The sequence below is a fragment of the Triticum aestivum genome, chromosome 5D, assembly GCF_018294505.1.
Source record: "Triticum aestivum cultivar Chinese Spring chromosome 5D, IWGSC CS RefSeq v2.1, whole genome shotgun sequence".
Classification (NCBI taxonomy): domain Eukaryota; kingdom Viridiplantae; phylum Streptophyta; class Magnoliopsida; order Poales; family Poaceae; genus Triticum; species Triticum aestivum.
This window is the reverse complement of record NC_057808.1, coordinates 241,730,425-241,802,513: the sequence shown is the minus strand read 5'-3', so window position 1 is coordinate 241,802,513 and position 72,089 is coordinate 241,730,425. Positions and strand designations below refer to the sequence as shown.

Below are 72,089 nucleotides of genomic sequence, written 5' to 3'. Positions count from 1 at the left end.
ATCGTCGAAATTCTAAGCAACTCAAGGACCCTCAAAGAGAGTTGGGGATTTCACGATTTTCATATTTGAATTCTATCAAATATTGAAACAAGGATCATTTTGGTTTTAATTAATTTTTCTCTCCAAAAATATTTCATATTAAAATATATGAGAGGAGATAATATGACTTCTCCAAAATAAATGAAATATTGGAGGAAAAATATTAAAATCAAATAAATGATTTTATTTTGGTTTTTATTGCAATTTTATTTGAATTAGGGAAAATACGCGTTTTTCAAAATTGCATTATAGGCCCAAATAGATGTTCACCTTGTCCGGCATATTTTTAGAGGACGGGGGAAATTTATTTCGGGATTTTTGGAGTCCGTTTAGTATTCCTTTTCTTTCCTTTTCTGCGCATCAAAATTTACTTTAAAAAAAATTAACCGACCTACGGGCCGTAACCGGCCCGGACACCCCAGGCCCCCCCCTTTATAAGGCGCCAGCCGCCGCCCTGCGGCCCACCCCGAGCCGCAGCCCAGCCCAGCCGCCGACCCGCGCCTGAAACCCTAGCCGCCGCCGCCTCGTTTCCCGTGCCGCGCCGCCGCGCAAGCCGCCGTCGCCGACTTCGCCGGAGTTAGCCGCCGCCGCCTTTTTTTTCGTCGGTTTATCTCGGTAAACCCTAGATCTAGATCCTTTTTTTAGTTTCTGGTTTAATTTATTAGATCGGTTTTTCCGTCGGTTTACTTATTTTGTGGACATTCGTCTGTACGTTCATTTTAACGAACGCCGTTCACCTGTTAGTCACAGACAGCGAACGTTCGTTCGTTAGCCTGTTCGTCCGTTTTTCTTTTTCCAGGGTTTTTCGCGATTATTTCCGATCGCGATTTCTGACCCGATTTTCGTTTTAGTTTATCTTTTCGCTCGTTTATCGGAATCAGGCGATTCAAGTGCCTAGATCTTCGTCTCGAAGCCCTCTTTCTGTTTAAACAACTTGAACAAGATTTTGGTACTGTAAAATTTGACTTTAGTCCAGATTAGTAATCGGATCTTGTTTTTTTCGCAGTTTGAGTTTTGTTGCTCCGTTTGATTTGATTCTTTTTGCAAACCGGAGTTCTTAAGTTGAACTTTCTGGTTAGATCTTCTTATTTGAGTTTTACCCGTGCATCTTTGCTTGATTGCTTATGTATGTTATTGTTTGTTTGCGATAGAATTCCTAGAGTGCAAAGCGTGCTACTACGAGTCCCTAGGTTTTGCGGATCGTCAGCAAGGCAAGTAACACATTGATCGTACTCTTTTCATACCCAGTTTTTATGCATTAGTTACAATCCTCAAACATTGCATGATTAGGATGTGTTTAACTTGTGGGTTTGGGAAGTAGTGATGAGGTAGAACCTATTGCCCTGTTTGTTATAAAACCTTGGGAGTTACTTTTACGTTATGCTATTTTTGCTATGCTATGCTCGTAGACGTGGTTTGGGTGAGTGAATCCATGACAGATGTGAGTTGTTAATTAATGGTTCAACTTAAGGTGGCAACTTTAATACACATCTGGGTGGATTGCTTGTTTGGGCACCTGGGGAATCCAGTGTTGTCCTAGGAGATCCCGGGGATATACCGTGTGATCCTCCTACGGTCCGCCACCCAGGCTCAAAGGGATCGTGAGATATTTCATGCTAGAAACTTGCGTGTGTAGCCACAAGCCATTATGGGCTCTGGCATAGTTGAGTATGTTGTGTGACCTCTTTCAGCGGTGGGCTAGCAGATGTAGAGGGAAAGTAGGTGTAACTGTCCACCCGGAGTAAAGAGTTAATGCTTCTGAAAGACTGTGTCTCGGTCATCCGTTTCTCAAACACCATCACTAGTAGAAAAGAGGGCTTTGGTTCAGGCCGGGTCAGCCCATTAGTTCCGGTTCAGTCCAGAACCGGGACCAATGGGGGCACTGGTCCCGGTTCGTGAGGCCAGGGGCCTGCCGGGCCTCGTGGGGGCATTGGTCCCGGTTCGTCTGGCCCCTTTGGTCCCGGTTGGTGGGACGAACCAGGACCAATGGGCCTCGCTCCTGGCCCACCACCATTGGTCCCGGTTGGTGGCTTGAACCGGGACCACAAGCTACCTTTTAGTCCCGGTTCATGCCACGAACCGGGACCAATGAGGTGCCTATACATACCCCTCGCCCGCGAGCAGAGCACTCCAGTGCTCTGTTTTTCTCTGGCCGGCGAGGGGAGGGCTTTGTGGTGCTCTAGCTCACCTCCTATGCACATGAGGTGTTCGATGAAATGCCCGAGCCACACTAGTTAAGCTTTCTCCTCTCAAAGCTCGACCTCAAAGCTTCATTTTCCTCGAGATTTGTCTAGGTTTAGCGGCCCGTCACGTCCCATTCCCGTCTTCACCGTCGTCGATCGCCCGCGCCGATCTCGTTGCCGGCACCACCGTGGTGAGCCTCTTGTTCTTATCTTCTTTCTGAAAGAAAAAAATTCTTACTTTAGATAGATACTTGTCTAATTTTCTTACTATTTTATTGCTTGTTATTATATAGTGCGATGGTTTTGGTATCCGCCCCCGTCGGCCCTCAATGCTTCCGGTTGCATTGAGGGGGCTTCTACCGGAAAACGTCCGATTAGCCATTGTGAAGCTATGCGCATTCCTCAATGCAATCTCTCAAAAGGTGATCAATCCAGAAATCATACCAAGGCTAAGGAGTGATGTGGCGCAATGTCTTGTCAGTTTCGAGCTGGTGTTCCCACCATCCTTCTTCAATATCATGACGCACGTCCTAGTTCATCTAGTCGACGAGATTGTCATTCTGGGGCCCGTATTTCTACAGAATATGTTCCCCTTTGAGAGGTTCATGGGAGTCCTAAAGAAATATGTCCGTAACCGCGCTAGGCCATAAGGAAGCATCTCCATGGGCCATCAAACAGAGGATGTCATTGGGTTTTGTGTTGACTTCATTCCTGGCCTTAAGAAGGTAGGTCTCCCTAAATCGCGGTATGAGGGGAGACTGACTGGAAAAGGCACGCTAGGAGCGGACTCAATAATATGCAGGGACGGGCATTCTTGGTCTCAAGCACACTACACAGTTCTACAGAACTCTACCTTGGTGACACCGTATGTCGATGAACACAAGAACAGTCTGCGCTCCAAACACCCGGAGCAGTGTGACGACTGGATTACATGTGAACACATCAGGACTTTCAGCAGTTGGTTGGAAACACGTCTCAGAGGTGACACCACTATTTGTGATGAGTTGTACTCGTTGTCCAGGGGACCATCTTCGACTGTATTGACTTACAAAGGATACGAGATAAATGGGAATACATTTTACACGATCGCCCAAGATCAAAAGAGCACCAACCAAAACAGCGGTGTCCGCTTTGATGTAGCAACCGAGAGGGGAAAGGACACATATTATGGTTACATAATGGACATATAGGAACTTGACTACGGACATGATTTTAAGGTCCCTTTGTTTAAGTGCAAATGGGTCAATCTGTCAGGAGGCGGGGTACAGGTAGACCCACAGTACGGAATGACAACAGTGGATCTGAACAATCTTGGGTACACTGACAAACCGTTCGTCCTAGCCAATGATGTGGCACAGGTTATCTATGTGAAGGACATGTCTACCAGACCGAGAAAAAGAAAAGATAAGGAAGCGAATACATCATACGATGAGCCAAAGTGCCACATAGTTCTTTCAAGAAAAAGGGACATTGTGGGAGTGGAGGGCAAGACAGACATGTCTGAAGATTATGAAAAGTTTCATGAAATTCCTCCCTTCAAAGTCAAGGCTGACCCAAGCATCCTGATAAACGATGAATATTATCCATGGTTACGGTGCAATAAGCAAATGACACAAGCGAAGAAAAAGTGAAGACTTTCTCCCGCAACTATTAGCCAACTTTCTAACAGACGAGTATGATACCATTGTCCGTTTTGTACACGAAGTGCATCCAGTTTTTGCCGTAACCCTCTCAACTTTGTTGCACATGCTATGTGGATGAAATGATGATACCATGCCAACTTTCAACCTTTTCAGAGTTCATTTGAAATGCTTTTCAATTTCAGGGTCTTATAGCTCAAAATAATCAATAAATGCATGAAAAATAACAAATGAAGTCAGAAAGGGTTGAAAATTGATGATGTGGCTTTGAATGGTGCATTTTGAACACACAAAAAGTCAGGAGTTCAAATAAGTTTTAAAAAATGAAATCCCTTTGTAACAGACGAGTTTCCGTATGAAATCCTGATGCTTCGAAAGAGATTGTCCGTTTTGTACACGAAGTGCATCCAGTTTTTGCCGTAACCCTCTCAACTTTCTTGCACATGCTATGTGGATAAAATGATGTTACCATGCCAACTTTCAACCTTTTCAGAGTTCATTTGAAATGCTTTTCAATTTTAGGGTCTTATAGCTCAAAATAATCAGTAAATGCATGAAAATGGTGCATGAAAATAACAAATAAAATAAATAAGTAATTAGAAACAAAATAATATAAACTTTAATAAAATATATAAGTAGAAACAAAATAAAATAAACTTTAATAACATAAATAAAATTTATGAAACTAAAATTATCAAAGTATTTTCTGTTCAAAACATTATAAGCAACCTCTAGTATTATTGAAACTAAAATTATATAAAATTGATGCAACTAAAATTATCGAAGTATTTTCTGTTCAAAATCATTGAAAGCAAAAATAATTTTCATAAAGAACTTTTTTTGTTAGAAACTTTAATAGCAAAAAGAATTATCATAAAGTAAAATAAATAAGTAATTAGAAACAAAATAAAATAAAATAAATAAGTTTTTTTGTTGTAAGTAGAAACAAAAAAAAACAAAAAAACAGGCAAAAAATAAAAATTATGCCACCTACTGGGCCACCACGGCCTGAATACGACTAGAAACCCATCCATGGGCCAGGATTCATGCCCGCAGAAGGCCCAGTAGGCCCACATGCATGTACAGAGAGGTTAGGCCCGTAAGCCTGCTTTAGAGAGGAGCTCGACAGCTCAGGCGCACCGCACCTTATAAACAGGCGCGGCTCTCTCTCAGCTAGCGAGGTGGGACTAAACTCCCACCACCACACCGCTGTGCAAGGCTTTCCGTCTCAGTTGTTGGCACCAACCGGGACCAAAGGCCACCGCTTCCCGCCCTTTGGGCTGCTGAAAAGAGGCCTTTTGGTCCCGGTTGGTGGCACCAACCGGGACTAAAGGTAGCATTGGTCCCGGTTGGTGCCACCAACCGGGACCAATGCTCTTTGTATATAAGCTGGACTTGTGAAATTTCACAACTTCACCGTCAGTTCGTGCCCGACGCCCCAGCGCTGCTCCTCGTCGCCGTCGCCGTCATCGCCCCTGCCTCCGACGCCGTCCTGCCTCCGACGCCGTCGCCGCGCCGCCCTGCCTCCGACGCCGTCGCCGCGCCGTCCCTGCCTCCGCCGCCGTCGCCGCGCCGCCCCTGTCCCCAACCACGTCATCGCCGCGCCGGCCACTGCCCCGCGCCCGTGCCCCTTCCCGCGGCCTGCCCCCGTGCGCCGGCGCCCTCGCCTCCCCCGCCGTCGCCATCGCCAGACGCCCCCGCTATGAGCCGTCGCGCCGGTCCGGCTCTGTTTTTATTTTGTATTAGATTAATTTTTTGTTCATATATATATAATGTATATTTGTATGTATGTGGCTATATGTAAGTTCAGATCATGTTTTTTATTAGATTAATTTCTTATTAGATTTATTACATTAATTTTTTTGTTCACAACATGTTTTTGTTCATATATGTATTTTTTGTTCATATGTGTATTAATGTTTTTGTTGTATATATGTAATTTTTTCAATGTATATATGTATGTGGTAGCTATATATGTATGATGAGGGGGGTGGGGGTCGATATACCCCCTCCCCGATAATTTCAACATGAGGGGAGGTCGATACCCCCTCCCCGATAACATTTTTTAGAAAAGTTTTATATATCTAGCTAGGAAGAAAGGAAGAAGGAATGAACTAAGAAGAGGATTAAGAAGAAAAATAAGAGGAGAAGAAGAAGGAATAGAGGAGAAGAAGAAAAAATAGAGTCTATTTTTTCTTCTTCTCCTCTATTCCTTCTTCTCCTTTTTTCCTTCTTCTCCACTTTTCTTATCTTCTACTTCCTCTTCTTAATTTTTATCGGGAACTCCATTCCAAAATAACTTCGACATGATGGGCGGTCGATATATATACCCCCTCTCGACAGTGATAACTTATACCACGGGAGCACCCCCCCGGCCCTCTCGCTCGACCAAAACTCTCGAGGACACCCAAACCCTAGAAAAAAAACGATGTCGGTCTCCTACCCCCTCCCGCCGCGCCCCTACCCTTGAAGCGTTGCACTAATATATCCACCTGCTGTCATGTTTGTGTAATAATTGCCATGTTGTAATATTTGCAGAAACAATGGAGCACGGACGAGACGAGGAAGAAGAAGAGGTGTTGGGGGACATAATCTTAGCCGGAGGTGGTATCTTGTCGTATCTTAACGACAATGATGGTCTGGAAGAATAGGGTGAAGAAGCAGGCTACAGTGATCGAAGAGTGGAGGAGGAAAGACATGATTATGATGGCTCCGGTGACCCAATGCTGGTGCAAGAAGGAGCCCATGGTGACGGCTCCGGTGACCAAACAGAGTCCGGCCAGGTAAATATATTAGTTAAGCATGTGCTGACTAGCTAATTGATGCATTCATTGTTTTGTTATGTACACATATTAATTAACTCTCGTCTTTCTTCTTTTTTCTAGCCCTCCGGATCGAGCACAACTTCGGCAAAGAGACGAGGCCCGAAGAGAAAGTTGCGCTCGGATGAAAGGTTTGAGATCACAGCAATCGCGCGCGACGACCAACCGATTGAACCCATCCGAACAAAGGAAGCATTTGCTGCTCAGTGCGGGGTTCTTGTTAGGGACAAGATCCCGAACAGCATCCACCAATGGTATAAGCCTAAGAAGGAAGACCCTGAGGTGTCTTATGTCAATGATATGCAGAAAGATGATCTTTGGACTGAACTGATGGCAAATTTCACCCTACCGCCAGAGGAGGATCCGGAGAAGCCAGTTAAAGAGCAATTAATCAAGTCTCATGCTCTTAAGAAGATGGCAGACCTATTCAGGAGGTGGAAGAATGAGCTGAAAACGTTTGTCGACAAAGAAGAGACACCAGAATTCATCGGCCGGTATGAGAAGATCAGAGATCACTGGCCCGCATTTGTGGCCCACAAGACATTGGAAAAGAGTAAGAAGATGTCAGCGACAAACAAGAAGAATGCTGCGAAGAAGAAGCTTCACCATCGCACGGGGTCAGGTGGCTACCTCAAAGCCCGACCTAAGTGGGCCAAGGCTGAGAATGATCTGCTTGATAAAGGGATCGAACCACAGACAATGAACTGGCCAGACCGTTGCCAGACTTGGTTCTTCGGGGCTGGCGGAAAATTGGACCCTGTATCAGGGAGGTCCGTTTGGACGGACGAGCTTTTGAGAATACCAGTCAAGAGGCTTCAGCACTATATCGATGCAGCGCAGCAAGGGACGTTCGTTCCAGACAGAGAGAACGATGAGCTCACAATGGCCCTCGGGAATCCTGAGCACCCTGGATGGACACGAGGCACGTCAGGCTCCGTTCCGTGGAAGGCTGGTTTTTCGGACGCGGGCGGTTACAAAAGCCAGGAGAGGAGGAAAAAAGTGGAGCAGACCCAAATTCAGAAGCTGCACGAAAGGGTTCAAGCGCTAGAGGAACGAGACGGCAATCGACATGCCGAAACTACCCCCAAAGCTACCCCGCCATCTCAGCGGAGAAGCAGCGTGGCTTCCACCGAGCTGCTGCTAGCTACCCCGTGGATGCTATCACGGAGTCTCAACATTGCCACCTTATGACGCAATGGCAGAACTTCAAAGTCAAGGCGGCTGTTGGCTCTGTTTTACCTCCTGAACCCGGCGCAACCTACCACTGTCGGCCGATTCCAGAAGGATATGCTAGGGTGATGGTGGATGAAATAACGGAGGGATTTGAGGACCTCCAGCTTGACCACCCTACCGGTGAAGGGGGGACTCGGCTGGGTTCTGCTCTGAAGACTCCATGCCTATGGCAGAAGAAGCTCATCAACCTTCCGAACTGGACGCCTCCGGCGAGTAAGGGCACTCCGCCTCCTCCTCCGGCGAGTGATCAGGGCACTCAGCCTCCTTCTCCGGTGCGTGGCGGCACTCCGCCTCCTCCTCCGCCTCCTCCTCCGGCGAGTGATCAGGGCACTCAGCCTCCTTCTCCGGCGCGTGGTGGCACTCCGCCTCCTTCTCCGCCTGCGCCGGCGCGCCAGAGCAGCCAGCCTCCTCCTTCTCCGCCTCGTCAGCAAGGGCGGAAGAGACCCGCCGCCGCTCCGGCTGCTCCGGCGCGTCGTAGTCCTTCTACTCCGCCTCGTAAGCAAGGAAAGAAGACAGCCATAGCCGCTCCGTCTGCTCTGCCGGCGTCTAGCAGTATAGCCAGAGGCGGGAGGCAATATAGATTCGGTCCTTCTCTGAAGACTCCAGAGAAGTTACCATACGAGAGGACCGAGGAGGAACCCACGAAGATCGTGCGAGCCGAAGTGACGAACTTCTTTGAAGGGGTGAAAGCAAATAAACATCCACCTCCGGAGGAGAAGGTAGATCCGGTGAAAGCGAAGCGCACTCTGGCTGCCCTGACAAAACCACCAAAGTCTCCGCCGAAAGGCAACTATGAGCGCATTATTGCAAAGACATTTGCCGAAGCAGAGCGGTCGGGAAGTACTGTCAGTGATCAAAGGTTAAAAGAACGACGAGCTGGGAAAAAAATTGCCCAGCTCGGCGAACAAGCGAACCAATCGTGCCCCCCGCTCAAGGTGTCTAGCGACATCGTCGCTAATGATCCGAGGATGGTGCCCGATTATAGCAATCTTGGAGATTACCTGCCCGACGATGTACATTATGATATCTTGGAGGTGTATGAACACAAATACCATTACGGGAAGCCTCTCGTCAAAGATGAAAGATCTCTAACAACAATGATGCGAAGATTACATGATTGGTACATGAAAACCTGCAGAGAGTCTGGGGGGAGGAATACTTTGACGCTGAGAGTTAAACCAGAGCATGACCTCGTTGGAATTGAACTGTTGAATGTTCCATTTGAGGAGTTCTTCCAGTTTTTCAATAAAAAGGCCCTCGATAAATCAACGATCACTTGCTACTGTCTGTAAGTAGTACTACTTCTGTCATTAAGTCTCTCTATATAGGTCAGCTCTTTCATTGCATGTATTTATAATTATCCTCACTATATTATGCAGATTGAAGATCGCCGAATTAAAGAAAAGACAAATCGGTGATATTGGGTTCATTAACACAAATCTCATAGATGCAACTGAGGTTAAATATCATGCCGAAAATACCGAGGCCCACTTGCTACGATCGTTGGTAATAAATGAAAACAAAGATATAATACTCTTTCCTTACAACTTCAAGTGAGTGTTACTGTCTTGTGCATATTCGGTTTCCCTTATTAGTCCAGGTTATAGTAATGTAATTGATGACTTATGCATGCGTGCGCAGCTTCCACTATATTCTCCTAGAGATTAAGCTTGAGCAGGGAGTAGTAACCGTCTTAGACTCGAGACGAAAAGATCCCCAGGACTATGCGGACATGACTCAAATGCTCGAGAAGTAAGTTAAATCGATCATTATCCACCATATCAGCAACTTTGTTCATTTCCTGATATCAAGTAATTGTTTTCTTTGTCTGGTAGGGTTTGGAGAAAATTCACCAAAAAAGCTCCGGGACTGCCGAAGAAGCTGCAATTTAAACACCCGAAAGTAAGTACTATAGTAGCATGTTCCGTGCATCTCCTAGTGATTCAAGCGCTAGTTTCATCAATACCATTTAGCATGCTTGCTTATCAGTTTGATTGACCTCTATTTCTTGTAAAGTGGTTGTGGCAGGAACCCGGGAATAATTACTGTGGATACTACGTTTGCGAGTCCATCCGCTACACGACCTGTGAGCGGGGCTACTCTGACGAACAATATGAAGTGCGTAAGCAATAATATTCACAATTTTATTTTATTACCATCATTTGTGTTGAGTTTCATTTATTCATATATATATATATATATATATATGTATTGACCCCCTTCAAATTAGATCTTTCGGATGCGGGATGAACTCCTAGCACCAGATCGTATGCGAGCAATTCAAGAGGAATTGGCGGCATTCTTCCTTGACCACGTGATCGCTGAAAACGGAGAATACTATGTGGACCCTGTGTTCTTACAATTTAATTAGGAGATTATATTGTAAGAGATAATTATTGTATGTATGTAGCCGGTAGTGTCGGATAGATATACGAGAACTTGTTGTTCGGCCAATCTCTCAGAGAAGGAGAGGTGGTCGATATCACTTCTCTCTGTATGCATATGTTCATGACGATCTTCTGTTTCCTTCATTTGATTACTAGCTAGCGTGTCTAGTCCTCTCCATACGTATATAGTACGTAGCGTCGGCCGAGCACGGAGATAAGAGAGGACACTCTAACACAATATATGAAACACCTAAATTAACCCCCCAAAACCCCCAACCCCCCCCCTTTCAAAAAAACAAAAACCCCAGCCCCTGAAATGTTGACGCGTGGATGCCTATTGGTCCCGGTTAGTGCCACCAACCGGGACCAAAGGCCCTCCTGCCTGGGCTCGCCGCACTGGCCACGTGGAGGCCCATCTGTCCCGGTTCGTGTAAGAACTGGGACTAAAGGGTTAGGGCATTAGTAACGACCCTTTAGTCCCGGTTCAAAAACCGGGACAAAAGGCCCTTACCAACCGGGACAATAGGCCCTTTTTCTACTAGTGCATGTAGTGCGAGAAATCCAATGGAGGCGATTGAGTCTTGTGGGGAAAAGTGCCAAACCTCTGCAGAGTGTATAAACTAATCATGGTTAGCCGTGTCCCCGGTTATGGACAACTTGAGTATCTAGTACTGGGATTATCCTACTGTATCTCATCACTCTAATTTAATTTGTTGGGTTGATAATTATTTTTAATTGGGATTGAGTTGGAGGTACCTTCTCAATGATGTTCAACTACCATGATAGTTAAATAAAATTTATTCCTTTGTTGTAGGGAAAAATTGGCTTTTCGCAAAAACATATAACCATAGAGCCTCCACCAGCCATATATGCATATAGTGATAGTATTTATCTGTTCATTGCTCTACTGTGTTATATTGCCAGCATATTCCATGTGCTGACCCATTTTCGGGCTGCAACGTATTATGTTGCAGACTTTTCAGACGACGAGTAAAGGTGCGATAGGTCGTTGTCATGCACTCAGCTATGCCGTTGGAGTTGATGGACTCACTTTATCTTCCAAGTCTTCTGCTGTTATCGTGTTAGATGGCCTTAAGCCATATTTATTGTAATAAGTTCTCTTTTGAGACATTCGATGTAATAAGTGTGTGATTGCTACTCTGTTATAAATCCTTCGAGTACTGTGTGTGTCAGCATTACCGATCCAGGGATGACACTGAAGCACAGAGACTTGACTGTCTGAGGTCGGGTTGCTACACCCTTGGGTGGAGGAGGATCCCCTAGGATTTCAACAGGCAAGTTGTGTTTCAGAATAGGTCCTTGTTTAAAGAATACTTCATCTATTTCCCTTCTTTCATTCATAAACATATCATTTTCATGGTCTAGCAAATATTGTTCTAAAGGATCACTAGGAGGCACGGCAATAGAAGAAAGACCAATAATTTCATCCTTACTAGGCAATTCCTCTTCACGGTGTTATCTACGAAATTTAGAGAAGTTAAACTCATGAGGCATATCACCTAGACCAATAGTAACAACATCCTTTTTGCAGTCTATCTTAGCATTAACAGTGTTCAAGAAGGGTCTACCGAATATAATGGGACAAAAGCTATCTTGTGGGGAACCAAGAACAAGAAAATCAGCAGGATATTTAGTTTTCCCACACAAGACTTCAACATCGCTAACAATCCCAATTGGTGAAATAGTATCTCTATTGGCAAGCTTAATTGTGACATCAATTTCTTCTAACTCAGTAGGTGCAATATCATGCATAATTTCTTTGTATAAGTTAATAGGTATTGCACTAGCACTAGCACCCATATCACACAAGGCATGATAACAATGATCTCCTATTTTAACATAAATAACAGGCATGCCTTCCACAGGTCTCGGTTTATCTTTAGCAGGCTTAGCAATTCTAGCAGTTTCATTGCAGAAGTAGATAACATGCCCATCAATATTATCAGCCAAGAGATCTTTAACAATAGCAATATTAGGTTCAACTTTAACTTGTTCAGGGGGTGTATAAGTTCTAATATTACTTTTACGAACCACAGTTGAAGCTTTAGCATGATCCTTTATCCTAACAGGGAAAGGTGGTTTCTCAACATAAGCAGTAGGAACAATAGGATCATTATAAGTGATAGTCTTTTCTTCAACTTTAATAGGTGCAACTACTTTTACTTCTATGGGAGGATTATATTTAAACCACTTCTTCTTAGGGAGATCAACATGAGCAGCAAAAGATTCACAAAAATAAGCTACTATCTCAGAGTCAAGTCCATATTTAGTGCTAAATTTACGGAAAACGTCGGTATCCATAAAAGATTTAACACAATCAAACTTAGGTGTTATACCTGACTCTTTACCTTCGTCGAGATCCCAATCTTCAGAGTTGCGTTTAATTCTTTCCAATAAATTCCATTTGAATTCAATAGTCTTCATCATAAAGGAACCGGTACAAGAAGTATCGAGCATGGTGCGATTGTTGTCAGAAAGCCGAGCATAAAATTTTTGAATAATCATTTCTCTTGAGAGCTCATGATTGGGGCATGAATATAACATTGACTTAAGCCTCCTCCAAGCTTGAGCGATGCTTTCTCCTTCGCGAGGCCAAAAATTATATATATAATTACGATAACGGTGAACAAGATGCATAGGATAAAACTTCTGATGAAATTCCAATTTCAATCGCTTGTAGTCCCATGATCCCATATCATCACATAGCCTATACCATGTCAATGCATCTCCCTTCAAAGATAAAGGGAAGACCTTCTTCTTGATAACATCATCGGGCATACCTGCAAGCTTAAATAATCCACAAACTTCATCCACATAGATTAAGTGTAAATCGGGATGCAATGTTCCATCTCCTGCAAAAAGATTAGCTAGCAGTTTCTCTATCATACCCGAAGGAATTTCAAAGTAAACATTTTCATTTTCAGTAGGTTCAGTAGGTTGAGGAACAACTCTTTGCTCTACTGGTCGGGGTGAAGATACCCCGAACAAGCCCATCAGAGGATTACTTTCCATAGTAACAAGTGACAGTAAATTTCAGCACACTATATAAATTTTTTCCTTACCAAATTCCACCTACCAAAGGCGCTTCACTCCCCGGCAACGGCGCCAGAAAAGAGTCTTGATGACTCACAAGTATAGGGGATCTATCGTAGTCCTTTCGATAAGTAAGATTGTCGAACCCCACAAGGAGCAGAAGGAAATGATAAGCGGTTTTCAACAAGGTATTCTCTGCAAGCACTGAAATTATAGGTAACAGATAGTTTTGTGATAAGATAATTTGTAACGAGCAACAAGTAACAAAAGTAAATAAAGTGCAGCAAGGTGGCCCAATCCTTTTTGTAGAAAAGGACAAGCCTGGACAAACTCTTATATAGAGAAAAGCGCTCTCGAGGACACATGGGAATTATCATCAAGCTAGTTTTCATCACGTTCATATGATTCGCGTTCGTTACTTTGATAATTTGATATGTGGGTGGACCGGTGTTTGGGTGCTGTCCTTACTTGGACAAGCATCCCACTTATGATTAACTCCTATTGCAAGCATCCGCAACTACGAAAGAAGTATTAAGGTAGACCTAACCATAGCATGAAACATATGGATCCAAATCAGCCCCTTACGAAGCAACACATAAACTAGGGTTTAAGCTTCTGTCACTCTAGCAACCCATCATCTACTTATTACTTCCCAATGCCTTCCTCTAGGCCCAAACAATTGTGAAGTGTCATGTAGTCAACGTTCACATGACACCACTAGAGGAGAGACAACATACATCTCATCAAAATATCAAATGAATACCAAATTCACATGACTACTAATAGCAAGACTTCTCCCATGTCCTCAGGAACAAACGTAACTACTCACAAAGCATATTCATGTTCATAATCAGAGGGGTATTAATATGCATAATGGACTTGAACATATGATCTTCCACCAAATAAACCAACTAGCATCAACTACAAGGAGTAATCAACACTACTAGCAACCTACAGGTACCAATCTTAGACTTAGAGACAAGAATTGGATACAAGAGATGAACTAGGGTTTGAGAGGAGATGGTGCCGGTGAAGATGTTGATGGAGATTGGCCCCCTCCTGATGAGAGGAGCGTTGGTGATGACGACGGCGATGATTTCCCCCTCCCGGAGGGAAGTGTCCCCGGCAGAACAGCTCCGCCAGAGCCCTAGATTGGTTCCGCCAAGGTTCCGCCTCGTGGCGGCGGAGTCTCGTCCCGAAAGCTTGCTTATGATTTTTCTTCGAACGAAAGACTTCATATAGCAGAAGATGGGCACCGGAGGGCCACCAGGGGGCCCACGAGGCAGGGGGCGCGCCCAGGGGGGTAGGGCGCCCCCCCACCCTCGTGCCCAGGGTGTGGGTTCCCTCTGGTATTTTCTTCGCTCAGTATTTTTTATTATTTCCAAAAATAACTTCCGTGGAGTTTCAGGACTTTTGGAGTTGTGCAGAATAGGTCTCTAATATTTGCTCCTTTTCCAGCCCAGAATTCCAGCTGCCGGCATTCTCCCTCTTTATGTAAACCTTGTAAAATAAGAGGGAACAGGCATAAGTATTGTGACATAATGTGTAATAACAGCCCATAATGCAATAAATATCAATATAAAGGCATGATGCAAAATGGACGTATCAGCAACATGATCAGTGTGAATAGTTACTTTAGAATCAACAATATAAGGTCTGAACTTATCACAAGCAAATACAACTGCTAAGAATTCTTTTTCAGTGGTAGCATAATTTCTCTGGGCACTATCTAGAGTTTTACTAGCATACTGAATAACATTTAGTTTCTTATTAACTCTTTGTCCTAGAACAGCACCTACAGCATAATCACTGGCATCACACATAATTTCAAAGGGTAAATTCCAATCAGGTGGCTGAACAATAGGTGTAGAAATCAATGCTTTCGTAAGTATTTCAAATGCTTCTACACAATCATTATCAAAGACAAAAGGTATATCTTTTTGTAATAGATTAGTCAGAGGCCGAGAAATTTTTGAGAAGTCCTTAATGAACCTCCTATAAAAACCGGCATGACCAAGGAAACTTCTTATACCTTTGATGTCCTTGGGACACGGCATCTTTTCAATAGCATCAACTTTGGCTTTATCAACTTCAATACCTCTTTCAGAAATTTTATGCCCCAAGACAATTCCTTCATTAACCATAAAGTGGCATTTCTCCCAGCTCAAGACAAGGTTAGTTTCTTCACATCTCTGCAAAACTCGATCAAGGTTGCTCAAGAAATCATCAAAAGAGGATCCATAACCGGAGAAATCGTCCATGAAAACCTCACAAATCTTTTCACAAAAGCCAGAGAATATAGCCATCATGCATCTTTGAAAGGTAGCAGGTGCATTACATAAACCAAAGGCATACGTCTATAAGCAAAGGTACCGAAAGGGCAAGTAAAAGTGGTCTTTTCTTGATCATCAGCTGACACAGGTATTTGAGAGAAACCAGAGTAACCATCTAGAAAGCAAAAATGTGTATGCTTGGATAATCTTTCTAGCATTTGATCAATGAATGGCAAAGGGTAATGATCCCTTTTAGTAGCTTTATTTAATTTGTGAAAATCAATCACCATTCTATAACCTGTAATAATTCTTTGCGGAGTCAATTCATCTTTATCATTAGGAACGACAGTAATACCTCCCTTCTTAGGGACACAATGGACAGGACTTACCCACTGACTATCAGCAACGGGATAAATTATATGTGCCTCAAGGAGCTTTAATATTTCCTTTCTTTCCACTTCTTTCATCTTAGGATTTAGCCGTCGTTGGTGATCAATAACTGGTTTGGCGTCTTTCTCCAAATTTATTTTGTGTTGACATAGAGTGGGACTAATTCCCTTAAGGTCATCAAGAGTATATCCAATAGCAGGACGGTGCTTCTTCAGAGTTTTCAATAATTTCTCTTCTTCATGCTCTGAAAGGTTAGCACTAATAATAACAGGATATATCTTCTTTTCATCAAGATAAACATATTTGAGAGTATCAGGTAATGGTTTAAGCTCAAACACGGGATCACCCTTGGGTGGAGGAGGATCCCCTAGGATTTCAACAGGCAAGTTGTGTTTCAGAATAGGTCCCTGTTTAAAGAATTCTTCATCTATTTCCCTTCTTTTATTCATAAACGTATCATTTTCATGGTCTAACAAATATTGTTCTAAAGGATCACTAGGAGGCACGGCAATAGAAGCAAGACAAATTATTTCATCTTTACTAGGCAATTCCTCATCACGGGGTTGTCTACTAAATTTAGCAAAATTAAACTCATGAGGCATATCACCCAAACCAATAGTAACAATATCCTTTTCGCAGTCTATCCTAGCATTAACAGTGTTCGAGAAGGTTCTACCAAATACAATGGGACAAAAGCTATCTTGTGGGGAACCAAGAACAAGAAAATCAGCAGGATATTTAACTTTCCCACACAATACTTCAACATCTCTAACAATCCCAATTGGTGAAATAGTATCTCTATTGGCAAGTTTAATTGTAACATCTATATCTTCTATCTCAGCAGGTGCAATATCATGCATAATTACTTTGTATAAAGAATGAGGTATTGCACTAGCACTAGCACCCATATCACACAAGCCATGATAACAATGATCTCCTATTTTAACAGAAATAACAGGCATGCCTACCACAGGTCTATGTTTATCTTTAGCACCAGGTTTAGCAATTCTAGCAGTTTCCTCACAGAAATAAATAACATGCCCATCAATATTATCGGCCAAGGGATCTTTAACCATAGCAATTTTAGGTTCAACTTTAACTTGCTTAGGAGGTTTGTGTGTCCTGATATTACTTTTGTTGACTACAGTTGAAGCTTTAGCATGATCCTTTATCCTAACAGGGAAAGGTGGCTTCTCAATATAAGCAGCAAGAACAACAGGATCATCATAAGTGATAGTCTTTTCTTCAACTTTAATAGGTGCAACTACTTTTACTTCAATGGGAGGATTATATTTAAACCACTTCTCCTTAGGGGGATCAACATGAGTAGCAAAGGATTCACAGAAAGAAGCTACTATCTCAGAGTCAAGTCCATATTTAGTGCTAAATTCACGGAAAACATCAGTATCCATAAAAGATTTAACACAACCAAACTTAGGTGTTATACCTGACTCCTTACCTTCGTCGAGGTCCCAATCTTCAGAGTTGTGTTTAATTCTTTCCAATAAACCCCATTTGAATTCAATAGTCTTCATCATAAAAGAGCCAGTACAAGAAGTATCGAGCATGGAGCGATTATTGAGAGAAAGCCGAGCATAAAAAATTTGAATAATCATTTCTCTTGAGAGCTCATGATTGGGGTATGAATATAACATTGACTTAAGCCTCCCCCAAGCTTGAGAGATGCTTACTCCTTCGCGAGGCCAAAAATTATATATATAGTTACGATCACGATGAACAAGATGCATAGGATAAAACTTCTGATGAAATTCCAATTTCAATCGTTTGTAGTTCCATGATCCCATATCATCACATAGCCTATACCATGTCAATGCCTCTCCCTTCAAAGATAAAGGGAAGACCTTCTTCTTGATAACATCATCGGGCATACCTGCAAGCTTAAATAATCCACAAACTTCATCCACATAGATTAGGTGTAAATCGGGATGCAATGTTCCATCTCCTGCAAAAGGATTAGCTAGCAGTTTCTCTATCATACCCGAAGCAATTTCAAAGTAAACATTTTCAGTAGGTTCAGTAGGTTGAGGAACAACTCTTTGCTCTACTGGTCGGGGTGAAGATACCCCGAACAAGCCCATCAGAGGATTACTTTCCATAGTAACAAGTGACAGTAAATTTCAGCACACTATATAAATTTTTTCCTTACCAAATTCCACCTACCAAAGGCGCTTCACTCCCCGGCAACGGCGCCAGAAAAGAGTCTTGATGACTCACAAGTATAGGGGATCTATCGTAGTCCTTTCGATAAGTAAGATTGTCGAACCCCACAAGGAGCAGAAGGAAATGATAAGCGGTTTTCAACAAGGTATTCTCTGCAAGCACTGAAATTATAGGTAACAGATAGTTTTGTGATAAGATAATTTGTAACGAGCAACAAGTAACAAAAGTAAATAAAGTGCAGCAAGGTGGCCCAATCCTTTTTGTAGAAAAGGACAAGCCTGGACAAACTCTTATATAGAGAAAAGCGCTCCCGAGGACACATGGGAATTATCGTCAAGCTAGTTTTCATCACGTTCATATGATTCGCGTTCGTTACTTTGATAATTTGATATATGGGTGGACCGGTGCTTGGGTGCTGTCCTTACTTGGACAAGCATCCCACTTGTGATTAACTCCTATCGCAAGCATCCGCAACTACAAAAGAAGTATTAAGGTAAACCTAACCATAGCATGAAACATATGGATCCAAATCAGCCCCTTACGAAGCAACGCATAAACTAGGGTTTAAGCTTCTGTCACTCTAGCAACCCATCATCTACTTATTACTTCCCAATGCCTTCCTCTAGGCCCAAACAATTGTGAAGTGTCATGTAGTCGACCTTCACATAACACCACTAGAGGAGAGACAACATAGATATCATCAAAATATCAAACGAATACCAAATTCACATGACTACTAATAGCAAGACTTCTCCCATGTCCTCAGGAACAAACGTAACTACTCACAAATCATATTCATGTTCATAATCAGAGGGGCATTAATATGCATAATGGATCTGAACATATGATCTTCCACCAATTAAACCAACTAGCATCAACTACAAGGAGTAATCAACACTACTAGCAACTCACAGGTACCAATCTGAGGCTTTGGGACAAAGATTGGATACAAGAGATGAACTAGGGTTTGAGAGGAGATGGTGCTGGTGAAGATGTTGATGGAGATTGACCCCCTCCCGATGAGAGGATCATTGGGGATGACGATGGTGATGATTTCCCCCTCCCGGAGGGAAGTTTCCCCGGCAGAACAGCTCTGCCGGAGCCCTAGATTGGTTCGGCCAAGGTAAGCTTGCTTATGGATTTTTTCTCAGACGAAAGTCTTCATATAGCAGAAGATGGGCACCAGAGGCCTGCCAGGGGGGCCACGAGGCAGGGGGCGCGCCAGGGGGGTAGGGCGCGCCTCCCACCCTCGTGGCCAGGGTGTGGCCCCCCTATGGTAGTTTCTTCGCTCAGTATTTTTTTATTAATTCTAAAAATGACTTCCGTGAAGTTTCAGGACTTTTGGAGCTGTGCAGAATAGGTCTCTAATATTTGCTCCTTTTCCAGCCCAGAATCCCAGCTGCCGGCATTCTCCCTCTTCATGTAAACCTTGTAAAATAAGAGAGAATAGGCATAAGTATTGTGACATAACATGTAATAACAGCTCATAATGCAATAAATATCGATAGAAAAGAATGATGCAAAATGGACGTATCAACCCTACAGGTTCGGAAATAAGCGAACGTGACCCGGAACCCTTTCGAGTCAATAGTTAACAATGGGTTCTGGACACCCTTATTAACACTCGCATATTCACAGAGTTCTCGAGCGAACCTTTGTTTATGAATACTATTCCCTTTGCTTCGCGATACATTTACAAAACCTGAGGTGAGATTATTGGTATCCTCGTGATCAACTCCTTGATCACTATATTGATTATCCTTATTGCCGGTTTTGTTCTCTTTACTCATGTCCGTGTTTCGGTATCTCGTGATCATAATCACAAGTCTATGGCTAGGCGATAATGACACCGTAAAACCAAGTGGGGCCAGAGAGTATCTCTCTGTCGTGAGAGGAGCAAATCCTAGTCTTGAACTATTGATACTGAGACATACGTTTCCGGCATACCGGTAAGTCACCTTTACTCACATCCAGTTATAGAGTGACGTTCGATAAACCCAAAGTAACCATCCAGCATGTTGACATACGATATTCTTATGGTCTAAGGAACTTAGTAATCATGAACAAGTTATATGAAAATACCAACAACATAACAATGATAAAATCTCTAAGTAATTCATAAGTTGGGTTTATCCAACACCATTGTTTCGACAACAATGTGTTCTCATTATTCAAAGCATCCTTGTTACAATAACAATGCTTATGATTAAGAAAACAAGATCATCATCAATACATGAGCTAGTTTTAGAGGCATGAGTAGGGATCATATTGGTGTTTATGTTTCCACACATGTATTTGGGTTTTCCTCTGAATCTCGTATACAAAAACTAATAAGATTATAGCATAGAAGTATAAACTTAATTATGAACATGGAAATATAATAATACAAATATTATTGACTTTAGGGTATATTTCCAACAATTCTCCACTCTAGTTGCTTACTTCAAGACTTGATCAGCCAAAACCCAACACACGAGCTCATTTTGATCTTGTCTTGAAACCATAACTTAAATTCTTCTCTTAAATAGTTCTCTCGAGTCCTTGATCCTTATAAGCCTAGATGTATCAACCTTTGAGATCCTCCAACGAACTCCACCTTGAGCATATTTGTTTAAGCTTTGAAATCAATCTTGAGGGGCAGCTAGGGTTGAGGCCCACTCTCACTTAAATAGCCGGCTTTGACCCCTCGGGTGGCGCGCAGGAGCGGCAACATGAATGGCGATCAGTGAGCTCCCGTCGGACTGATGGGATCTCTGCGTATTTCCGCGTGGGTCCCACCCATCGGTCTGATGTGGCAGACACGTCCGGCGCGCCCAGACCTCCCCATATATGGGGTGGGTATGGGTGGGGTGCCTGATAGCCCAGACATATAGGGTCGGTTTGAGGCGTCTGGGTAGATTGCATTTTCATGACCTGTCACTGCCCGGACCATTCATCCGGACGTACATGTGGAATTTGATGGGTCCGTTGTAGATGCACTTATAGACTGTATTTATCCACCCATGAAATCAAACATGCCCTTAGTTGTCTGTGCTGGAGTTGCCTATGCGAACGGATCCCTAGCACCACCCTTATACATCCGGGCTGTCACTGTCGGATGTGGGGTTTCGGCAAACCCTTAAGGTTCGAACACTGGGGTGCGCGCGAAGGCTTTCCCTCCTACCGATCTACGCCCTAGCTCGATAAGATCTCGCGGACGAACTCGACGAACTCACAACACAGAAAGACACGGGATTTATACTGGTTCGGGCCACCGTTGTGGTGTAATACCCTACTCCAGTGTGGTGGTGGTGGATTGCCTCTTGGGCTGATGATGAACAGTACAAGGGGAAGAACAGCCTCCTGAGGTTGAGGTGTTCTTGTGCTTGCCGAACTTGTGTGAGTGAGGACTCGATGCCTCTACTGTGGTAGCTAGCTCTACTTATATAGGCCCTGGTCCTCTTCCCAAATATTGAGCAGGAAGGGAGCCAACAACGGCGGGCAAATTTGAAGGGGGGCAGCTAGTACAAGCTATCCTGACAAAAGTGGTCTTCGCCTGCGAAAAGCTCTGGTGGTGACGCCGTCTTGGGCTCCACGATGACCTCCGTCCTGTCGTCCCTCTGGTCTTGGTCTCGTTGCACCGATATGGCAACCTTTGCCTGATGCCTCGGTACTCTTCGCCTGCGCTGGCCTCCTTAGCACCAAAGAGGAAACAAGGACGTTGCGTGCGCTAGCGCCCGCCTGGTGCCGATCGTCATGGCTCACGTCACGAGAGCCTCGTGAGGTTTGCCCCGCCTTGATATCTCCGCTCCTCGTGAGCCTGCCTGACTAGGCCACTCCTGAGGAGGTCTTGCATCGTCCGCCTCGCGAGGGTCTTGGATGCCTTGTTGATGAAGATGGGTCGTACGGCCTGCTGGCTTAGCCACGCCGTGGGCCGCAGGCAGGCAAGTCTGGGGACCCCCGTTCCCAGAACGCCGACAGTCACCTGCTCCTCCTTCTCCCCCTCCGGAGGGTTCGGAGGCAAGCCGGCTGCAAAGCAAGCGGCGTGCGGTGCATGGAGTGGATGTCCTCCATCCCTGCATGGATCTTCGCCTGACGCTGCATGGTCAGCATCTTGTAGTAGGTAATCTTTTGGCGGACCATGGCTACCGGAGGATGGCTAGCTCGGCGTGGAATAGGTGTGGACGAGGTCGCGGTAGTGGCACAGATGGGAGAGAGGGGGAGGAAATGGGGGCAACTAGGGTTGCGGCTCGATGTCCGGCTTAAATAGCCGGCTTTGGCCCCTCGGCCAGCGCGCAAGAGCAGCGACATGAATGCAGACCGGTGAGCTCCGGTCGGACCAAAGGGTTTCCACGTGTTTTCGTGTGGGTCCATTCCATCAATCCGACATGGAGGACGTGTATGAGTGCGGCCGGACCTCCCAATATCCGCCCATATATGGGCTGGTCTAGGGGTGTCGGACAACCTAGACGTATAGGGTTGGTTTGAGAGGTCCGGTTAGGTCACATTATTATTATAGAAAAACAACGTGTCTTTATTCTTCCCGCAAAGAAAACCAGTGTGTCTTTATTCAGCAAGAAAACTACTGTGCACGAAACAACCTATGGTTGGATGCTTAGAAGGACACTGGTATCCCCATCCAACCAGAGTTAAGTCCTAGACTTCACATTGGTGCTCGCATTATTCCTGGATTTATTTCAGGCTTTCTGCGATGTTTGTGCAGTGGGAGGAGACATTCCCGTCGACTGCAAGACGCCTATGGTGACTTTGTAAAATCTCAAGATGCTATGTCGGCTTAGTCTCTCGGAGGTGCTCATAGGGGTTGGGTGTGTGTGCGCGCGCGTTCATAGGAGTGAGTATGTTTTTTTCTCGAATACGCACACACATGTGTATCATATGTTATAGAAAGAAAAGGGGTGGAGAGCCCCTCCACATGGGTTTGTTACAAAACACACCTAAATCCACGCGTATACATCATAGTGGGCTAACTACTCCCGACCAACCCACCGTGACAACGCTTGAAAGAAGCTCTCTAGGCCGCCCTTCAGCAAGCCCGCTTGCTTCCATGCCCTTCCTTCCTCCAAGATCCTCTTACCAACTCCGTGGACTGATGATGACGCTCCGTCGAACACTATCATGTTTCTATGCTTCCATAACTCCCAGAGGACAAGGGAGAAGATGGCCCTATAGTCCTTGCGTCGCCCGTCCCCGGACGTTGCACACCATTCATTGAATCTGCCGCGGTTACCATTTTCCCAAAACATGCTGCCTTCGGCCAGAAGGCCTCAAATCTGAACCTACGCCCCACCTTCCAGTCCGCGTTTAAGTCGAGTAGCAAAGGGCAGTGGTCTGGGATGGCCGAGCCCATGGCATCAAGGAATCTGGAAGGGTGCATGTCGTCCCAGTCGTTTGTGGTAAGCACGTGATCGATCTTCTCCAAAGTGGCATGCTCGCGCTCATTTGACCACGTGTAGCGTCTGCCGTTAAGGTACATCTTCTTGAACTCGAGACGGTTCAACATTGTGCGGAAGCATGCCAACATCCTCCTATTCACCACCATTTTGTTCTTGTCCTCGCGGTTGAGTAGGAGGTTGAAATCCCCTACGACGGCCCATGGTCCAGCGTGTAGATCTCTGACCTCACAGAGCTCCTCCATGAATGCGATTTTGTCCACGTCAAGTTGGGAGGCATAGACACCATAATCTACCATTGAGACTGTAGTTTTGACGAGTGTCTTCTATTATGCTTGTGTATGTTAGCGTCTTTGATTGTATTGTGTTAAAACAAGTTTGAAAAAAACTGCTCTGCGCATGATGAGTTTTTTTTCTTTCCTTTTCGAGGGGATGTGAGCACGATGAGTTAGTATGCACACCATTGCACGATGGCCCATGTAGCGTTCAGTTGTCATGCAACTTTAGGCTTGATCGCATTGTCGTCCAAAAATCGTGTGTATAATGTCGTGTGCATAGTAGTGTAGCCCCCCACCCCACGCCAGCACTGCCGCCCTGCCCCGGCGCCGCCGCCGTCGCGCGCTGAGCTGCAAATCTTCCTCTGTATATTCGACGTTTCCTCTGACGCCGCCACCTCCGTGCCCCAATGCACCGCCTCTCATCTACTTCGCGACTTCCCATCTCCTTCATGGCATCTTCCCCGCCTCGCTGGTGGCCTTCAGCGCTTGCCCGACGAGTTATCCCACTCTTGGCGGCTCCAAATCCACCTGCCCGTCGTCTTTCCCGGTGTGTTTTCTTGTTCTGATGCTAACGTTTGCGCCTTTACCTGGCTGGTATAGTTTTTTTTTAAAGGAGTTTGGCATAATTTTAGATGCGGATTATGACCAACCATTTTTCAGGCTTACATAATGGTTGCATCACGATTTCAGTCCTTACCCGATGATTACAATCCTATTTATGTCCGATGCTGAGATTGGATTTTATGCTATTTTGGTGATAGATTTCCTCATGGATCTCAGAACCTGGCCACCGTCAGTCGAGTACAAGGCGATGAGTCTGGTAAACCATATAGACGGCTGCCCATCTCGATCGCTCAAATCATGAAAAGAATGAAAAATACTGGGACGAGGGGCACTGTCTCGGAGGTTATAGATGAAGACGAGGGGAAAAGTGATAAAGATGCTTTTAGGACAACCTCAGAGGTTATGGATGACAAAAGTGATACATGGGGCCAAAATGTGAACTTACCTGGTTTTGAGGAAGACCGAAGTAGCGCAGCCAAGAATCACATTACTAGAATCGCTGTCAGTGAGGATGAAGGACTCAGTGATGACGAAGGATTTAGTGTGAACGGTATACTTGCAAAAAGCAGACACCGTGACGGTTCTATATACAGGGGTATTGATTTATTTCATTGGAAAGAAGAGTATCGTATTGCAGACCGTAATGAGAGTAAGTGACCAATATATCTTTCCTATTTTTATTTTTATTGTTAGATATATGATTAGTTTTCTTAATCAGTGGTACATCTTTCCATATCCTACAGCTGTACAGATTTGATATTGATCATATAGATTACTTGTACAGAGACAATGCTAGCTGTTTGAGACACTCGCCGAAGCTTGCTCGCCTTGCACTCTTTCAGTTTATAAGATTAACAGTTCCACCCCAAAACTCGCATTCCACTCTCGCCGGCCCTTCAGGTTGGGACTGTTTGGACAGATAGCAATTGGTGCTGTCACCTGACAGGAAAGGCTGAGGTGGCATGTAGAGTATTGATGACATTGACTAGGACTTTATTCCATGCTATGTGATTACATAGCCCAATTTCCCATGTGAGGCTGAATAAATTAATGCATTCTCCCTAAATTTTTCTTACATATCAAACCGTGCAACAATATATACGAACAGCATAGTACGCAGGAAAATGACAGTTGCAAATTCAAATAACAGTATAAATATGTACAGTCACACTGCTGCAGTTAATTAGATTTAAAGTCTCTATACATGCAGCCTCAAGCTACCAATAACACAAAGGGTTTCAAGTCCTCATACAGTTCACATACTACTAGTTATGAAAGGAGCCAACCAAACCTTCAATGCCCCTGTTTAGCACGAGGTTTGGGTTGCCACTTCCAAATTTATACTATCCCCCAATACATTTATCAGTTTCTAGCTAGCAAAGTTTTAGTTCTTTCTCTCACTGATTGATAACAATGTGGGGTGGAGCCAGGATGAAAACTGAGAGGGGGCAAAGGTGTGTAGGAACTTCTTTTGCCGGAAATGATTGTAGGAACTAATGGCTAGGTCATTTACGGAAACTAACCAGACAACTACACAAGCATGAGTGAAGCAAAATCATATATTTCCTTATAATATAATTTCATCACACACATAATTATGATAAGTTCATCACCAAAGTAAAAGTAAACTAACCATTTTAAGATACAATGACTTGAGAAATAGCAATATGTTAAACATTACAAACTATAGGAAAAGATGATGTTAAAATCTAGGGAGAATGTAAACATTGATAAATAAAGAAATAAGCTTGAGTGCATTACCTCCTTCTGTTTCAACCCACGTCGATTTTTTGCATGGAAGGGTTTAACTGTCACCTCATTAGGGATGTTATCCTACATTTCCTTTTCTACGAAACAAATTAGGCCACAGCTCAAAAGGTCATCACCCATTTTGTTACATAAAGCATTCTTCACAAACTTTATAGCTGAGAAGCATCTCTCCACGGCTGCAGTGGCAGCGGCTACAGAAAGAACCTACCTTGTTCAAGGAGAATTCCAGCCATACTCAGATCTAAGCTTCCCTAGCTCTCGCTTAACAAATTCCATTGATATAGAATTTACAATGTGCCTATCCTTTTCTCTGAAAGGTTTTTGATAGCCCATTTATTAATGCTAATATAATAATCATCATTGTAGAAAGAATGCGGAATCAAATGATTAAAACTAATTAAAAGACCATTGACTTGACATTGCTTATTAGAATCTGTGCCTCTTCCTCAACATATTCTAGTACTTTTACCACTGAGGTGAACATCTTTGCTCAACAAAGTGGTATAGTGAGAAGTCCATCTAGTATTCTCCCAGTCTTTGAAGAGAAAGCTCTTGGTTTCCTCACTTCTCGATGATTCTCTCGAAGTTTATCCTTTTTCTAATGATATCGTATCAAAGAAATCTCCAACATCAAATATCTTCTTAGCAATGGCCACAACAACCAAGTTAAATTTGTGAGAAAAACAATGTATATAATAAGCTGAAATGTTCTCTCATAAATTATGCTCGTAGACCATTAAACTCATCTGCCATGTGTGTTACTTGCTCCATCATAACCTTGTCATCTCACTTGCTGTAGACTCAAACCAAGCTTTTGCAATTAGAAAATCAATTTTAGACTTGGGATAAGCGGCTGTTGTCTCCTCCACATGAAGAACATCAACAAACCTCTCATTTGACTCGTCACATTTGTTAACATATCATAGAAACACTGCCATTTTTTCTTCGACACTCATCAACCAATAAGCTGAATGCGCCATTACGGATCTCCTTCAAAATACAACCCCATACTTCTTCTGCAAAACATTCGGGTAGATCTAAGGCGATGGGTCACAACTCTGCTGCTGCTACTCAACATTGGTGTCCTCCTGCTGGGACCTTAAAAATTAATGCTGAATCATTGATTCTGCCTTCGATCACAATATCCTGTGTGGTTCGTCGGGTTTTCTGATTGGTGATGATAGATGCAATTTTATTGCGGGTGGAGCTAAGTGGTATGGTTCTTTAACTTCACTTTTGTAAACCGCAAGGCCAACTTTGCTGCACATTATTTGGCTATACTGGCCTCTGTTTCTAGTCCGGATTGTTTCTGGCTTGGCCAGGCACCGGTGATGTTAGCCCCAAGTATTCAGCAAGATCGTTCCCTTGCTGATGAATCAATATAATCTCTGATTCTCAAGAAAAAAAGATGGAATTGGAACGAAAAAAGGCATTCAGCTTCATTATGGGCTATACTCATCGCTCCACTCCTTGGCGGCCTCTTCCTATTATTCACAGAAACAAAAACCACTACCTTGGTTCCGTTCCGTATGAGCAAGTCAGTAAGGTTGAAAAATAGAACCACTACATTACACGTCCAAGAGCTGCTATGATGCCCTCTTTCACGGGGTGGTTGGCTCGAGCTCCTGGATGGCTGGATGCCCTCTTTCGCATGGCTCCCCCTAGGGCCAAGTTCTTCGTGTGACTTGCCTGTCAAGACCATCGCTGGATCGTTGAGAGACTGGTGAGACAAGGCTTGCATCATGCACCTAGCTGCACACATTTCGACCAATCGGAGTAGACAATGGCACACCTTCTCACCGGTTGCACTTCCTCACACATGGCACGAGGTACACTCTCTTGTATATGTTCGATGGTGCAACCCTGCTGGCAAGGGCACATCCTCAGTCATCATGTCGGTGGCATGGTGCATTTGGGAGCATCGTAACACGGTCATCTTACGCCCAGCTCAGCCTAGCCCACCTCCTGGACACTTTCAAGGCAGAGGCTAGGCATTATTGGTACCTCCCCACCCTTTTGGTCTTCAATCATCTCTGTAGCTTTTCTCTTCCTTGGCTTTGTAGGCTTAATGCCAGCTTTTCTGAAGATACATCCCTTCTTGTTATGGTTCGGTTTGTGCAGTAGCCGCAGTGTATTGTGACATGTTCAGACATTTTCCCCCGGCGCCTCATGATGTTTCTTTTTGCTGACCTTCTGACCTACCTTCAATCTCTTAATTGGAATAACCCTATTGGCATATATGCTTGTAGGAGACATTTTCCCCCGGCGCCTCATGATGTTTCTTTTTGCTGACCTTCTGACCTACCTTCAATCTCTTAATTGGAATAACCCTCGCAAGTGCTGTATGCTTTGGTACATAAGAGGACATACATTTTTTTGTCGAAATGCTCTTTAATCCTCACCGGCCCTATGCTCAGTTCTTTTTTTCTGTAAGCAACCGACAAGCTTTTCAAGGTAATGCTTTCTTTTGGTATTCCTAAAGAACTTCTCGAGGTAGCGAAGTTTGTAGTAAAAAGAACATATCCACTTAGTAGATTGAGAAAGAAAAATTCTAATAGGTCCATGTAATCCTCAAATGGCATTTTTTTTACCTTTTGAATATCATGTATTTATTTACTGTATTAATTTGAGTTATAAACTTACACTATAACTTTACTTTTTATGAAGCTCGGTTGGAGGCAATGACACTATCAGATCCTGCTGCAAATTGCAAAGTTCACAATGGAATTTGTACTAGACATATTGCTCGTAGCATGCTGCAAATCTACTCATTAGAGTTGGCTAAAATTCCTGTGGATGGCTTCGTAGAGTTGTATGGATATGTAGCAGTTCGGGATGACCTGGATCCATTGCTTAATTATGTTGTCAATATTAGCAGGGATGACCCCGTCATCGTGGAGCAGGTATACATCTATACTTATCTACAATAATTTCTACGAACAAGTCTACCCTAACACCCCATATGATCGAGGTTTGTCTGTGTAACCAGGTGTTTGCCCGTTAAAAACAAATCTCCACTACCATCTAAATCACACCTTGGGACAGTTTTGGAGGCAATCAAAACCGCCCCAGAGAATAGATTTAGCCGGTATGGAATATTTCAGGGGTAGATACCAGATTTTGTACTTGTGTTTTAAATAGACGAACCTTGATATTTGATGCGGTTAAGCAAACCTGTTCCTTATTTTAAGCTATATTATTCATTTTTCACAGTATAAGGTTAAACTTATCACATGAATATAACATATGAGATCAGAGCAGTTACATTCTCTCGATGGCATACTACAACTACTACCCTGCTCCTGAATTATGTAGTAGACATGAAGTTCAGTTTTCACTCTTGATTTTCTTAGTAACTATAAATAGGATTAGTTTATTGTTGTTGTTCCACATATTTATTGTGCTGTAGCTCCAATTTAATCTGTCTTAGCTGCGAAAAAATGCTTCTATGCGACTATCTGTCCAAAAGTAGCAGAATAGTTGTGTAACACGTACGATTGTATAAGCAATACTATATTATGAAATGATGATTTAGTTTGAGAACAGATTTGAATTATGAAATTAAGGGAGTATCACGTCCCAAACAAATCCAAATTGAATAGTTTTGGATTCTTTGCTGTTTCTTAGCACACCAGGAAATTGATATCCTTTTGTTTATAGACATATGAGGATGCATACCCCCTCTGTTTGGGTTTACAAGGTCTAATATGTATTTCGAGATTTACTTTGACCATCAATTAATCAATAATAATGAGATATATGGCATAAAAATTATGCCGTTGGAAAATTCTTTGAAACGCAAATTCAGTGTTATACCTTCTGTGGCATACATATCATATATTATTGGTCTCATTGATGGTCAAACTAAATCCCGAAATATGCGTTAGGCCTTATAAGCCTGGTCCGAGGGAGTACCATTAATGAATCCATCAGTACAAGTCATTTTATTTTGTCTTTTTATTACACACATGCTTATGTACAATTGTGTATATTTAAGGGTTTGAAACAAAGTCAAATAAATTAGGGCACCAATTTTCCCTCTCACCATTATGCAGCTCATAACCGTCTTGAAATGCGACAAATATCTTGGTTATCAATTATTATTATTATTTTTGGAAAAGGAGGTCAAAACCCCCGGTCTCTGCATCAATCGATGCATACAACAATCTTTATTAATCATTCAACAAAGGTCTGACAAGAACATACATCAAGACACCCGAAGCCACCACTCACACCTACAAACTCGATAATATGGAGTGCTCTCACTCCCCATATCTAAAACCGGTGTCGTCGCCGATCCATCCGCATAATGTATCGGAACCTACAGCCGGTGGAGTAAACCTAAAGCGTACACCACATGCACACGTTTTAGAAGTCATCACCATCATCATCGAACCGTCACCATCATCATCGAACCGCTGACACATCTTTAGGAAAGAGATCCGCATCATCCTTGCCAGTCCGGCTATCCGTCGACGCCACCAAGGCGCCCAACGGCACCAGCTCCCTGCGCGCAAACTGCTGAGCACGTCATGGTCGTCGCCGGTACACCGCAACACCATGCCGCCAAGTACCACCAGCCGACACAGCTTGAAGTCTCTGGAAGATCTGTTGTGCGTAGCACCTGCCGAACAGGCATGACACAGCGTAGCACCTGTCGGCCAGACATGACTTGACATCTCCACCGAAGCTCCATGCAAGACGAAGCCGCTCCACCTCCTGCCGCAGTCTTCCAGCGCTGCTCCACAAACGATGCTCCCAAGAGAGAAACGACACCGCAGTGCCGCCATCGCCTGATCTGGAAGACCAGATCCTAGGGTTTCACCCGGAGCAGCACGAGTGGATCGACAGTAGTTACACGACGATGCCTTCATCAAGGTAATGGTGCAGAACGCCGCCATCGCCCGCCGTCGGCTCGGTTTTCACCGGCAACTATGTCTCCCCGACTCGCAGCCAGGACTAGATGACAGATCTCGAGATCCGACCACCCAGCCTCAGGACGACCACCTCCGACGGAGGAGATGGCCACCACCGCCAAGCCCAAGGTCGCCGCCCCGGGCGCCCGCATGATGCAGATCAAGACCATGAGCACCACCGCGATCCGAAGCCGAACCGGAGGTTGAGCGGCTGCAACATGGCCGCCACCGCCACCTGCCGCTGCGGCTACAGACCCGCCGCCACACTCCAGCCGTCGTTGTCCGCCATCACCGCCGAGGAGATCAAGATTGGAACCGCCGCAACGATCTCGAGCAGCTGACGCGCGAGAAGAAAGCCGCCGCCGTTGAGCCGCTAGGGCTTTGCCCCGGCGTCGTCGCCGGCGACGGCGGAGAGGAGAGTGGTGGCGGGGAGACCGGAGGAGGGAGGCGGGGACGCCCCGGTGCGGCGCGGCAGCGCCGCACAGGAGCGGTGGTAGGGTCGGATGAGATGGCGATGGAGAAAGGATCCGGCGGCGGCGCTAGATCGAGTCGCGAGTCGCTCCTGGTCGCTCTGGTTATCAATTATTAAAAACTCCTTTGAATCAAATTTTGTTACAAGTGATACATCGTAACAGAAGTATTTAGCTTTAGACATTTCCCACTTTTCTATAAAGAGCTACTAAATATAATCATTTTGTAGGGTTCTCTCATCAACATGATTGGCCCCAAGCGAGGGATAGATATGGCAGATCATGCTCTACTTGAATATGACATGAAGATCAAGTCAGGCGAACAAGAAAAAGATGACCTACAGCTGATTGATGGTGCATCATTCATAGGCCCCTTGGGCTCATGGGATCAGCCATGCACGTTTCACATTGCTGGCGATTGTGGCTCAGTTGACATAACTTTGTCACGTCTTTTACACGCAGTTGAGGCGACCGTAGAGGTTCTCATATTGGAAGTGAAAAACAGTTTCAGTTTGTCCGTCAGATGTTTAGCCAGTGGGTTTAATGAAGAAATCCGGCTCTTTGATGGAACCATCGCTGATTCACAAGGCCTAAAGAGGTCGGTGGTTGCTGTAATGGACAATTCTTTTATAGATTTGAAGTTCAAGGTAGGCGCACTGTCATCCAGTTCCGACCAACATTGCTGTTCCTTCAAGGTGAAAATGCATGGGCATGATATTGAAGAAATAAAGACTGATTTTGCATTAATCTTAGTGAAGGTGATTTGGTCGACCTTGCCTAGGGGCTTTTCCGGTTAAGGTTTGTCCGGCCATGTGTCTGATGGGCTGGCTCGTGACTAACTTGTGGAGTGTAATAATCAAAACTATTCTGGCAAGTCTTTGCATACTCAGTCGAGAGGCCATAATTTGCTTATTATCAAAACACCACACCACAAGCTAGTGCTATGGTTGGGTCCTTCTGGTGGCAAGACGTCTGTTCATTGATGCATTCTTTCCGTGGAATTTCGGTCTGCTCTCCTCATAATGGTCTATCAGTGTTGTTTTGGAAAGATAACTGGTGGTGTGACCCTCTAATGGCCCATAAATTCCCACGCCTGTTCTCATATGCAATTAATCCTGATGTTTCGTTGGCCGAGCTCTTGGGTTCAAGGGATTTGCGTGAACTTGCGATGAACTTTGTCCTCTCTCAGAGCAAGCTTTTGTTGAATTGCAAGAACTGGGGGTGCTTCTCCTGGAGCTCAATATGGATCAGGAGGCTCGTTCTGGTCAGACTGCTGGTTTTTTCAGGTACCCCAGGGACGGGATACTGCAGCTGGCTTGTTTGCCGGTCTAGAGTGTCCATCTATTTTCAAGAAAATGTGGAAAAGCAAGTGCATGCCAAAACTGAAGGTGTTTATTTGGCTGCTGTTGGTTGACCGACTCAATACCCACGACATGTTGGATAGAAGACACTGGCACATGGATTCGGGATTAAATTGTGCTTTGTGTGCAAGCAACAGCAGAGACCAGAGATCACCTTTTCTTCAACTGTACATTTGCTCGCTGTTGCTGGAGGCAGGTTGGTATACACTGGACCCAAAATCATGATGTGGCTGCCATGTTCCGCTCGGCTAAACAATCTTTTACTGGCCCTTGTTTCTTTGCGGTGGCAACTTGTGTTTCGTGGATTGTGCGGAAACGACACAATGCTTATATATTTCAGCATCAGACACCTTCTTTGGCTACTTGGCGTGTGCTGTTTAAGAGAGATATCGGTCTCATTGGTCATAGGGTTAAGCCCCATCTTCAAGCTCTGCTTTCTGCTTGGTTGACTACTTTGCACTAGTTTGGCCCTTTTGGGCTTGTAACCTCCCCTGTACAGCATGGTCTCATAACCTTTATAGCTTTGTAAATAAATTTGTATCTCTTTCAATAGGAAAATATCGTAGGGGATTCCCCTACTGTTTCAGGTCAAAATAATAATAATGATACATGAATGCAGTTCATCACTGCATTGTGAGTGTGAACTGAACAAAAAAATTGCTGAAGCTTTTTCTAGAATAACCTCTAACCTGATGCTGGTAACATTACCTTTTTCCAAGAGTTGAATGATCAGTGTCAATTGCACTGCGGACGATGTTTGCTGCTGAGAAAAATAACTCACAATAGAAGAATGATGGGTAAGTTCAGACATTTTATTAATCATCATCAGCTCAAAGATCTTTATCTGCAATTGAACTGAAACTGCCTGCCACCTCCTTGCTAACTGTCCTTTCTCCATTGTCGTTTGGCGTTTGGCTCTTCTCAGAGCTGGCCTACCAGGAACAATCCAGCTAACAACAAATGACGCTGATAATTCTGTTTGTTCCCGCCACTAGAATCTGAAGCCTTTGCGAATCTAGCTAAGAACAATCGTAGTACATCAAGCTCTCTTTTTGGGTGGCATGTCAGGACTAAACAATGAAGCAGAGGGGATTAGCATAATGCAGACTTAGTTTTCAATGTTAAGCTGTCATGACTAAACTCTGAAGCAGAGGTTACTGAGAATTAGCATTAGTGCAATCTTAATTTTCAGTGTGAAACTATCATGGCTCTCGGCGGTTGTTATTTAGTTCCTCTACTTGATATCTTGTTCATCTTCTGAAACCCAGTTTTCTAAGCCACACCTATCCCTTTTGCAGGAAATCAAACTTGATTCTATTCCAGACCACAAGCTAAGATCGTCCCTCCCTAGAAACCTTGAGAATGTTGGTTCTTGTGCCTTCTATTGGCACCGCCGGAGGCATATTGTCAGCAGCAAACGCAAATCATCTTTGTACCATCTCCCACACACCACACATTCTCAACCTCCCTCACCGCCCCTATTATCTACCAATGTCTACTCCCCTGCCACTAGAACCTCAAACCTGCCTTCCTAAACCAATTCCACTTTATGGAAGGAGTATGATTTTACCTTCATACTGCGTACCCGCCAATTCCACTTTGTAAACAGCCTTTTCTTTTTGAGAAACTCTTTGTAAACAGCTGGGCCTTTCAACAAACATGCCATCACATTGTTAGCCGTTGCTGAGCTACGAAGCCCAACAGCTCGAGCACAACAAGAGAGCAACTAACCCACGAATGCTATATCTCGCTTATAGCCAAACTAGCACCCATCTCGTCTTAAGGGCTCGCCCATATGGGCCGGCCTGTTAGCGCTGTGCTCGCTATTCAGTCGCTCGCTCGCTCGTTTTAGGTACAGTTTCATCTGTTTTTCTTCTTTTTATTTTATTTTTTCCTTTCAGTTTTCTTTTTCTTTCATTGGCATTCTTCAGTTTTTGTTTTCTCAGCATTGATCTTCGTTTCTTTCACAGTTTATATCAGTTATTTTCTTTTCTTTCTTTCTTTCTTTCTTTATTTATTTTTCGTTTATACTGGTTTTTTCTTTTCGTTTTCCTTCTTTTTGGGTTTCCTCTTTGGTATTTATAGGTTTTCTTTATTTTATTTGTCCTTTTTTCGTATACACCAGGAATAGTTTTTATATACACGCTTAAAATTTTCCAAATATGTGATTAACATCTTTGACAACTTCTTATTTTTCATATCTACCTTTTCATGCACAGTGTATATTTTTTTGTCTACACCAGAAACATGTTTTATATACACGTTTAACATTTTGAAAATACATGATTAACATTTTTTTAAATTTATTTTTTATCTACTTCTTCCATAAACACTGTAATTTGTGTGTACACATCTGGAACATTTAATAAATACTCCCTCCGTTCAGAATTACTTGTCTCGGAAATGAATGTATCTAGAATTAAAATACGTCTAGATACATCCACTTCTGCGACAAGTAATTGCGAACGGAGGGAGTACATGTTTACCATTTTCCAAATTCATGATTAACATGTTTTAAGACATATATTTTTATGTCTATTTTTTCCATACACATTCTACATTTTTTATATACATCAGAATCATTTTTCATATACACGTTTAAACATTATCCAAATACATGGTTAACATTTTTGAAAACTTATACTCCCTCCATCCCAAAATTCTTGTCTTAGATTTGTCTAAATACGGATGTATCAAGTCATGTTTTAGTATTAGATACATTCGTATCTAGATAAATCTAAGACAAGAATTTTGGGGCGGAGGGAGTATTTGTTGATGTCTACTTTTTTCCGTACACATTGTATGTTTTCTGTATGCATTTTTAGTATAGCTCGAAAACATTATTTAATACATACTTTGGATTTTTTTAATGCATGATTAACATTTTTATTTAAGAATAAAAACTTATATATTTTTGGTTTCTATTTTTCTCCGTAGGCATTCTACATTTTTTGTGTACGACGGAAACCTTCTTCTACACATATTTAAAAAAATTTAATGCACGACTAACATTTTTCAAATTTGTCTATAAAGTGAGTTTATAATAGACATACTCAGAATATTTTGAAATATAAGTAAAAGTAAAAATACAAAACAAAAATGAAGGTAAAAAGGTGACAAAAAATAAAAAGAAACACCAAAGGCCTGTGTCGGAGGCTAGGCCGTCCCCAATCAGGCGGCCGCCTTCAGCGAGACGTCCTACTATCTCGCTTGAAGCGAGACATAGGCTCGCCCCAACTAACTAAGAGTTACCCCTTGCAGGGTTCCTGCGAGGGTCACTTTTGTGGCCTCGGAACTAGCCAGATGGTGTGCCCAACCACTATCACGTGTCGCGTGATGTGTGTTCCCCTTGGATTTTGTTTTTATTTTTTTGTATGCGTTGTTGGGATCTAGGTATTTTTTTTCATGTTTCATTTGGTTTTTCCTTAGGATTTGGAGTTTTTTTGTGAAACACAGTTGTGCTTCTTCAAAAGGGAAAAAATTATGCTTTCATGAGAAGCATAGATTTGCTTTCGCGAGCGAAAAAAAAAGTGCTTTCACATGAAGCACAGATTTGCTTCTTGTAGAAGTACTGTGAGAAGCACAACTGTGGTTCTCGAAAGGGACAAAAATTATGCTTCTACGAGAAACACAGACTGGCTTCCGCGAGAAACAAGATTGTGCTTCTTGAAAAAACAAACATTTGTGCTTCCACGAGAAGCACATATTTGCGTCTTGTGCAAGTACAACTGTGCTTCTCGAAAAAGTGAAAAAGGTGAAAATCCGCAACCATGCTTCTAGGCTCCGTTTTTTCTTTCGTCTTTTGTATTCATTTTTCTCCACTGTCATTTTTTTGTGTGTGTTCAATTTTTTTCAGTATCTTTCCTATTTTTTCCAAGAAAAAAGTTCATTGAAACCTATTAACATGATATCTAGTTTTGAAGACGTTGACATGAAAAATCCAATGATGAAAATGGTTTGGGATTTGGACGGACAGTTCCTTTCACGAGAAGCACAACTGTGGTTCTCGAAAATAAAGAAAAAAATTATGCTTCCACGAGAAGCATAGATTTTCTTTGGCAAGAAGCACAATCTAAAAATATATATGTGCTTCCATGAGAAGCACATATCTACTTCTCGTGGAAGTACAAATTTGCTTCCGCGAGAAGTACAGATGTGCTTCTCGAAAAAGGGAAAAAGGTGAAGATCCACAACCATGCCTCTAGCTCTGTTTTCTTTCGTTTTTTGTATTCATTTTTCTCGATGCTTCTCGAAAAAGGAAAAAAAGGTGAAAAATCCACAACCATGCCTCTAGCTCTGTTTTTTCTTTTGTTTTTTGTATTCATTTTTCTCGGCTGCCGGTTTTTTCAGTTTTCAATTTTTCCCTGTTTTTCGGTAATTTTTTGTGTTTTCCTTTTTCCCAATATCTGTTTTTTCTTATTTTGGTTTTTTGTGAAAAAAGTTCGTTGAAATTTATTAATATAAGATCTAGTTTTGAAGATGTCGACACTGGAAAGTCAACGATGAAAACAACTCAGGATTTAGACGCATAGTTCAAGACACAAAACATTTGAATAAACAAATCTATGAAAAAAATGAAACTCCCCCGGTTGCGAGAAGTGGCACACATGCAATGCGTTACTTGTCAGTGTCTGAGAAGGTAGGGAGTGACCTTTCCAAGGGGTAACCCTTATCTGGTGATTTTGGCACAACAATAAATTTGTTCTATGGTATAATAAAACTAAAGCAGGCCTAAAGTCTTGGGCCAAGAGATGTAAGCTTGCCCCTTTTCATGAATTAAAATCCAAACTGGTAATCTCCTACTATATTGAATCAAAGAGTGGAATATTTTTTAATCTCATATATTCATATAGGTTATTTGATTGTATTTGTGTATTTTTATTTTTTTAGACACAGTCGATTGGTCCTTCCTCCTGCAAGAGATGCGATGCATCGAGTTTGGACATCGGTGGACTACTTGGATATGTGTTCTACTATCTTTGACATCAACCAAGGTACTTGTCAATGGTTCACTGGATCTACCATTCGGAGTGCACGCGGTCTGAGGCAAGGGTACCCCCTCGCGCCAATGCATTCATACTAGTTATGGAGGCACTTCATCACATGTTCCGTTTTGCAGTGCAACATGGGCTCCTGTCTCCACTTACCACAAGAGGCCTCATGCATCGGCTATCAATTTTCGCAGATGACGTCATGCTATTCCTCAAACTGATCAAGGTGCACGGCGGCATGGACAACCTTGTCGCGGGAAGGCCTAGGATATCTCATTGGCTCATTCCCTTGCAAGTATTTGGGTTTGTCCTTGATTGTAAGGAAGTCAACGACAGCTCAATTTTAGGGCATTGTGGATGGAATTGCGAGGAAGTTGCCGACATGGTGAGCTGCTAATATGGATAAATCGGGAAGGTCAGTGTTGGTGCATTCCTTCCTATGCGCAATGCCAATTCATACCATGATGGCGCTGGACGTACCAGCCGATGTGTTGGTAAGCATTACAAATATATGTAGGGCATTTATGGGCTGCTTGAGTGGAGGCCACAAGAGCCGTAAAGGAGGCATTGGAAGGGCTTTGGTTGAGGGATATTGGGCCAAATCTAGGATCCAACGAGTTAGCAGAGTACTGGACTCTTTGGGAGCGAGTTTCTTTAGTATTCCTGTTTGACAATGAGTAGGATGTGGTGCACTGGGCGTGGGAAGTATCTGGTGCGTGCTCGGTCTGATCTGCCTATGATTCTCGATTCGTTGGCCGACAACATGACCTTGCAGCGACGGTGATTTTGGACTCCCGTGCGTCGTTGAGGTGTAAATTCTCTGCCTTGCTCTCTTTCCGCAATAGATGCTGGACTTTGGACCAGTTGGCTAGGAGGGGTCTCCCACATCAGGATGCGTGCACGCTTTGGGTTCAGATGTCGGAGAGCATTGATCACATCTTGGTGGCTTGTGTGTTCACATGCTCAGTTTGGAATATCGTCTTGCAAGCTTGGGGGAATGCAAAGTGGAAGCTGGTGAGCAACGATCTATTCCTGCCATGGTGCACGACGTGTAGGGTGTTGCCAACTAAGGATGGCAATGGGTACCCATTACCCATGTACCCTGCGGGTAAAAACTCTATTAGGGTAAGGGTATGAGATAAAACGTTACCCATGGGTATATAAATAGGAAAATCTCAAACATATCGGGTAGAGTGGGTACGGGTATGGGATCACATAACCCATACCCGCGTACCCATGTACCCTTATAAAATCTAATGAATAAGGACAAATTACCTCTACACTTTGTTGTGAGTTTGTCAACTTCAAATTTATGACTATGTGCTACTATTTATGACTACGTGTCGATGTTTTGATGTGTCGTTGTTTATAAGGAAGTGTTGATTTTTATAGAATGTGTCGTTGTTTTGGATGTGTTGTTGTTTATAAGTATGTATTTATGTTATTATGTGTTGTTTTGTAAAATATGATTGTATGTTGTTGTTTATAATTATGTGATGCCCAAATTAATGCTATTCAAATATGGGTATTTTTCCCGTGGGTGCCTATTTACCCTGTCGGGTGACGGGTATGGAAAAAATTGTACCCACTAGCGGGTATGGGTACGGGTGATGGGTAAGCTCAAATGGTATGGGTAAGGGTATGAGGTGGCTCCACCCGTACCCAAACCCTGCGGGTGCCAACACGCCTTCAAACGGATTTTCATACACTCATGATCCTCATCGCTTGGAAATTATGAAGGAAACAGAACGACATTGTATTCACTCAGGCGCATCCATCAGTAGGGGCAGTCATCGCAAGGATCCAGGAGGAAGGGAAGAGCTGGCAATCAACGGGTTTGTTTAGTGGATATGTTGTCTATGTGCTTCAGGACTTGTTTAGGTGGGTGTTAGTGAGTAGTTTATGAACTATTAATTGGGCCTGGTATCTGCAATGTAAATCGTGGATGGGTCTCTTCACCCCTTCTTCTATCAATATATGATATGCATGCTTGAGCGCACTCTAAAAATGTATTATATTTATAAATTATGCAAATCAAAGAGGCCCACAAGAGACTGTTTGGTGTAAGACTTGGCAAATCTTATCCTCCGACCCTGGCTAGGTCTAATTCGAACACCCAAGTAGCTAGAGTTGACTCATCTCGATCAAACCCTGCCAAGTGGGCTGACACAGCCAAACCCACGCTTAAACGTGTCAAGCATGGCAAAGTGAAATGATCAGTATGGTCGAGTAGAAGGGTAGGGGGTGAATAGCCAACTAATAATGTGTATCCTATTTTCCAGTTTTAGGGATACACCAAGAATAAGTTATCTAGATATGTAACTAGATTGACAACCTATATGCAAAGCTCAACAAGATAACCACAAGCTAGTAAATATACACAAAAATACAAGCTTGCGAGTAAGTGAAGGAAAGAATGAACCACAAGTGGGGACGATGATGTAGTTCCTTAAGTTCCATCCTTTGGGGGGAGGTACATCTCCGTTGGAGAGGTGTGGCAACATGATGCTCACCAAGCGCCACAATGGATCACCTTATTCTCCTTGCACCCTCGCAATGCAATATGCTACGATTTCACTATGCGGTGCCCTTGGAGGAGGCAACCGGAACCTTCATAAACAAGGTTTGGGCAAACTCCACAACTCAGTTGGAGGCTCCCAAAACCACCACGAAGCTTCACCATAATGGATTGTAGATCCAAGGTGACCTCTTCCATCTAGGGTCAAACACCCAATAGTAACATGATCCACAAGAGAAAGTATGGGGAAATAAATTCCCTTTGGTGGAAGTGTAGATCTAGGTTTCCTCTCTAAAATCCTAGAAGATCAACAAGTTTGAGCGGCTAGGAAGGGAAATCGGGCTAGAATAAGCTTTGGCAACAATGAATGAGAGAGAGAGAGAGGGAAGAGATATGTCAAAGGAGGAAGAAGCCCTCCTTTCATAGGTCTCCCTCGAATCTAACCTTTATGTAGTTTTCTACTGAGCGGTTGTACTGCTCTCGCTGGTCCCTTCAGGCTGCACTGCGAAGGCCTGACCGGTACTACCGCACAAGACCGTGGTAGTACCGGCTATATGAAAAATAGCCTGTACTGCCATAGCAGTGCCGCCTTGGTGCCGGTGGCAAGTCAGGGGAGAATTGGCCCACTAAGGTAGTTAGTCCTGCACTAGGTCCGGTGGTGCCACTCCAGCAAGGGGAGCGGTACTTCCAAACCGGTGCGCGATACTACCGGCCCACCGGCCGAGATGTAGTTCGATGTATAGAGCAGTACTACCGCCCTAGACACCGGTAGTTTCATCTATTAAAATAGCCAGTACTATCGCTCTAGTAATCCCGCCAAGACGGGGGAGAATCACTCCTCTATTATAGTAGGTCCGACACTTGGACATGTAGTGTTGCTCCAACAGGGGTGCGATACTAACGTCTTGGAGACAGCAGCCAGAGTACTTCTCCCATGAAGGGAACAATACTAGAGCTGCTACCTGTAGTACTACCGGGTGTAAAGAAAAATTCAAGTTGGTAGAATCTGAGGTTTTCCTCAAAAAATTGGGAAGGTTACGTGGGTGCGAAATTTGTTCGTGTACGTGTTTCGATTTCACCCATACCTTCCAACATGGACCCCCTCTTAGTTGTACGGATTTCCTACGATTAAAGAAATAAAAGCGTCGGAAACACCGTCTTCGATCTTTTTCCTTCCAGAGGAGAAGCTAACCGTATTGTGCCACTTCTAAATATGCATGTGTAGCTTAAGAACACGGTTAGTCCACAAATTGCATTGTTGTAACACCAAAATCACTTAGGGAGGGAAATGCTCTTTCACATGGCCCCCCTAGGCACATTTATAAGTGGGCCGTGATGTGTCTGCACGAAGGCCTTGCCCATAGGCCCAGACACGACACATGTAATAAACAGACCAGCCCGCGACATCTTTGGGTTTCATGGCGCTCTTTCACCTTCATCTCTCACAATGGCTTCACACTATGTGTGGAGTGGCCGCCAATCTGCTTCTTTTGTCCTTGCTTTAGCAGTTGCTCTTTCTCTAGTCCTGGGCTCGTATCCACATGTGCCATCCCTTATGGTGCGCTTTATCATTTTGTTTGCCTGCATGGTATCATTTCTCCCATGCGCTTTTATTACTCTCGTGGTACTTTCCTTCAAGTGAGCCACCTAACCCGCAAGCTAGCTACCCCTCGATTCGCTTTGCTAGAAAGGGTTCTTGGAGTTCTGTCCGTGGTGTTGCCACTCATTTGCATCCTGCTTCATCGTTCGACATGTCATTTTCCCTTCCCACTTACTTAGAGTCTGCTCTAATTTTCCAGTTGCTTATCCCCGATATGTTGCTCTTTCTCACCATCCTTTTCCTTTCCTCTGGTTGTTCCTAACCCTTGCTCCTCCCACCAACTGAGGTTCCGATTTGGTTTCGGTCTTGTCTTTGTCTGATATGTTGTTCTTGCTCACCTTCTCTTCCTTCAATGTTCATACTTACAAGCATTTGGTTGTATCTGTTCCTCACCCTATATCTTCCGTTTGAGGTAGGCTGCTTCTTCGATACGTTGCTCCTACTCGACTTCTCCTTGCTTACTGTCCTTTTCCTTATACATGTATTTGGAGTTGATGTTTTTTTATTGTACTTTTGCCTCGCACAGTGTGTTTCTGGTTTGGTATGTTGTTGGTCAAGGTAAGATGCTTCTTCGTTCAGTCATTCTTGCTTTTATCTCTCTTTTCTTCCACGCATTTTCTCCATTTGGTTTGTGTTGCCCTTTTTAATTTGGAAAAAGGCATGCATTTCCAAACCTTAGCAATTGAAGATATTTGTGCTACATTTCAACATGGATTTCAAGGAATATTTAAACAGAAAATATACCGTCCATCACAACTAGGATTGGAACAACTATTTCATGCTAGATATCAACATGCATTTAAAACAACGATTTCAACCTGCACTACAACTAGGATTTAAACAACCATTTAGGCTACAATCTTCTGCTAGAATTTGAATTACGTGCTCTTCCTCCATTTGGAAGTGACCTCACAGGTGGGGGGGGGAGGGAATCTGATGCCTCCACTTTTGTGGACATGCCTTCGACGAATGCTTGTGCGTCCTGGATGCGGGATAGGGCCACACTTTTGAAGGATAGAATGCGCGGCGTCCATTTTCTCCAAAGCAGCCATCGTCATGCACTAAAAGTAGACGAGGGTGGCAGGGAGATGTGAGCATCCAATTGCTTATTCAGCCTTGCGACGTGCGTCCTTATTGACCCACGCCCTTTCCCAACACTTCTCTCTCTCTCTCTCGCGACATGGTCCTCTACTCCTCTTAACTCTCATCGGGGAAAGGTATAGGGGCATGGCACGATCTAGATGACATAGTTGATGGGGGTTGATGTTGCAGAAACTTTAGAGATGATAGTGATGGGTTAAGATAGGTTCCAATGGGCGCCATCGAAGGGGGCTAATTGGGGCGGTTATATACCCACTAATGGGCGCACTCTGATGGGAAATGAATGCGGGTGGGCGCAGGATGGGAAATGGGAACCAAATCTGATGAAGAACATTAACTGGCGACCTTTTCGGTGGAAAAGTGGTGGCCTCATTGGTAGGGAAGAAGCTGCAGACGTATGGACGTCATCAACACCATTCACGGAGATGCGCGCATGAGGAAGAGGTCGGCCTAAAACTTTCCTTTAGTGCACTATGATGTGTCTAGAGGATGGTTGGGTATCGTTTGCCCGGCTATTCGACTTAGCTGGGGTTCATCGGGCCTCGTTAATTATATGGGGATGTTTGAAAATGCTTTACATAATGCTTCCTTCTCCATTAACTTGCCTAGTCTAGTTTTAACTTGTATCCATAACCATATTTTGCTATGTTCATCCATGTGTAACAACATTTAAAGTGATTTGAGTGCCTAAACAAAATTGAACCCTTTCCTTTAAATGTGGAGTTTAGTTGTATTGCCTTGCATTTTAGTTGCAAACACACTACACTTAACTTGTTTTTGTAATTGCGTTGGATCATATTGCACATTATCCATGACATGTCATGCATTGCATTGCATTACATGAATATGCTGGAACTTTTGGTGTAATGGTAAGATTGATTTTGATGTTTCCTTTCCTGTATTGTTTTGCATCTTCGTGGATAGGACTCGGAGATGCCGTGAGATACGAGCAAATACTGATCATCCACCAAGCATGGACATTTAGCAAGGCTTACAATCCCCTTTTGATCATATCTGATCCCATGCTTCTCCCTCTTTTTTCACTAGGTTATGATGTTGTATGTGTCCTCAATACATATCTAATGCATATCCTGATATTGTTGCCATGATATTAGCCTTTACCTTCCACTTCCTAGCATAACATGTTACCTACTTAGTTTGTTGCTAGGTTACCCTGTTCGCTTTTATGGTGTTTTGTCTTACTCGAGACGCATGAGGATCCAAGTTCCTGTTAGCTTGATCCTAGATGAGCATGCCAACTGTTCGTTGGGCCACAACCTTGTACACATGTAACCAAGTTTTCTGCAGTTATGAAGAAGAGGAGTCTGCACATTGCTATTAATATGGCAAGAATTCTCCTTTGTGACATACATATAGGAATTGTGCTGGGTTAGGTGGTTACCCTTGTGGTGCTCTTGCCGAACCTGACCCCGCACAAAATGGTTGGGACTGATTCGAAGCTTCGACTGAACTCTCGATTTGGGTACAACCTAGTTAAGTAGCTCCTTGGACACAACGTACAGGGTGCCATGGGCTATCTCTCTTTGTCGGCACACGTAAAGTAGCATGATCCTCCATGGGGTATGTGTTTCGACGCACGACATTAAGAGTTATAGTCATGTTACGGTTTAAAAGTGGTACACCGTACCCCTGCGGGGTTAAATCTATTCTAGTATGTGTCCGCGATTATAGACAACTTGGAGCCTGTTGACATGATCATAGAACAACTATAACAAATAATTAATAGTTTTTCTAAAACTTTCCAACTGTGTGAGTTCCTTGGGGATTCATCTTCGTGGATGATGCAAAAGGGAATGCAAGGTTATGTTATGTTTGATGGTAGGATAGACGCTGAGATGTGGGTGCAACTTTGCTCAGGCGGCCACCCCTTGAGGTGGACATGTGGGGTTGCGTTGCACAACGATTAGGATATATGGTTTTCTTTATAGGTTCTCTTTCCTCATCTGAATAAGCACAAGTTGTAGAGTGTCTCTATAGAATGCTTAGTGTGAAGGTGGCAGCCTAGGATCGTTGTTATGTGGAGACTCGCGGATGCACTAGATCCGCATAATGCCAATCCCATGGCGCTACATGGGACCCATAGTTTCATTAGTAGCATCTCCCCATAAAATATGACATGGTATGGCGAACAAACTATAGTTGCATATCGATTAAAATCAATTTTTATAACTATGATTACACATGGAATAATTGCATATAGGCATCAGGTCTAAGCATGGTCAACTAACATACAAACCTCCCTCTTAGAGATCATTCATCTAAGCATGGTCAGTCAAGACTTATAAGTCGAAGATCATATATGTGTACAATTATGCAACAAAGAAATCACATGAATCCATGAATAAAACATGTATAGATCATAAAGTGACAATCCATCACACTGCAACAAACACAACCTTAAAGATTACATTATATAGTCACAATCATGTAGGCAGCTCATGTGATCATTCTATTGGAGAATAAGGGAGAGATTGCTATGTAGCTATTGCTATGGACTCATGGTCCAAAGAGGACTACTCACACATGGACATGATGGTGTCAAGGTTGATTTAGATGATCGCCATGATGAATTCCCCCTCTGGAGAGTACCGAAAAAGGTCTCAAAATTGGAACGTGGGGGAACAAAGTGGTGCAGCTACGAAAAAGAAATCCTTGATAAATACGACAAAGGGTTTCGGCACAATATAAAGCCAAGGGCACCTGGAGGTGGTGGAGGGGGTGCATGTGGGGCTCATAGGCCCTGCCTTTCGCCCCTTCGGTGCTTCTTGGAACGTTCTAAATTTGAAAGTCAGTGACGTATTTTCATCCAGCTTTTTTATCCTCAAAAAAGTGTTTTTATGAAAACTCCAAAACCAACAGAAAACTGGCTTTGGGCACTAAATTAATAGGTAAGTTCAGAAAAATTAATAAAATTGATGGCAAAACTATGCAATATAGATCTAAAAGTAGCACAAAAGAAACAAATTATGGATACATCTAAAACGTATCAAGCGGTCAATCTGAGACGCCTCCATAGCAGGTCGAGCATATGCTCGATTGGGCATCATCAGCGAATCAGCTTCAAGAGGGGAGACGATGGGAGATAAAAGGAGAGACCAGAAAAAACAATCTCGATGGAGTGGACGAGTAGTGGCGTCCAGAGGAGACCTAAACCTAGGCTCTAATACCATGTTATCGATGCAACCTATCTATATTGCGTAGCCCAAGGGGTATATATTACACAAGACTTTGGGTACAAGGAAGGACACATGATCAAATAAGGACTCCTGGACCAATACAAATACTTGTTAACACTCACATCATTCACGAAGAGGGACATCCATCAAGTTGTGGTGCCTGCGCGAAGTGGACTCAGAATCCCACTCAGAAAGCCAACTTTAGAATCTTTTGCAAAAGGTTCGATGGCAAGGACGAAGATCGTTGGGGATAGCGGGTCCTCCTAGCGTAGAGTACGGGCGTGTCTAAAAGGAAGGATTGGGTTGCCATTGAGAAAGATCATGGAGGTGGAGCATGCCAAGCACATGCAGATAATGTCTCGATACCGCTGACCGAACCACAAGCAGTACAACACGTCGAGCGGGTAGGTCCAATTGACAAATAAATCTTTTGAGATGTCCAACTTGAAGAAGAGTATAGGACGTTCTTACATTGAAGATCCTTCATGTGCTTCTAAACATGCATGTAATTGTCATGAATGCAATGCTTGCGAACAAAAGCACTCCGGAATTTGGAGAAGATAGTTGGGAGGGCCGGTGCAAGCTTGTTAACCAGAATCTTGGAGAAGACCTTTGACAAGATATGGATCTGTAAGTGCATCAAGTACCCTGTTAGTGGTTTTGGAGTATTGAAGACAAATAGGTTGAGGAACTAACGTGTTTGTGAGTGTACACAGGAGATATATTCCATGAAGATTTGGTTTAACACATGGAAGATGACCCCTAAAATGGATTTCTTCAAGTGAAGAATTTGGTGATGAAACTGCTACGGCCTTTGAAGAAATTGATGTGAAGACTTGAAGCTTGAAGACTTTTGTTTTCGTAGTTTCTCTCTTCTTATTTTGAGTCATAGGAAAAACCGTACTGTTAAATGGGGTCTAGGTGAATCATAGTTCACATTACCAAAGTGATGCTCAAACCTATACATACACAAGCCGCTTCGAGTGAAGCCTTTGGAAATCTCTGAAACAGCTGACGCATTTGCTAGTGACAGTGACGAAGTTCATCTAGTCGCTGACGAATTTGGTCAGGCTGAGGAGTTAGGATTTTGTAGTGCGATCTGCCTAAAAGTGAGGAAATTAAGTGCCCCGATGAATTTGAGAGTTCAAATTCCGACCGTTGCTGCGCCCCGGGCCAGTTGTCGAGTGGATCCTTATCCTGACAACGGTCATATCAGAGAAGGGCATTTATGACAATTCATGTCGGGTTGCCCTGGCTATAAATAGCCGCCCCCACAACCACTTGTTGGTTGACTCCTCAGAGAGAACTTGACACTTGTCATTTGAGAGCAACCCATCATCTGACGAGTTTAAGAGAATCCTAAGTGAGGAAAACCCAGAGCCAAAGTGATTGAGCATCACTGAAGAGATTGATGTGTGTGATCCGATGCCTTTTATAGGACATGAAAAGATCAAATACATATTTCATGTCCTCACCAGCATCCTAATACGTCTCCAATGTATCTATAATTTTTGCTTGTTACATGTTGTTATATTATCATTTTTTGATGTTCTACAATCATTTTATAGCAACTTTACATCATTTTTTGGGACTAACCTATTGACATAGTGCCCAGTGCCAGTTGCTGTTTTTTGCTTGTTTTTTACTTCGCAGAAAATCAATACCAAACAGAGTCCAAATGCGGCGAAATTTTTTGGAGATTTTTTCTGGACCAGAAGGAACAACTTGGGCCGAAGAAGTACTAGAGGGGGGCTCCGAGGGGAGCACAACCCATCCAGGCACGCCCTGGTGGGTTGTGCCCACCTCAGCTGCCTCCCGCACTGCCTCTTTGCTCTATAACTACCCAAAAAATCCAAAAAACCCTAGGGGAGTCGATGAAACATAATTCCAGCCGCCGCAAGTTCCAAAACCACCAGATCCAATCTAGACATCATCACGGAGGGGTTCATCATCTCCATTGGTGCCTCTCCAATGATGCGTGAGTAGTTCATTGTAGACCTATGGGTCCGTAGGCAGTAGCTAGATGGCTTTCTCTCTCTCTCATTTGATTCTCAATACAATGGTCTCTTGGAGATCTATTTGATGTAACTCTTTTTGCGGCATGTTTGCTGGGATCCGATGAACTTTGAGTTTATGATCAGATCTATTTTATCCATGAAAGTTATTTGAGTTTTGATCTCTTATATGCATGATTGATTATAGCCTCGTATTTCTTCGTCGAATCTTTGGTTTAGTTAGGCCAACTAGATCAATTTTTCTTGCCATGGGAAGAGGTGCTTTGTGATGGGTTCAATCTTACGATGCTCAATCCTAGTGACAGAAGGGGAAATGGCACATATGTATTGTTGCTATTAAGGATAACAAGATGGGGTCTATTCCTACATGAATAGATCTTGTCTACATCATGTCATTGTTCTTATTGCATTATCCGTTTTTCCATGAACTTAATACACTAGATGCATGCTGGATAGCGGCCGATGCGTGGAGTAATAGTGGTAGATGCAGGCAGGAGTCGGTCTACTAATCTTGGACGTGATGCCTATATAATGGTCATTGCCTGGATATCATCATGATTATTTGAAGTTCTATCAATTGCCCAACAGTAATTTGTTTACCCGCCGTATGCTATTTTTCCCGAGAGAAGCCACTAGTGAAATCTATGGCCCCCGGATCTCTCCTTTATCATATTTGCTTTCCGATCTACTCCCTTCGTTCCTAAATATTTTTCTTTCTAGATATTTCGACAAATGACTACATACGGAGCAAAATAAGTGAATCTACACTCTAAAATATGTTTATATACATCCGTATATGATGGTCCATTTGAAATATCTGAAAAGACAAATATTTAGGAATGGAGGGAGTATTGTTTGCCTCTTTTATTTTCAGATCTATCAATCCAAAAACCCAAAAATACCTTTCTGTATTTTTTGTTATTTATTTTATCTCGCGTTCCCGCGAGATCTATTTATCCAATCTACTACAATTTTATCTATCTTTTACCCGGGAGGGATTGACAACCCCTCTTACGCGTCGGGTTGCAAGTATTTGTTCTTTGTGTCCAGATACCGTTTACATAGTGTTGCGTGGTCTCCTACTGGTTCGATAACCTTGGTCTCATCACTGAGGGAAATACCTACCGTAGCTGTGCTGCATTATCGCTTCCTCTTTGGTGGAAATACTGACGCGGACACGGGCCATCACATCCACATATTGCTAATTCTTCTGTTTGATTTTTTCATCTATGTGGATGTGATCGGACCCGCTCCCCTCTATGCTAAGCTCAACCCACTCTGTTCACAAATTCTTCATATGCGTTCTAATTGACACTATTCAAAGTCTTCATTGTGTCCTTGATAGCTGGAGAAATTGCGAACACATTTTAAAATTCCAAAAAGTTTTTGGTGGTTGCCACAGTAACTTCATCACGTGCTTCACTCACGTGGATAAGCATGTGTGACGCGTGTCACTGAGATGCGAATGGTCAGGGGCTTATTCATCCAAAATCTTTGGACCTCTCAGTTTTCACCGCGGCTATAAATAGCCTTGACCCCATCAACCTAGTTTCACATCGCTCCTCTGCTCCCGTCGCTCTCACTCTCAAACCCTAGCGCTGCTGCTTCAATTCATCGCCGCCAGAGCAGAAGAGCTTCACTGCCTCAACTTCTTCGTCGACGTATTCACGCCGCACGCGGATTTCTTCACCTCCGCCGCTGCCGTAGCTGTCTTTCGTCGCCGAGTTAGGGCGCGGAAGATCTAAAATGACAATTTCCATCATTTTCTCATCCAGTTCATCTTGTTCATCACTGGGGTAATTAAATTCTAATTTCACCACCCTGTTTGATCTTCACTCTACTCGAAAATCTTCAAGTGTTGTTTTTACCACTCTTTCAATTCTCCAGCACTTCCTTTTAGCTAGTCCTGTGTTTTTCATCTAAGTTATGCTCAACAACTAGATTCCTTAATTGTGCAAATTGCTTCAATCTGTACAACTTTGGAACCTAGGTCAAGAACACTAGCAAATTGCGTCAAGACGATAAGGGTCAATTTCCTCAACTGGTTTATTTTGAAAATTTCTGAGAACGCATGTGAATCTTCCCAATTTCCTCGCAACTATACTCTATTCACAGGTACAAATTTATGCCGACGAATCTATTGGTTCTCATCAACTTAATTCATTTGCAGCATTGCTTGAGGAAAATCTTCAAACTATATCAGAGTCATCAACATCTCAGAAACCTCAGTTAAAGAAAATGGCTGATGGCAAAAAGCCTCAGAAGGGAGGAAAACGTAAAGAGGAACACACTGCCTTTGAGATCCCTGAGGACATTTACTCAGGGTACTGCACGCCTGATGAAAATGTTGATGGCAAAGAAACCAAGGAGCAGCGTAAGACGCGCATGCAATGCATCAAACGCATATAGGCATATGAATGGAGAGCTTACAGATATGTGACTCCCAAGTACATGAAGGAATTCACTGTGAAGCCACCATGCAATAGGCCACCTCTTGCTCCTGGCAACTAGCTGATCCTACAAGCATCAGAAGGGGTGAATAATTCCCTAAGGAATGGGCAAGGCATCAAGCTAAACTGGCGAAATAGGCCAAGAAGGCCATTAATGAATTCAACAGGGCCATAAAGGCCTCAACTGAAGCTGGTGCTAGTTACAGTGGCAGTGCTAGCGCTCCCAAGAAATCAATGCCCAAGAAGCCTGCTCACAAGCCCAAGCCGTCTGATCCAAAGCCCTCCGTGGCCAAGCCATCCGCTTCAAAGGCCTCAACACCCAAGATTGCAAAATCTTCAGTTCCTCCTCCTGCTTCAAGTTCTTCAATGGCAGCAGCAAGAGCTTCAACATCGGTCGTGCTCGCATCTTGCCAGTGCCCCGAGGGCTTTCCAACAGCCTCTATTGCTGCATCAACTGGCTCAGCTAGTGGGCAACCATCATCTCTGCCCAAGCTGAAGAAAAAGGTCGATGTTGGCCGTGGAACAAGGCCAAGTCCCAAAAGCAAGGCCGTAGTGCCTCAAGCTGATGAACATGGGCTAGCTGACGAAGATGAGCTCACCGAGTTCCTTAGAAGGAAGCAAGAGCAAGCTGCAATTGCTAAGAATTCCTCAGTTCCATTACTGCTAGATCCAAAGAAGCTTCTTGACTTCATTGACATCTTGTGCACTAAGCCAAATACACCGCTTGACGACCTCAACTTGCCTCCTGGCCCAGACCATGTAGTATTTGCATTCATATTGAATGAGAAACACAAGATTGCACAAGCCAAGCTTGTGAAGAAACAACAATTACAGAAGGAGAAGGAGTTGAAGAAGAATATGCTCACCATATATATCCCTCAGCAGCTTGTGACTCTACAGTCTGAAATTCAGCAGTTGTCTGAAGAATATGATTGCCAAGCCAATCACTGTTGTGGCGTCAAGGACAGATTCATCGCTGCCACCACCCAGGTAGTGGATGACCACAATAAGCGTGAGGCAGCCAAGTTTGGTATTGTGCCTCCTTCAAGTTCTTCAGCTCCTCCACCAACTGCTTAGGACAGTGAGACTACGCCTCCATCTCCTCCACAAGAAACTGCCCGGGTAACCGATGAAGTTGCGCATGAAGAAACTGCCAGGGCGACTGCATCAGTCGTGCCTGAAGAAACTGAACCATAAAGTTCCTCAGCAAACAGCGCCTCAAATGACTTCATCTTTGAAGATCATCACTCTTCCTTCTGCATCAGAAGCGAAGAAGACCAAGGCTGCTGAGAAGGAAGCTAAAAAGAGAAAAGCTTCAGTTCCTCCAACTGCTCCTGATTCTGTGAAGAAATTGAAGACCGCACCATTGTATTTAGTTATTCCTATTGACGCAGTTCCAATTTCATCAGTTCCCCCAGCTCATACAAATGATGATCAACAGATGGTTCCTTATGGGGTGGAATATGAAATTCCTCAAGCTGATGATGATGAAGAAAATGACACCTGTCGTGGACTTGACACGGCAGATGTCCTAGTGGAAGGACTTAGTCGTGGATCCATCGCAACTAGGTTAGCTTAAAGGGGTTAATTGGGACAAAGGACACAGAGAGTTTATACTGGTTCGGCCCCTTGCGGTGAAGGTAAAGGCCTACTCCAGTTTGGGATTGTATTACTTGGGTTTCGATTACCAGGGAGCGAATACGCTTGACCTAGTTCTCGGTCTGTTGTTTCTTGTCCTTAACCCGTCGCCGGGTCGTCCCTTTATATACATAGGTTGATGCCAGGTGGCTTACAGAGTCCCGGCCGGCTCATACACGGCGTGTCCGGCTCGGTGACTAACTACACTTGTCGGTGTCAAAACCGGCGGATCTCGGGTAGGGGGTCCAGAACTGTGCGTCTCAGGTCGATGGTAACAGGAGACGGGGGACACAATGTTTACCCAGGTTCGGGCCCTCTCTATGGAGGTAATACCCTACTTCCTGCTTGATTGATCTTGATGAATATGAGTATTAGAAGAGTTGATCTACCACGAGATCGTAATGGCTAAAACCCTAGAAGTCTAGCCTGTATGACTATAATGGTATATGTATCCTCTACGGACTAAGCCCTCCGGTTTATATAGACACCGGAGGGGTCTAGGGTTACACAAAGTCGGTTACAGAGAAGGGAATCTTCATATTTGATCGCCAAGCTTGCCTTCCACGCCAAGGAGAGTCTCATCCGGACACAGGTAGAGTCTTCGGTCTTCATATCTTCACATCCCATCAGTCCGGCCCATGTCCAACAGGCCGGACGCCCAAGGACCCCTTAGTCCAGGACTCCCTCAGTAGCCCCTGAACCAGGCTTCAATGACGAGGTGTCCGGCGTGCAGATTGTCTTCGGCATTGCAATGCGGGTTCCCCTTCCCGAATACACCAAGATAGTCTTCGTACGTAACGAACGTGTCCGGATCTGCAACACAAGTACCACACACAACCGCAGAGAGTATATAATATTTCACGAGTCCAATCTGCTGACAACTTTTTGTAACGTGACATCACGCTTGTCCGGTCATTATTTTGAACCGTTTCTTGTCCTGCCGTTCCACGTTTTGAGGCATGGTTTTTATTGGCACGTCTGGTCAAAGCAGAGATCGTGTCCCCTTATTACGGGATTCTCATGAATACGAGCGTGGGTAACCCAACTGTCCCATTGGGATGATTCCTTAGGAATAGGCAGGTTTTCAGGCTTAGGAGGAGGCGTCCGATATCCGCTGCCTTTATAAAGGAGCCAAGGGCCGTCTCTTTTTACGCCAAACCTCTCCTCAACCTTTCCAACCTCGAGTTCTAGCACCCAAGGTTTGACTTCATTTCTTCAAGCTTCCCAATCATGTCCGGACCCAGCCCACAGGGCCGATGGGTGGCTTCCTCTGTTATAGAGGAGGACATTGCAAAACTTCGGGTGGCCAGATACCTGACCGCGGAGATCTCCCATAGGCTTCCTGCTCAAGGACAGGTTATCCCAACTCCCAGATCCGGCAAGAGGGTCGTATTCATCTCTCACTTCCTCCGAGGGCTAGGATTCGCTCTTCACCCCTTCGTCCGGGGGCTCATGTTTTATTACGGACTAGATTTTCACGATCTAGCCCCGGATTCTTTCCTCCACGTCTCGGCATTTATATTCACGTGCGAGGCCTTCCTCCGAATCCCCCCACACTTCGACTTATGGCTCAAGACCTTTAGTGTGAAGCCGAAGGCAGTCGACGGGGAACAGGCGGAGTGCGGCGGTGCTGTAGTAAGCAAGCTTACCAACACTCTCTGGCCAAAAGGCTCTTTCACCGAAACTTCCAACCAATGGAAGCGGGAGTGGTTTTACATCACGGAACCCCGTGGTACCAAGTGGGCAGCTATACCTGCGTTCCGTTCTGGCCCTCCATTACAGCTTGCATCATGGATTAATAAGGGGCTGGACTGGGGATCAGTTGATGATGTGCAGACTCTACAGAGCCGCATCCGAACCCTCCTTGAGAAGGACATCGATCTTGTCGACGTGATTCAAGTAATGCTAGTCCGCCGAGCCCTGCCATGCCAGCGTAGGCCTCTCCGTATGTGGGAGTTTAATCCGGAAGGACCACGGACCCTCCAACACTTCTTCGACACTACGCACAAAGGAATGTGGAAGTTATTTTTGGGAAACGAAAACAGTGGCCGGACACCACCGAGGACATCGGCCTCGACTGCAACCATCCGGATACCTCGGTAAGCGCTTGACTTCCGAACACTTTGTAGTTAAGTATGCCGTAATACGTTATTGAGCAAACTATCTTCTTCCAGGGCTGGATAAAGAAAGCGGAGCGAATTAGGTATTCGGCCCCCCTTCCCGAAGACTCAGCGGATCCCGTGCTAACAAGGATGCTGGCCCCGACACCACATCAGGTGCCTGTGAAGGAGGACAAGGCGGAGAGTGGGAGGACCAAAGGTGGCCTCCATCCCAAAAGTATACCAGACATTGTGTCCGGGGGAATCAAGATTCCATCATCCGAAGACAAAAGTGAAGGAGAAGTCAATGTCTCTTCTCCCCATGGAAAGAAAAGGGCTGCCTCCGAGGAATGGGAGGAAAGTGCTCCTAAGCAGGGCAGGATGCCCCTGTCAGGTGGCTCGGGCTTGGAGGGCGACGCGTCGCACAATCCCATGACGAGGACAAGCCTAGGAGCCAGGCAACCCAACTATTGACCCAAGACATGATTCGGAGCTGATGCATATAAGGCCGAACTCGTGACGCCGAAGTATGCTATAAAGCTGTTCGGACTTTGTTGGCAACTCATTTTGTTCCCATGCCAAGCCCCTAGCAAGTTATGTCGGGGTGGGTGTGTGAAACAACCAAAGGAGCAAAATTCAGTTCTATATAGAGAAGTGAATACTGGATACAGGTTATGTTCACTAGAACCTGAGTGACGTGCCAATCATCATTTTATAGATAATAACGCCAGAACCCCGGCTATTTGACATGCCAGGGGTCGACAACTGAGGAAACAGACACTTTACAGGCTCACAAAATAGAGAGTGCGGTCTACAAAAAGTTGTTTTGGACCTCATGTCGCACGTCTGCGCCGCCTTTCCTCGGTGAAGGGGCTCCTTAAAAGGGGTAGCCTCTGGGTGAATTTACAAACCCGAACTCTGATAGAGTCCGTGAGATGACCAGCCTTTGTGCCACCTGTGGTAAAGGATAATGAAAAAGAAAGAGTAGTTAGAAAAGAAAAAAGAGAGGTTATGGGAGTACTTGCGGGCTCGTCCGTATTGTGCTTCTGCCGATGCCCAGGGTATCTTAAGTGCATAGTTATGTATGCGCGGTACATATTTCGCAGGTATATGCGGCGGATGGTGGAAGCCGAACTGCTAGTCCAGCTCCGAAATTGGTCGATCCTGTTGAATGGAGACCGGTGGCTTAATGGCCGACAAGGTATGCGGTTTAATAAGACCGCTTTGTACTTCGGGTGAGGTCGCCGTAGTATGATCCTCAGTCCAGAGGGAGTGCTTCTCCTGCTCCATTGTAGAGTTGTGTGTCACGTATATCATGTTTACTGTTTTTTACTTTGGGGGGAAATTGCTTCTGACCCCCGGTATTTGGTTGGTGAGTCTCTTCGTCGCCGCTATCACCGGGCGGCCTCCTCCCCTTGTGTTCGGCGTTGAGCTTGCCGGCATGCTTGAAGACCCAACAGCTTCTGTTGGTATGATTAGCTGGTTTATCAGGCTGGCCATGAATCTGGCAGGGCCGATCCAATATCTTGTCTAAATTGGATGGCCCGTCTCTGTTTGCCTTGAATGGCTTTTTCTATTGACCGGGTTTGGGGCCGCTGAATCCGGCGTTGACCGTTGTGTCATGCGTTCTTTCATTATCATTGCGACGTTTGTGTTTATGCGTCGTGGCTTGCCATTGCCGTCTCGGACTTCGGAAGTACCCGGATCACTGGCGCTGTTGCTTCTATGAGCGAGCTAGCTGTGTTCTCCCGCGCAAAAGCGGGTCATCAGAGCGGTAAGGACTGACATGGATTTTGGTTTTTCTTCACCGAGGTGTCGGGCGAGCCACTCGTCCCAGACGCTGTGCTTGAAGGCCGCTAGGGCTTCCGCGTCCGGGCAGTCGATGATTTGGTTCTTTTTAACTAGGAACCTAGTCCAGAGCTTCCTGGCTGACTCTCCGGGCTGCTGGACAATGTGACTTAAGTCATCGGCATCCAGTGGCCGGACATATGTACCTTGGAAGTTGTCGCGAAAGGCGTCTTCCAAGTCCTCCCAGCTGCCAATAGAGTTTTCCGACAGACTGTTTAACCAGTACCAAGCTGGTCCTTTGAGTTTTAGTGGCAGGTATTTGATGGCATGAAGGTCATCTCCGCGGGCCATATGGATATGGAGAAGGAAATCCTTGATCCATACCGCGGGATCAGTTGTTCCGTCATATGATTCGATATTATGGGTTTAAACCCGTCTGGGAATTCGTGCTCCGTTAGTTCGTTTGTGAAGCAAAGAGGATGTGCGGCGCCTCTATATTGGGCCACATTGCGACGTAGCTCCGATGGAGTCCGTCTGCGGTTTTCGGCCCGGGCGTGACTAGGCTTGTTGCGTCCGAGTAGATAGTCGTCGCCGCGTGTCGGGGCACGTCCTCGTGATCCGTAGATCGATCTGGTATGTCCTGCTCTACTGTCTAAGTCCTGCCGAAGGTCATATGTATAACCCCGAGCTGTTTTATCTCTGCCTTTACGGTGAGGTGGGGCGGGCTAGTGTTCGGCTTGAGTTGCCGCTTTGTCCCGTCCGTGTTGTGGTCGGTTAGCCGCATTGTGTGATGGTGGTATGGGCTCCGACGCCTCATCATCGAACTGAGGTAGCAATTTGCGCTTTGGCTAACTTTTGGCTGGGCGCTCGAGGCCGTATTCTTCGGCAGCTAGGACATCAGTCCATCTATCGTTGAGCAGATCTTGCTCAGCTTGAAGCTCCTGCTGCTTCTTTTTCAGGCTCCTTGCAATGGCTATTAGCCGACGCTTAAAGTGCTCCTGCTCGATAGGTTCCTCAGGCATGATAAAATCCTCGTTGCCAAGGCTCACCTCATCCTCGGAGAGTGGAAGGTAATTACTGTCCTCCGAGTCCTCGTTTATGGCCCGTTCGTCAGGGCTAACTTGCCCATTTTCCCGTTCCTCCTGTTCGGAAGTTGCTTCAACGGGGTCTTCATTATCTTCGGCACCGTTCGGAGTATTATCTTCTGTGCCGGTGTTACCATCTTTGCTACGGTGTGATTTTGAGCGGCGCCGTTGACGCCGGCGCTTTGGTGGTATCTCAGGAGGTTTATCTTTGACTGGATCCTTCTTGTTATTGCCCTTGTTCTTTTCAGGTGTGTCCACCATGTATATGTCGTATGAAGAAGTGGTCGTCCAGTGTCCGGCAAACGACGGGTTTTGGCCCTGCTCCTCCTCGGCATCGTCGTCCATACCGTCGATGTCTTCGAATCCGTAGTCAAGCATGTCGGTTAAGTCCTTGACAGTGGCTATGAAGTGGGCAGTGGGTGGGAAGCAAAATTCCCCGTCATCAGCCTCCAGTTCGAACCGGATATAATTCGGCTGTGAGTCCCTCGCTAAGGACATATTTTTTAATGAGTTTAGCACGTCGCCTAAAGGCGAGTGCTGGAAGATGTCCGCAGAGCTGAATTCAACGATCGATGACTGATCGAGCTCGACGCATGTGGACGCGCATGGTTCGGAACCTGTAGCCGGACACGAGTCCGAGGCTCCGGTGACACAGATTCCACTCGAGGCCTGGTCTGTGTGCAGCTCTGACGCCGCTGGACTGCGGCATCCGTGGCGGGGTTGAGCTTCCCATCTTCGGGTGGCGCGATCTGCTCCGGATCTAAGGCCAGAGCAGCTACAGGTGCTATCTCCTGGGTATGGTCCGATGACAGATTTAAGTCATGTTCATCGTGGTGACGGGGAGCGACTACCGTGGTCTCGAATCCGTCGAAGATCAAGTCTCCGCGGATGTCCGCGACGTAGTTCAAGCTCCCGAATCTGAACTGACGGCCAGGGGTGTAGCTGTCGATCTGCTCCAGATGGCCAAGCGAGTTGGCCCGCAGTGTGAAGCCGCCGAACACGAAGATATGTCCGGGGAGGAAGACTTCCCTCTGGATAGTATTGTTGTAGATGACTGAAGGAGCCATCAAACCTTTTGAGGACGGCACAGTGGAACTCTCGATAAAGCACCAATGTCGGTGTCAAAACCGGCGGATCTCGGGTAGGGGGTCTCGAACTGTGTGTCTAAGGTCGATGGTAACAGGAGACGGGGGACACAATGTTTACCCAGGTTCGGGCCCACTCTATGGAGGTAATACCCTACTTCCTGCTTGATTGATCTTGATGAATATGAGTATTACAAGAGTTGATCTACCACGAGATCGTAATGGCTAAAACCCTAGAAGTCTAGCCTGTATGACTATAATGGTATATGTATCCTCTATGGACTAAGCCCGGTTTATATAGACACCGGAGGGGACTAGCGTTACACAAAGTTGGTTACAGAGAAGGGAATCTTCATATTTGATCGCCAAGCTTGCCTTCCACGCCAAGGAGAGTCCCATCCGGACACGGGTAGAGTCTTCGGTCTTCATATCTTCACAGCCCATCAGTCCGGCCCATGTCCAATAGGCCGGACGCCCGAGGACCCCTTAGTCTAGGACTCCCTCAACGCGTGCCTTACAAAACAAGTCATACACATATGGTGGTTCATCCTCTTGGGCCTCAAGTCGCCTCTGGGTCTTGGGCCGTCTATGGGCTTGTATAAACCGCCATCTTCATTGATAAGTTGCCAGTGGTATGACCCGGTCCCTCCTGGGCGGTTCATACCCAGTAGTTATATCCCCAACATTAGGCCCCAGGTTGATTTGAACTTGTTCGTATCAATCTTCAATACCTAACTTGTCAAAATCTTGCATTACTTGTTTGTTGAACCTTGCTGTAAACCGCCATGACGCCAGCTCACAAAATTTTCTTAAACCGCCATGACGTCATTTCGCATTAATTTCGTGCGAGGCTCAGAACATTTTAACTGATCCTTATCTTAATGAGCATCCCGAAAACCGAGGCGTCCATATAGCCACATGATGATTCGGCCTCCTCAAAATTCACCCCCCTTATAAATAGGGACGGGGGTCTTTATCATTTCCCCCCTCGCTTCCTCGTATTCATCTTCCTCCTTCGCAAAGCTGCGCCTGGACTCGAACTACGCCACCGCCGTCCTCCGTCCACTGCACCAATCCAGGCCGCTGCATGAACCTGACGAGTCCAGAGAACGCCGGCACTCCATGACAGTCCATCTGCAACCGTAAGTGTTCATCTCCTTCAACCTTATATTTGCATTAGGGTTAACTTTGTTCATCAGTGTTCTTCACCGTTCTTCGGTTTCTCCTTTAGTTCGAGCAGCCTTTGATCTGAGCACAATATGAAACTTATGCGGTAGCAGTCTAACATCTGTTTTTAACATCAGAACACTTCTTTTTCATAGAAAATCCCATCGGAGCACATGAACTTTTCTGCTGCCGCCACCTTAGGTTTATAATTTATTGTCTTTTTTGCATTGTTGTAGATCCACAATTATAGCTCCAGTTCGTAAAACCTGTTTGTCCATCACTTAGCAAAATTTTCACTGATAAATTTGAAGTACCATAACTGCCATGGCGGCTTATACCGTGAACCATGATCCACCATATAACACTAAGCCTTGTTTAAACCGCCATCATATGCTTCATAACTTGCATGACCCGGCAATACGTCTCCGGTTTAACCATGCTTGCTTATTCATCCTCATAGTCTGGTTCTGCATAATACACCTGGCTTTTAAAATTTGTCCGGCTTACCAACAGAATCCTTAACCCGGTAGGTATCATTAGTCCCATTTTAAGCCGCCAATATGAATATCTGTATACTTCAATGTTCATCCTCCGGCTTAAATTGTCAGCCATTTATAGCACTTTATTTTGAATCAATGGTCTAGTTTAATAGCATAATCTTAGACCGGTAATGTTTCTTTCTTTTTAGGCTTTCAATCTCAAAATGGGCAAAACTGCCACTGCTTGCAATTGGGTCGTTTCCCGGGTCACCGAGGAGGATTTGAACGAATATGTTCAGACAGGCGTCCTGGCCAAAAAGGATGTCATCCGTTGGAGGGTCTCACACACTGAAACTCCTCCTGAGCCCAAGGATGGTGAAGTGGTTGTCTTCGTTAATCATATGAACCGGGGCTTCAGCCCTCCCGGCTCAAAATTCTTCTGCGATGTGCTACTTTTTTTCAAGCTCCATCCACAAGATATTGGACCCAACTCTGTTTCGAACATCTGCAACTTCCAAGTCTTTTGTGAGGTGTACCTTCAACAGGAGCCCACCATAGAGCTATTCAGAGAGTTCTATTACTTAAAACGGCAGAATGAGTTCACAGATGGGCCCAGCCTAGAACTAGGCAGCATTTCTATACAGCGCCGGAAAGAAGCCACCTTCACAGCTGCCACTCTACCCAGTCATCCCAAAGACTGGAATCAGACTTGGTTTTATTGCCAAGATACTTCTCCAGAAGGGGAAAATCCCTTGCCGGGTTATCGCGCCAGCCGGCTTAGTAACAAACATCATCTTCCAGACCGCATCAGCATAGCAGAGCGGAAGAAGTACATGTCGGTTTTTTCAAAGATCTGGGCCTTCATGGCCAACGACTTGACCGGAATTGATCTGGTTCGATGCTGCCTCTAAGCCGCCAGCCTGGTTTAATGTATGAGTACACCGGTGAGTTAAAAGATCCTCAACGCCACTGTCAGATTGAAATGACTGACGGAGACATCAACAATATGACCAAGACTCCGTTGAATGAGAGCTTGGAAGACTATAGCAAAGTCAGATTGAATCCTTTCCGCGTCCTTAACAAACCGCTAGCTGTAAGCTTTTTGATCAAGTTCACACTTAAATCATGTTTTCATTGGTACTGCCTGTTCGTACTTATTCAATTTTTACAGGCTGATTCACCTTTTTGGACCAAGAAGCTGCAGGATAAGCCGTCCAAGAAAACCCGGACAAAGAGCAAGGCTATCAAAAAGCCTGCCAAGAAGAAAACCAACCCCGCCGAGTTATTTAACTTGGATGATCATGAAGATGATGAGTCGGAGGTAGAACTTGATTCCCTTGGCTCATTCTTTGTTCATCTTATTGACAATGACCATTATCAGGATGACGCGGAGGCCAACCGTGCAGATGATGAAGAGGTAATTACTCTTTCCTTCGGCTCAGACCCTTTGCCAACACAGAAAACCCGATAAGCAAGCCGGAAAGTAAGATTTTCTCACCCTTTAGCTTACTTGGATCCCAACTTTCTTTTGAAGAAGCAGCAACATGAAGCTCGCCGCACAACCCGGAACAGTGGTGGTGGAGTTTTATCCTCCGTCTTACCGAACACCCCAGCACCTCGCAAACGTCGACCGGAGGTTTCAACCATTTCTGACTTATCTTATCCAAAGGCAGGTCTTTTTCGACAACCTCTTAACGCGTCTTATTCAAACTATCAGGGAACGTCTCATTCCTCCTCCGGCGACTCAACTGGGTCTCAAATCCCAGCCTTCAAAACTATGCCTGGGTAAGGGTGTATTCCATCATTCAAAACTTCATGCCTGATTGATATGCTGACATCTTTGTATTTCTTATTTTCAGTGGCATGGCGAAACCTAGCAAGAAGGCGAAACTGAACAAGACGCCAGAAGATTCCAACCCTTCTGAGCCAGAAAAGCAATTGCCATAGGCCTCTCATCCAACCGATGAAGCTACTATTGATGAGCCGCCACCAAAAGACGACAACGTTACCATAGATCATATGGACGTTGAGCCGGTCATCACTAAGCCGCCAAGTCCCATCAATCCCACTGAAGAGAAAATTGACGATGTCATCACCACCGGGCTTGGTTATACAGCACCGAGTAACCCTACTGCCTTATCCAAACATAGCGCCAAGGAAGAATTTTCTGTTGCTGATAAAGGCAAGTGGAAGGTAGACTTGGAGAGCTACGCCCAGTTCAGCGCCCAAGAGATCCACTCCGCTTATTTGAACCGTCTGTATACCAGCCGTGATTTTGAAGCCGGCTTGGTCAACTTGATGAAGGAGCGCTATGAGGTAATCCACCAAAATCCTCCACATAAATATGTCTCTATTAGCCGCCAAGTCTATAGAATATGATATAATTGAAGATACTGTAGACTTTCAAATAGTCATAAATAGATGAACATCATCACTAGTAGCCCCCAAGGGCCTGCTTAAACTATCAAGTTAAGCCGGGACTTCAATTATCAGTAATCAACTTTGCATCTGTAGCCCCCAAGGGCTGGTTTAATCAGTATGAATAAAACAAGACTTATCACCATGACGGAAAACATTATCCCAATATGTAGCCCTTATAAACTGAATCATATCATTTTGCTCGGGTCATCAGATAAACTTGTCTTGAAAAGAGCAATAGGAATTAGCCCCCAAGCGCCAAGGAAAATACTTGTATGGTGCTCGGGACTTCAAAAATAATCATGATCATAATTCCTTCCATGTTTGTTCATGTCGCAGGCTGAATTAGCTGAGAAGGATTCCCAAGTCAACGACCTAAAGGCCAGTATTAAAACTCAGCAATCTGGGACGTCCAAGGCCAAGTCAGAACTGAAGACTGCATTGGAAGACATTGAGCAGTTGAAAAAAAGCTTCAACGCTGATAGAACTGGTTGGGAAACCGAGAGGGGGGCCTTATTAAAGAGAGAAGAGGACGCCGAAGCAGCTCTTAAACAAGCCACTGATGAGTTGTCTGGTTCAAAGCATCAAATCAATAGCATGACATCAACCATCTTTGGTAAGTAATAAAAATGACTCCTTTACACCAGCAGACATATCATAATCATCTGCCGGCTTACCAACGATTTTACTGATGCAGGCTTCTGAAGTGTCAAGTTGGGCTCTGATATGCACATCAAGCTGAAGGTTGTCTATACTCTTGTAGAACAGCTATATACCGGCGCTCAACGGACAATTGCTGCTGCTATCCTTAAGAATCATCCACCTACCCTCATCAAGGAAACATTGGAGAGGCTATCAGTGCTGCCCCAGAGGATTGACGAGCTAAAACGAGCATCTGCCAGAGCCGGCGCCCTGACTGCTTAAGTCGGGCAAAGGCATGGCAAGCCGATCTTGATCCTGAAGATTTGGCCAATGGTTGCCCAAGTGTAAAAGAAGACGAGTCTCCCTTCAGCGCTGACGAGTTTGCAGAAATAGCAAGAGCAATGCGTCCGTTAGCAAGCAAGCTGGCCGAAGAGACCAACCTATCCCAATACCAGGCGGCTTATGATGCGGAGAACAAGAAGATGAAGGCGTCGATTCATCAAGAGGTGGATCTCATCCCACCGACGCGTAAGCACACCTTCGCTCCTGACATTGATCCATCCAACCTTATTGACGACGAAGCTGTGTTTAGAGCATTGACCGGTATCAACTGGTCTACGCTTGACTTCCAGCCAATGGATAATCGAAGAGCTAAAGAAGAAGAAGCGCAGGATGATCTGGAGGCTTCAACCCGCCAAGAATAGAAGTCTGAACTCAAGAGGCGGCTTGCCAGTTATAGCGTTTTGATGCTATGTCTCAAAAAACACTTGTCCTTTTGGGCCGTCAGATGCCTTGTAATAGGCTAGATAAACAATTTTGATCTATCATGCCATCGTGCGTGTTTATTTGCATAACACTGCTGATCCATCATTTAAAGATCCGCCACTTATGCTTTATAATATTATCCATTATACATGCCAGACTTATCATTTTTCCTGCACATAACTAGATAACAAGTGCCCTGGCGGTTTACCCCAGGGTGGGTCACAATACCCCATATAAAAACCACTGATGATTAAGTAGTCCATAATCAGGGACGGTTTATCAAAACCTCATATAATCATAACAAAATATCATACCTGTGATATTTATGCACATTGTCGGCTTATCATGCCTGTAAGGGTAACAACCCAAAGACAGAGCACAACGCCCTGTTCAATTTATTCATACCGCCGGCTCATCACGCCATATGCAGCAAGGGGTAATATCCCAAAGCTTAGAGCCAGAACTCTAAGCACAAAATCATCATATACTCGCGACTTAAAGTCCAAAGCCAGGCCGGGTTAACAAAACTCTGGATAGATTCATATATGAACCATAAGGCACCTTGGCCCTAACCATGTGTCAACATGGCACAAAAAACAATCTGAAAAATGTTCAAATATAAATCAAGAAAAGCAGAAAACAAGGCATTCATAGGCTGCCAAGCCTCCATGTCAAGCGTTATTCAAGGGCCACGCAACCGCTGAGTTAAACCTTAATTCAAACCCGTAAGTCGGACCTCACATGACCAGTCGTCGTTTTAACTTTGACAAATTCAGGGTCTTTTACGAGATTGATTGTCAAGAGTACGACGAGTCATTCCAGGATTACCTGGTCGGAGTGGCAGGCAAACAAAGGCAGGATAACCCGGATTTTTTGGTGAATACACCTGGCGTCCAAGCCTATTACAAGGGTCAACAAAGCTCTGTTCATTAACAAAAAGCCCCAAAGTAATATTTCATTCCAGGCATATAAGCCGGATCAGTAGGGTAGTCATAGCTATGCTCAATAAGAAGGAAGCCCCCAAGTATGTTGTAATCATGGCGTACAAGCCGGATCAAGAGGGTAGTCATAACTATGCTCAATAAGCAGGAAGCCGCCAAGTGATCGTATGAAGTGATAATAAAGACTCATATTCTCATAAACGAAATGACAGAGGCCCTGAATTATCAGGGATGCTGGCTTTATTATATTCATCATAATATATACATTGATAGAAATATGTACATCACAAGAGCCAGTGGCTCAAGTGTAATAAGTCCAAAGATGAGCAATATTCCACGGCCGACGGGTCTCCTCCTCCGACGTGCGTGAGTCCTTGTGGTCTGGAACATCGATAAGGTAGTATGATCCGTTGTTCAAATTTTTGCTGACCACAAAGGGCCCTTCCCAAGGTGGGGATAGCTTGTGCATATCAGTTTGATCCTGGATAAGCCGGAGCACCAAATATCCTTCTTGAAAGGTTTTGGTTTTAACCCGACGGCTGTGATAACGACGCAGATCTTGCTGGTAAATCACCGAATAAGCAGCCGCATGGTCACGTTCTTCATCCAACAAGTCAAGATCATCCTGACGTGCTTTTTCATTATCAGCTTTAACATAAGCCACCACTCGGGGTGAATCGTGAAGGATGTCACTAGGGAGAACCGCCTCTGCTCCATAGACCATGAAGAAAGGCGTGTAACCCGTAGATGTGTTAGGGGTAGTATTGATGCTCCATAAAACTGAGGGTAATTCCTCCACCCAACAACCCGACGTCCTCTGCAGAGGAACCATAAGCCGGGGCTTGATGCCTCTCAAAATTTCTTGATTGGCTCTTTCAGCTTGGCCATTGGACTGGGGGTGAGCCACTGATGATACATCAAGTCGAATATGCTCTCGTTGACAAAATTCTTTCGTAGCACCCTTGGATAGATTAGTGCCATTATCAGTTATAATGCTGTGGGGATAACCAAAATGGAAAATCACCTTTTTGATGAATTGAACCGCTGTCGCCGCATCGCACTTACTGACCGGCTCTGCCTCAACCCACTTTGTAAATTTGTCAATTGCCACCAAAAGGTGGGTCTTTTTATCCTTGGACCTTTTGAAAGGTCCAACCATATCGAGCCCCCAGACGGCAAACGGCAAAGTTATTGGAATCATCCTCAATTCTTGAGCCGACACATGAGCTCTTCTGGAAAATTTCTGACAACCATCACATTTACTGACCAAATCCGCTGCATCAGTGTAGCGACCAGACCTCAAACAGTCTGTGCTGCTGTGCACCAGTGTCATCCCTGGATCAGTAATGCTGACACGCACAGTACAAATGGAGGATTTATAACAGAGTAGCAATCACACACTTATTACAACGAATATCTCAAAAGAGAATAAGTATGATAAATATGGCTTTGAATAATCTCATGATCCCTTTGAGCCTGGGTGGCGGTCCATAGGATGATCACACGGGTACTCCGGGATATCCAAAAAAATACAGGCAGCACTAGGTTCTCCAGGTGCCTCAATCCACCCAGATGTGAGTTTTAGTTGCCACCTTAAGTAAACCATTAGTTAACAATCTCACATCTATCGTGAATATCTCTCAAACCCAATCCACGTCTACAAGCATAGCATGGCAATATAAGCAACGTAGAAGTAACTCCCAAGGGTTTGATAATAAAACAGGTAATAGGTACTACCTCATCTACTTCCCAATACCCACAATTTAATTAGATCCTAACCATGCAATGTTCGAGGGTTGATCTAATGCAATAAAAACTGGGTATGGAAAAGTATGATCAAAGTGTTACTTGCCTTGCTGATGATCCGTGAAACCTAGAGATTCGAAGTAGCAAGCGACGCACTCCGGGTACTGTAACGCAAACAAACAAGCAAACAATAAGTACTCATCTAATGCACAAGTAAAATTCAAATAAAAGATCCAACCAGAAAGTTCAACTGAAGAACTCCGGTTTGCAAAAAGAATCAAATCGAACGGAGCAACGAAAATCAAACGGCGAAAGAAACAAGCTTCGTTTACTAATCTGGATCTAGGTCAAATTTTACAGTAGCAAAAACTTGTTTGAGTAGGTTAAACGGAAAGAGAATTTCGAGACGAAACTCTAGGCGCTTGAATCGCCTGATTCCGATAAACGAGCGAAAAGTTAAACGAAAACGAAGTTCTAATCGGAAATCACGATCTGGAATAATCGCGGAAAAATCCGACGAAAAAGAAAAACTGACGAACAGTTAAACGAACGAACGTTCGTTAACAGCGACAATCCGACGAACACGTTCGGTAAAACGAACGGGTCGGTGAACGTTCACTAAGTAATAAAACCGAAAAAAATAAACCGATCTAAAAAAACTAGGGTTTAGAAAAAAAATAAACCGAATCGTTTTTTTTAAAACCGGACTCGGCGGCGGCGGCTTCGGCTACCTCGGCGGGCAGCTCCGGCGGGGCTCCGGCGGGGCAGGCGAGGGGCGGCGGGGCTCGGGCGGCGACGGGGCTCGGCTGGAGGCGGCGGGCGGCGGCGCACGGGCTCCGGGGCGGCGGCTGCGGCGGCGGCGCGGGCGCTGCAGGCAGCGGCGGCGGGTGCGGGTTGGGCGGCGGGGTGGGGAGAGGTGGCGGGGCAGGGGGTATTTAAGGAGGGGGAGGGGGTGGCGTGGAGGAGGGGGCAAGGCGGCGGCGGGGGGGCGTCTACGAGCCGGACTCGGCGGCGGCGCGCAAGCGTGCTCGGGAGGGAGACGACGACGGGACGGGCCGGCCTGGCTCGACTGGGCCTCGGCCCAGTCGGGCGCGGTTTTTTTTAAATATTCGTCGAATCTAAAAAAAATCGCAGAAAAATAAATAAAAATCCAAAAATGTTAAAACAAATTTTCCCCGTCTAATTAAAATAATTAGAACGAGATGAACATTTTCTTGACCCAAAAATGCAGTTTTGAAAACGTGCATTTTTTTAATGCAATTAAAATTGCAAATAAAATCCGAATAAAATCAAATATTTGATTTTAATATTTTTCCTCCAATATTTCAATTATTTTGGAGAAGTCATATTTTCTCCTCTCATTTATTTTAATATAAAATATTTTTCGGAGAGAAAAATAGTTAAAACCAAAAATCCTCGTTTTATTATTTGATAAAAATCAAATATGAAAAACCGGGAAAATCCCCAACTCTCTCCGAGGGTCCTTGAGTTGTTTAGGATTTATCGAGGATTTGCCAGAATGCAAAAAAAATATGCTATGCAATGATGATCTAATATATAACATTCCAAATTGAAAATTTGGGATGTTACAAACCTACCCCATTAAGATGAATCTCGCCCTCGAGATTCGGGTTGGCTAGAAAATAGGTGAGAGTGGTTCTTCCGTAGATCTTCCTCTCGCTCCCAGGTGGCTTCATCTTCCGTGTGGTGGCTCCACTGGACTTTGCAAAACTTGATAACCTTACCGCGGGTGACTCGGCTGGCATACTCAAGAATCTTAACTGGCTTCTCCTCATAGGTCAAATCACTTTCCAGCTGAATCACTTCCAGTGGCACTGTATCTCTGAGTGGTATCTCGGCCATCTCTGCGTGGCAGTTCTTCAACTGGGAAACGTGAAATACATCATGAACTCCTGACAATCCTTCAGGCAATTCCAGCTTGTAGGCAACTTCTCCCATACGTTCCAAAACTCTGTATGGTCCTACAAATCGAGGCGCTAACTTTCCCTTAACTCCAAAGCGCTTCACTCCTCGAAGTGGTGATACTCGAAGATAAACTCTGTCTCCGACTTCGTGAACTGTCTCCTTACATTTTGAATCCGCATAACTCTTCTGTCTGGACTGGGCTACCTTGAGCCTATCGCGAATCAACCTCACTTTCTGTTCAGACTCCTTAATCAAATCTGGTCCAAACAACTGACGGTCTCCAACTTCGTCCCATAAGAATGGTGTTCTACACCTCCTTCCGTACAAAGCTTCGAAAGGGGCCATCTTCAAACTGGTTTGATAACTATTGTTGTAAGAAAACTCTGCATATGGCAAATTGTCGTCCCAACTAGATCCATAATCTAGCGCACAAGCTCTTAACATGTCTTCCAAAATCTGATTGACTCTCTCGGTCTGTCCATCTATCTGTGGGTGAAAGGCTGTACTGAATTCTAGCCTGGTTCCCAAAGTTTCATGTAACTGATTCCAAAACTTCGAGGTAAACTGGGTTCCTCTATCTGATACAATGGTCCTCGGAACTCCATGCAAACATACGATTCTGGTCATGTATATCTTTGCCAACTTAGCACTGGTGTAAGTGGTCTTCACTGGGATGAAATGAGCTACTTTCGTCAAACGGTCGACTACAACCCATATTGAGTCATAGCCTGAACGAGTCCTGGGCAATCCCGTGATAAAATCCATGCCTAGTTTATCCCACTTCCATTCGGGTATCGGCAATGGTTGTAGCAATCCCGCTGGCTTCTGATGTTCTGCCTTCACTCTCTGACATACATCACAAACTGCTACATACTCCGCAATATCCTTCTTCATTCCGGTCCACCAGAAAGTATCCTTCAAATCCAAATACATCTTGGTATTTCCTGGGTGAATCGAGTACGGTGAATCATGGGCCTCTTGCAAGATCAACTTCCTGATCTCCGGATCATTGGGCACATAAACGCGGTCCTCAAACCATAAGGTATCGTGCTCATCCTCACGAAATCCCTTGGCTTTTCCTTTGCTCAACTTTTCCTTTATCTCATCAATCTCCTTGTTTGTCTTCTGAGCTTCTCTGATCTTTTCCATCAAGGTAGACTGAATCTCCAATGTTGCTAAATAGCCTCTTGGAACTATCTCCAAACATAGCTCGCGAAGATCCTCGGCTAACTCCTGGGTAACTCTCCTGTCATGAGTGTGTTGACATGGCTCTTGCGGCTCAACGCATCTGCTACTACGTTAGCCTTCCCTAGGTGATAATGCAATCTCATATCATAGTCCTTAATCAGCTCCAACCATCTCCTCTGCCTGAGATTCAACTCCTTCTGCGTGAAAATGTACTTCAAACTCTTGTGATCCGTGTACACCTCACAATGGTTTCCGATGAGAAAATGTCTCCAGGTCTTCAACGCATGCACTACGGGTGCTAATTCCAAATCATGCGTGGCATAATTCTTCTCATGGGGTTTAAGTTGTCGTGAAGCATATGAAACAACTCTTCCTTCCTGCATAAGCACTGCTCCAAGTCCTCGACGAGAAACGTCGCAATAAACTTCATAATCCTTGCGTTGATCTGGCAGAATCAACACTGGTGAGGTAACCAATCGTTTCTTTGGAAACTAGCTTCACATTCCTCAGTCCAATTGAATTTGGTGTCCTTCTTTAACAACTCTGTCATGGGCTTAGCAATCTTCGAGAAATTCTCGATGAATCTCCGGTAGTATCCTGCAAGTCCAAGAAAACTCTGGATCTCTCCAACTGACGTGGGTGATTCCCAACTTGTTACTGTGTCAACTTTGGTGGGGTCTACTGCTATTCCTTCTCCAGATATAACATGTCCGAGGAATCCAACTTCCTTCAGCCAAAATTCACATTTGCTGAACTTGGCGTATAACTGATGTTCTCTGAGTTTCTCAAGTACCAAACGGAAATGCTCCTTATGCTCTTCTTCATTCTTGGAGTAGACTAAAATATCGTCAATGAACACCACGATGAACTTATCCAAAAACTCCATAAACACTTTGTTCATCAGGTTCATGAAATAGGCAGGTCCGTTAGTCAGACCAAATGACATAACGGTATACTCGTATAGCCCATATCTGGTGGTAAAAGCCGTCTTAGGAATATCCTGCTCTCGAATCTTTAACTGATGGTATCCTGATCGTAGATCGATCTTGGAAAATACCTTAGCTCCTTGTAAGCGGTCAAACAAATCATTGATCATCGGCAGTGGGTACTTGTTTTTGATGGTCACTTCATTCAATCCACGATAATCAACAACCATCCTCAACGATCCATCTTTCTTCTCCACTAGAAGTACTGGTGATCCCCAAGGTGACGAACTTGGGCGAATATAGCCTTTATCCAGTAACTCCTTAATCTGTTTCTTAATTTCCTCCAAAATCTTTTGCGGGCATCCTGTACGGTCTCTTAGATATTGGCCCTGTGCCTGGGAAAAGTTCAATCAAGAACTCAATGTCTCTATCCGGTGGCATGCCTGGCAGCTCTTATGGAAATACATCCGGGTGATCCTTCACCACTGGTACTTCCTCCTGTACAACTCCTGATAAGGAATTCACTTGAGTCCTCTTCGGCACATGTCGGGATACATACTTAATCCTTCTTCCTTCTGGGGTGGTAAGCAAAATCGACTTACTGGCGCACTCAATGTTCCCTTCATACTTTGATAACCAATCCATGCCTAATATCACATCCAATCCTTGCGATTCCAATACAATTAGGTCTGAGGGGAACACGTAGTTACCAATCCTTAATGGTAACCGATCACACCATAAACTAGCCATATACTCTGCTCCTGGTGAGGTTACTAACATGGGTGACCTAAGGGCTTGGGTTGGCAGTTTATACTTATCCACAAATCCCCTTGATATGTATGAATGCGATGCACCAGTATCAAAAAGAACGAGTGCAGTAAATGACTTAACCATAAACTTACCTATTACTGCATCAGGCTGTGCTTCAACCTCTTCCACGCTCACGTGGTTCACTTGTCCTTTGTTGAAAGGGTTCGGCTTCTTCCCAGAGCTTCCATTGCCATTTCCATTCTGGGCTTCAGGACAGTCGGTTGCATAATGTCCAGTCTTCTGGCACTTGAAACAAGTAATGTGACTTAGATCCCTCTTGGCTGGGGTAGATGGGTTGGTGCGGTTCTGTCCGTTGCTTCCTCCGTTCCCATTACCATTCTTGGGTCCACTATGGTTGTGCGTGTTGGGAATCGTAGCATAATTTAAAATTTTCCTACGCTCACCAAGATGCATCTATGGAGTCTACTAGCAATGAGGGGAAAGGAGTGGATCTACATACCCTTGTAGATCGCGAGCGGAAGCGTTTCAATGAACGTGGATGACGGAGTCGTACTCGCCGTGATCCAAATCACCGATGACCGAGTGCCGAACGGACGGCACCT

At 44.5% G+C, this 72,089-nt stretch overlaps 1 protein-coding gene across 2 annotated transcripts; it reads left to right on the top strand.

Moving 5' to 3' along the window:
• Window positions 1-24,084: 24,084 nt before the first annotated feature.
• On the top strand, window positions 24,085-33,311 carry LOC123120423 (uncharacterized). 2 transcript variants are annotated; one of them, XM_044540414.1, is made up of 4 exons: window positions 24,085-24,417; window positions 24,632-25,083; window positions 28,872-29,107; window positions 31,821-33,311. In XM_044540414.1, the coding sequence occupies exons 1-4, from the start codon at window positions 24,278-24,280 to the stop codon at window positions 32,385-32,387; spliced, it is 1,395 nt and encodes a 464-aa protein (XP_044396349.1). In that variant the 5' UTR covers window positions 24,085-24,277; the 3' UTR covers window positions 32,388-33,311. The 2 variants fall into 2 exon arrangements, with proteins under 2 accessions (XP_044396349.1, XP_044396350.1); XM_044540415.1 differs by having other exon boundaries at window positions 24,280-24,417; window positions 24,531-25,083.
• Window positions 33,312-72,089: the final 38,778 nt, after the last annotated feature.

Coding starts and splice junctions, on each gene's coding strand:
- LOC123120423 (XM_044540414.1), top strand. CDS start 24,278: ATGCACCGCCTCTCATCTACTTCGCGACTTCCCATCTCCTTCATGGCA. Junction 24,418..24,631: donor CCTGCCCGTCGTCTTTCCCG/GTGTGTTTTCTT, acceptor TTTTGGTGATAG/ATTTCCTCATGGATCTCAGA. Junction 25,084..28,871: donor TATTGCAGACCGTAATGAGA/GTAAGTGACCAA, acceptor CTTTTTATGAAG/CTCGGTTGGAGGCAATGACA.